At 39.3% G+C, this 72,089-nt stretch overlaps 3 protein-coding genes across 4 annotated transcripts; all 3 read left to right on the forward strand.

Annotated features, from left to right (window-relative positions):
• Positions 1-5,752: 5,752 nt before the first annotated feature.
• On the forward strand, positions 5,753-8,792 carry LOC127098519 (LEAF RUST 10 DISEASE-RESISTANCE LOCUS RECEPTOR-LIKE PROTEIN KINASE-like 1.1). Of its 2 annotated transcripts, none has more exons than XM_051037133.1 (4): positions 5,753-6,699; positions 6,792-6,842; positions 7,081-7,344; positions 7,476-8,792. In XM_051037133.1, exons 1-4 carry the CDS (start codon positions 5,982-5,984, stop codon positions 8,429-8,431), a joined length of 1,989 nt encoding a protein of 662 aa, XP_050893090.1. In that variant the 5' UTR covers positions 5,753-5,981; the 3' UTR covers positions 8,432-8,792. The 2 variants fall into 2 exon arrangements, with proteins under 2 accessions (XP_050893090.1, XP_050893089.1); XM_051037132.1 differs by having other exon boundaries at positions 5,755-6,699; positions 6,777-6,842.
• A 1,986-nt stretch (positions 8,793-10,778) lies between these two features.
• Positions 10,779-13,757, forward strand: LOC127096365 (LEAF RUST 10 DISEASE-RESISTANCE LOCUS RECEPTOR-LIKE PROTEIN KINASE-like 1.1). Its single transcript, XM_051034943.1, has 5 exons — positions 10,779-11,606; positions 11,973-12,005; positions 12,351-12,560; positions 12,968-13,583; positions 13,739-13,757. Exons 1-5 carry the CDS (start codon positions 11,297-11,299, stop codon positions 13,755-13,757), a joined length of 1,188 nt encoding a protein of 395 aa, XP_050890900.1. The 5' UTR covers positions 10,779-11,296.
• A 15,644-nt stretch (positions 13,758-29,401) lies between these two features.
• LOC127096366 (LEAF RUST 10 DISEASE-RESISTANCE LOCUS RECEPTOR-LIKE PROTEIN KINASE-like 2.1) lies at positions 29,402-35,012 on the forward strand. The gene is made up of 3 exons (XM_051034945.1): positions 29,402-29,668; positions 34,107-34,342; positions 34,673-35,012. The coding sequence occupies exons 1-3, from the start codon at positions 29,402-29,404 to the stop codon at positions 35,010-35,012; spliced, it is 843 nt and encodes a 280-aa protein (XP_050890902.1).
• Positions 35,013-72,089: the final 37,077 nt, after the last annotated feature.

The raw sequence follows: 72,089 nt of genomic DNA on the forward strand, positions 1-72,089 counted from the left end.
ATGAACTGAAATGTTAAAGACGATAGGATTTAAATGAATGTAGAAAAAGTCAACATAATATGAAGAAATAATGAAATTATTTTGCTTACGTCTGCCGGTCGAAGGTGATCCAACAGGTTGCGATATTGAGTAATACAGTGTCTCGGACATCTGCTGTAATTCATACCGCGTGCCGACCATCTACACCAAAAAGTTAAAATAAATTAGTTATGGGTAATAAACTGTAAGGAAGGAAGTAAAGATATAGCAATTTAAACAACTTACTTTTTTGCATATGGAAAAGTGAAGGGGTTGTTATTGACCGGTGCTAGAGACGGTAGTCTTGACCATCCCCATGCTTGTAGCAAAACAGCACATCCAGAAAATGTAGAAGTATCTTTGTGGGAGTTTTTGCACAAAGAACTATAGAGATAGGCTAGACATGCGGATCCCCAACTATAACTACCTATTCTATCTATATGTCTAAGTAAAGGTAAGTACATAATATGCATGCTAGAACCACTACCTTCGGGAAATAAAAAGGATCCTAGTAACAACATAATGTAACACCTAGTTTTGATGATTCGAGCATCTTCGGTAGAATGCTCATCTAAATAAAAACTATTATAATATGACTTTAGGCGTGAAAGTAGTATACCTTGTCCCCTAGCATTATCATCTAACAAATCAGTGTTTAAAAGCTCCATGCAAATTGAATTTGCATAGTTGGTCTTACCATTAACAGCTTTGCCTTCAATTCGTAGTCCTAAAAGCATGTAGACGTCTTCTAACGTCACGGTACACTCACCGGTTGGAAACCAAAATGTGTGTGTCTCTGGCCTCCATCTTTCGCATAAGGCTAGAATGAACTTGTTATCTATAGACCAAGACATAATTTTGCTAAGGTGACCAAAACCGGCGAGTTCAACATAAGGTTGAATCATCGGGTCCATTGGGACAAATTCGTGGACTCGAGTTCGAAACCTTGATACCTCCTATAATAGAAATAATGTAACACTTGACTAAGTCGGTATTTCAAAATAAAATGGGGTTGGTGGAGATGAAACATAAAAAATAAGTATAAGAAAAAACTTATGTATGTCGCGATGTTTGCAACTGTTCCTCTGTGTGCTTCGCCCATTGTGAGTAAAGACATATTGTTGGGGAGTTGGTGTAGATGAAAATGGAAGATTTTGTTGAAGATGAAATTGTAAAAGAAGTAATGTAGATGAAGTAGTGAGAAATGTAGATGAAGTAGTGGGAATGTTGGTGTGGAAGAATTGTTGAAGGAGTGGATCAATTTATAGGCAAATGGAGGAGTGCATGAAAATTTGTGTTTGCATGGTGTCTCCACCTCATTTGGCGACCATGTACAATATTAAAGTGGGGGCGCCATTCAAATTGGCGACACCATAGGGTACATGCATGCAAGGCTAGTTCTGAATGCTTGGTTTCGAGGACTGACTCCATGGGGGCGCCATTCAAATTGGCGACCATGTACAAGCCTTAAAGGTAGGCGCCAAACCAATTGGCGCCACCTTCTGCATGTCTGACATGTGGCATTGTTGTCTCCTGCATGCTGAACAAATCACTTATGGATGGCTTGCATGATTGACACATCATCTCTGACCATCTTAGGTGTCCGACACGTGTCTGTCTTGTCTCCTGCATGCTGATGACTACCTTCTTGATAGCTTGCCTGGTTGACACATCAACTCACACTGTCTTGCAGGATTGACACATCATCTCAGACACGTGGCTCTCTAGTATCCTGCATGCTGAATACTCACTTCTGTCTTGCATGACAGACACATCAACTCTTGACTAGCTAGCATGCTTAACACATCAACTCACACTGTCCTGCATGACAGACACATCAACTCTTGACTAGCTAGCATGCTTGACACATCAACTCACACTGTATTGCATGACAGACACCTAATCTCTGAAATTACTTGCATGCTTGACACGGTATCTCAGACTAGCTTCAATGTGAGACACTGATACCATCTATTTAAGTGTCTTACTATCACATTCATCTGCACTTGCAAAATACTTTTCATCTCCAAAATACTTTTCATCTTCACTCACATTCATCTTCACTCACATTAATACTTATCATCTGCAAAATACTTTTCATCTTCACTCACATTCATCTGCACTTGCGAAATAGTTTTCATCTCCAAAATGTCATCTTCATCATTATACAGTATCAACGTTCACTGCAACGGTGAAACTTTTGAGTCTGAGCTTCATGGTTTTTGTTTTAGAAACACTGATACCATTAGAGTCACGATGAAGAGAAATGCAACCTTTTTGCATTTCAAAAAAAGAATACAATCCTTTATAGCATCAGGTATTGTGTCAAAGATGACATATCAGAATCCTATATTTTTTGAGAATGGTCAATGCAAGTTTTTCCCCCTAAAGATACGAGACGATGAAGATGTTGAAAGCATGTTTCTTAGTCATGAACATTCAGGCATGGATTGTATCGAGTTGTACATTACTCTACAACCATGTATACCGTCTCAACAGTCTCAACTAACAGATCAGGATCCAGCTGGTGGAGATGCTGCAGATGATGCACAATGGTCAGATGAACTCAACCCAGAAGCAGAAGTAGAGGTCGACGTTGTTGATGAAGAAGAAGAGGAGACTGAGATACAGGTTGATCACATCCTGAATAACGACGATGAAGATGAGGCTCAACCACCACCAATACCTCCTACTCATGCCTATATTCCTCCTCAACATATGACAAATATGGATCTTCACGACGATGAAATGTCCGACAGTGTCTTCTATAATCCGTATCCGAGACCAGTAGGCGAATTAAAGGTGGGAGACATGTTTCGTACCAAAGAGGAATGTGTCTTGGCAATCAAAAAATACCACATGAACAACTTTGCTGACTTTACGGTGAAACGCACTGATTCTAGAAGGTATGTTATCGAATGTCGTAACATGCTTTGTAAGTTTCGTTTGGCTGCATCTTACAAGAAGAAAAATGACTCTTGGGAGATCGCTTCAATAGACCCACCACACAGTTGCGTCGCAACAACCGTTCAACAAGATCACTGTAAACTGAGCACAGCTTTGATATGTCGAGACATTCTGCCATTGGTAAATAAAGACCCATCAGTGAAGGTGAGTATAATTATATCCCATATCCGAACAACATATAATTATACTCCATCTTACAAGAAAGCATGGATTGCGAGGACAAAGGCTGTTGAGCAGGTTTTCGGCAACTGGGAGGACTCATTCAAGGAATTACCACGGTTTTTATGGGCACTAAAAACTTATGTCCCAGGAACTGTGGCAATTCTGGAGACAGTGCCAGCAATGATGCCAGACGGAACCTGTGCTACAGGTAATAGAATATTTCACCGTCTCTTTTGGGCATTTGACCCGTGCATCAAAGGTTTCGCTTTCTGCAAACCTCTCCTGCAAATTGATGGCACTTGGTTATACGGAAAATACAAGGGTACGTTGCTCATGGCAGTTGCACAAGACGGTAACAACAATGTATTTCCCATTGCCTTTGCTCTTGTTGAAGGTGAAACGGCTGCTGGATGGGGTTTCTTTCTTCGACATCTCAGAACGCATGTCGCTCCACAAGCCAATCTATGTATGATTTCTGATAGACATGCTGCCATCGAAAGTGCCTACAACAACCATGACAACGGATGGCATGATCCTCCTTCTACACATGTCTATTGTATCAGACACATTGCACAAAACTTCATGCGTGCTATAAAAGATAAGAATCTTCGCAAGAAGGTGGTGAATGTTGGGTATGCTTTAACTCAACCGTCTTTTCAATATTATCGTGATGAGATTCGACTGTCTAATGAAGACGCGGGGAGATGGATAAATAACATCCCAGTAGAGCAGTGGACAAGAGCATTTGACGGTGGTTGTCGATGGGGCCACATGACAACAAACATTGTGGAATGCATGAACGGGGTTTTCAAAGAAATTCGAAACCTGCCGATAACCGCCTTGGTAAGATCAACCTATTATAGGTTAGCTTCTATGTTCGCAAGCAGAGGTGAAAGATGGAGTGCAGTGTTAATGTCCGGACAAGTATTCAGTGAATGTTGCATGAAGGTCATGAAAGAGGAGAACATCAAAGCTACGACACACGCTGTAACAGTGTTTGACCGTCATAGAAAAATTTCAGCGTCCAGGAAACAATGGGCAACAGCGAGGGGAGACCAAATTTAGCCTACGCGGTTAAACTACACAGAAGTTGGTGCGATTGTGGAAAATTTCAGACCTTCCGCATACCTTGCTCCCATGTCATTGCAGCATGCGCTTATACTCGTCAAGACACTTACACCCATTTATCTGATGTGTACAAGGCCAACACCATCATGAATGTATATAGTCAAAGCTTTTCAGTACTACCAATGGAGGATTACTGGCCTCCATATGAAGGAGATATTGTTTGGCACAATGAAGAGATGCATAGAAAGAAGAAAGGAAGGCCAAACAGCACACGTATAAGAACAGAGATGGATTCCACAGATAAAATGATAAGATTATGTAGTATCTGTCGTCAACCAGGACACAACAAAAACAACTGTCCCAATCAAGGAGCATCATCTAGATCTTAAGCTTATTGTAACATGATATCTAGATCTTAAGCTATTTGTAACATTGTATCTAGATCTTATGCTTTTTGTAACATTATAGTTTTAACAACAGTCGCCATATGAACAACTTTCATGTTCATCAAAAATCCATTTGAAACTTGGAAGCTCATCATTAATTTCAAAACATTATAGGTCATTTTGACAGAAACCCTAATTTTGGGTCAAGTTCCCAGGGACCTAACTCACTCATTTTTAATTATTTTGAGGTGGGACCAACTGCATTGCAAAATTTAAGATGTCTACTTCAAATGTTATGTTGGACAAAATTACATATTCCTAAAAGAAACACATGCAATAATACAAAACATTATAGGTCAGATAGCAGTTGAAAAACTCAGAAGTCCAACTTCAACTGCCCATAACTTTCTCAAAAAAAATCCAAATGTTGCAAAATTTATATCCAAATTCATTGCCTTGAAAAGATCTACAACTTTCATGTTGGAGGTTTTTTCATTTGAGGCTTTTTTTAAGGGAGGCGCCAATTGGATTGGCGCCCCCTCTTAAAAATTACACATAGGCGCCAATTGGATTGGCTAGGGCAGGTGCCCTAGCCAATCCAATTGACGCCTCCTTGCAATTTTTAAGAGGGGGCGCCAATCCAATTGGCGCCTCCCTCTAAAAGTGGGGTATATTGGGAATTTTTTTGAAAATTGGGTTATTTTGGGAATTTCTTCGAAAATGTGGGTTAATTAGGTAAAAAATCCAATAAAAACAATAGATACTGAATAGTAATAAAATAATATCTCAAAAGAAAGAAAAAACAGAAATATAATATTTCCAATAACTGTATATACCGTAGTATATTTTCTTTCTAAGAATACAAAGTGTAAAATTTAATGTGGAAAAAAGTGTGAGAAAATATAGATGGTTATATTCCCTCTTATGGTTAAACCATCACATAAATAAGTTCCAAGTTGGAACAGTCAATAATTGGGAAGCGTTTGAATGTTAAAGGATTCAATGTCTGAATGTGCTGTTTTGTCAAAAAAGGAAATATAGCAGAGGGGTCCAGTTTCATTGGTGGAATAACTAAGAATTGGCCAGCAACCACACCTTTGTAACTTTGAATTGTATATCTCACATTTATATGGACTGTGGTTAATCTAATCTACCTCTCTTTTTCATCAAGTATTTCTCCTTCATTTTTCAAGTCAACCGACCTATCAAATAAGTTCCCTTTTTAGACCACTTGATTTATACATGATACTGATGCATATCTATTTGTGAAGACAACATATGTATTTTACATGTCACAGTTCATACTACTAGTACATAATCTTCACTTCTTCAGTTTTTTTTCATCTTAAGAATCCACTGCTTCCTCCTTGTAAAGTTAGGATGGGGCTAGTCCAGTTGTTTTGCTTCCTCTTGTTTTGTCAACTCGTGCTGATTTTATCAGCACGGTATGGAAGCGGGTACCAATATAACTGTCAGCGATCATTCAGTTGTGGATATCGTGGGATTTTACATTACCCTTTCACCAAGGCAGAGCAACCAGACTGCGGCCTCATACTCATACATGGATGTGATGATAGTTATTATTCACCCAAATTGATCCAACTGGAGAAGAATGCAAAAAACACAGAGCTAACTGCTGTCATTGACCAGAATACCATTACGCTTTCTGATCCAGATTTTTACAAGCGTTTGCAACATAATGTTTGTGACACTTTGAACCAGAACTACACTCTTCCTCCCCCTTCTCCTTTGGTTTCTTTTTATATAATTTATAATGTAACTCTCTTCCGATGCAATCATGGCCACAGTATCAATCCCCCTAGACAGTATTTTAAATACAACTGTTCTTCCTACTATATCTATTATGACAGCAAGCAGTACTCTAATGTTACTATAGAGAAGGCGCGTAGTTTTTTCTCATCCTGCTCCCTATTTCAGTTTCCATCTAAAGACTTGACTGATACCGAAAACATCTTATCATTTGTATCTGGTCAGATGGTTGTTAAAATAGTATTATCTGCTGATTGTGAAGAGTGCTGCAACCACAGAGGAGGCCAATGTAGACTTAATGCAAACAATAAGTTCTACTGTCATTATGGTACGCATCAGATAAATTTCTCAGATCATATATTCCATTTGTTGATGTACGGTTTACTTATAAAGTTACTTTCAAAGTGGCTTCTGTTGCAGAGCCGAAGAATAAGAGAAATTATTTTAAGCTGCTACTTGGACTTGGAATAGGTAATATATAACTAATAATGTTTTCAATACATAACCAATATATATATATATATATATATATATATATATATATATATATATATATATATATATATATATATATATATATATATATATATATATATATATATATATATATATATATATATAAATATATATATATATATATATGATGATCCTACTATATATCATATATTTGATGTTTTGCCTGATTGAGGGTTGAATTTTCCTACTACAGGCTTAAGCATTACATTTGTTGCACTGGGTATTCTTATAGTCCGATGTCTCTTTAGAAGAAAACGTGCTCCATCAGACCTCCAAAATCAATCGAAAAGCAAATCATATAATGATGAAAGTGATCCCTATCGAAATCAAGACTCAGAAAACGGCACTGTCTACTTTAAAATACCTCTGTTCTCTTATAAGGAGCTAGAAGAAGCTACAAATAATTTCCACCAAGCCAACCAACTTGGAAGTGGAGGCTTTGGAATAGTTTATTACGGTAAATCATTCCCTTTTCAAACTTCATTCCCTGTTGGAGCATATATTAGTTGTATACTTGTACTGCATTTCCATGCATCATGTTGAGAAACTGATTATTATATGGTCCGATTCTTAACAAATAACAACCAGGGAGACTGCGAGATGGACGAGAAATTGCTGTTAAGCGTCTATACGAGCACAACTGGAGGCGAGTAGAACAGTTCACCAATGAAATTGAGATCCTTGCTCGCACCCGCCACACAAATCTTGTGTCTCTCTATGGATGTACTTCACATCACAGCGATGAACTATTGCTTGTATACGAATATGTTCCAAACCACACTGTTGATTTTCATCTCCAAGGTGATCTAGCAAGAATAGACACACTGCCTTGGCATATCAGGATGAAAATTGCCATAGAGACAGCGAGTGCATTGGCTTATCTGCATGCTTCTGGCATCATTCACCGTGATGTGAAAACCAAAAACATTCTCCTTACAAACAGCTTCAGTGTCAAAGTTGCAGATTTTGGTCTTTCAAGACTATTCCCCCACGATATCACCCATGCGTCCACAGCACCACAAGGGACACCAGGTTACGTTGACCCGGACTATCATCAATGCTACCAGCTTACTAACAAGAGTGATGTATACAGTTTTGGTGTTGTGCTCGTTGAGCTAATATCATCTAAGCTTGCTGTTGATATGAACAGGCATAAGGATGAGATTAACTTGTCAAACCTGGCCTTAAAGAAGATCCAGAAGGGTGAATTTACTGAGCTGGTGGATCCAAATCTTGGTTTTGATTCAGACAATGAGGTTAAGAGGATGATAGTTTCGGTGGCAGAGTTGGCTTTTCAATGTTTGCAAAGGGAAAAGGAATTGAGACCTTCCATGGATGAGGTTTTGAATGTGCTGATGAGAATTGAAAGTGGGAAGGATGAGCCTGAGCATATAGTTGAAGAAGATGTGCATCCACCTTCACCAGATGGAAATGAGGATGAGATTGGATTATTCCAAAAAACAATACGACATCCTTCACCTAAAGCTGTGGTTGATGAATGGGATAGTCGACCTACTACGTCCAATACCATCAGTGGTCATTAATCGTATAGTCTTGCATACAGATTAATTTGCAGCACTTAAACATTGTCTTCTATAACAAGAGGACACCCATATTTTCTTTTTTCTTTTGGTGAACAAGTGATTATAGCTATACTTGTAAATAAGTTATATTCGTAATTAGGGAGTTTCTGAATTCACCCTCTAAAATGCGAGATTTATAGGAAGGATAGTGTCATTTGGCAGATTTGAATATAGAATGAGTGGAATGAGAAACTTTGTGTAATCATGTATAATAATTGTATTCTCATTAGTGAGACTCAAGTTGATGTAGAATAGTCTATTTATGCGAATAGTGCATATACTCTATTCACAACTTTGAAATATATCATAAATATTTTCTACATGGGATTACAACTCAGGAGCTCCCAGTTTTGGGGGCTTATCTTCCGGCATTAACCATAGCCGCCGTCGTTGCAATTCCCTCTTGTTTCTGCCTTCTAGTGTTGTTCATTATGGATGTCCACTTTGGCTTGAGTTACTTGAAACTCACGCATTTCCTGCTTGTTTTCATTTTATTTTTCGAAGTTTCAACATTGTTGTTGTGTTCCAACTATTTTTATCCTATTTTTCATTTCTTGTCAGGAGTCTCTTGAATGCTATTTGTGCTCTATTTTTATTCTCTTTGAGCAAGATAAGTGCAAACATCAAACAATGTGATAAAAAGATAGATCTATTGTGGTTTCAGTTTTGAATTATATGAGTTTTGAATTAATTTCAAACTTCTTTTAAGTTATACTTTCACCTTCCAACATTTATTATATTCCAGGGTTCTCATACGAGTCAATGGTTGTAGGATGCGTTATGTTTCCAATTTTTTGAATAATCTTATCTCTATTTTTAAGTTTATAGAAGATCATAATTGTGCAATAATCTTTTTTCATTTTTATTTTACTTTTCAGGATCTTAGGAAAATAATTGAAGCTGCTAAGAAATAAGTATAAGTAGTGTTATACTATTTATTTGATGCACAAATTAGTCAAAACATGTTGTCTTTCGCACTTTGATCTCAGTCCAAGTCTCATTCTTCTTTCTCATAAACATGGTTTCAATGCAATCGTTTTGGTCATTCTTTTTCCCATCAATGTGGTGTATGTTTCCATCGTTGTTTTTAAAATAATATATCGAGTCTTTTAAATATGACATCTATTAGTTTTCCTACTAGACTTACAAAAAGTACTTAACCATTTCATCTTATTTATTATGATGTTTGGGAACATATTCCTATTTCTAGTGAGAAATAATTTGTTTCCTTTGTTGATGATTATAGTCGAATAACTTGACTATTTTTTATGAAGGATAAATAAGAAGGACCCTGATTATTTGTTCAATTTTTCAATATAATACAAACAAAATTTCAAAAAGTTATTAAAAGATCACGGTCTGACCATGAGAATGAATAATCGTTCAAGTTTTAATAGTAAACAAAGACATTATTCATCAACTCACATGTGTTGATAATTACAACAAAATAAAGTTGCAGAAAGAAAAAATATCATTATCATGAAGTTTCTAAAAATAATCCTTAATTCTGGATTGGAAAATTCGGATGCAGTTAAAACACAACAAACAATTTTCATCTCTGGACCACGACATTGGAGACTGAAATTTGGGCGCGCCTAACATATCACATCCAGATTAAAATCATGATCCCACAAATTCAAAATAATCCAGATTCTAACGTCTGAATTTTGTACATAGATTGGAATCCGAACACATATGTTTAAGTAAACTTGCATTTTTGTCTCTCCTTTTTGTACGTAAATAGTTACTCCTCATCTGTGTTAGAACTGGCTCTCCTCATTTTCAAAGTTTCTCATAGATTTTATCAATTGTATTGAAACTTATCACATCTCTATGATTAAGAAACTCAGCTATGTATAATTAATTGTTTAAATTCCATATAAAATATAATTCAAATTTATTAAATTGCCACTTTTTATATTTAATAAAACCAAACAACTACTATATCTAATATTTTTAAATTAAATGAATAATATAATAAGAATAACAACATTAAACAGCTTAAAATAGTTGAATTTTGATTATAAGTTTATAACAATGACCAAATTTGGAATCAATTTTTCATTTATAATAATAATTAGAATAGTATTAAAGATTAAAAATTGCGTCTAAATATAATATTGGATTGATACAGTTGAATTCTTTGGACGGGGAGTTGCCCTTCTCGCAAGACAACCCATTTCTTTAACTAAATCCACTACGGTCTTTCTTGTATTTTGTCATATATCAAGTCAACTTGCGTATCAATTGGTTGAATGAAATATTGTGGAAGTTAAAGAGCGAAGTACATCACACTTTTACTATAGAACCATACTACCATCTCTACTTATAAATGAGGGTTGTCTTGGAATTCACTAAATTTCTTATTTTCCATTAATATCATTGCTTCCTTATCTTGCCCTTACAATTCACACTGACCTCTCTTTTCATTTTCAAATCTCTCTTTTCATTTTCAAATCATTAATATTCTTCCAGTTTCTACTTGTTTCAGCTCAAGATCATGAAAGATGTCCAACTTCTTTTAGTTGTGGATATCTTGGCCAGATTACATTCCCTTTCACAGTTCCACAACACCCTCAATGCGGCGCTTTGGCTATACTAGGCTGTGACAATAAGAATACAAATGCTCCCAAAACCATCCAACTAGGCAGCCCACCATCAAAACAGTTTTTCACTGTTACATACGTGGAACCTGATGCCATCACGGTCGAAGAAAATGAAGCTCAACGGAAGAAATTGCAATCCAAAAATTGTCAAGCCTTTCACAATTTTACTGTTCCTCCCACTTCTCCTTTAGCTTCTTTCTACAACAAATATAATATAACTATGTTCAAATGCAATCACTCCCTTAGTGTCATCCCTCCCAAACCATTTTATAACTACACAAATTGTCCCGGCTATAGTATCTACTATGGCCTTCAAAACTCTGCTGGTAATTTCAAAGTGCCAAGTTCTTTGGCACAGTGTACAGTGTATCAGGTTGCAATAAGAGACAGCCCTACTGATGACCCCTTTGATTTTCTATCTCCTGAATTCCAAATTCAAGTACAATTATCTGATGATTGCAACAAGTGTCTTCGCCACCGAGGGGGCCAATGTCAACTTGATATTCACAAAAATTTCTTTTGTGCCAAAGGTATGCATGCCCAATACATACACATAATTAAAGAGTAAAGGGGAGGAGAGGTTGTCCTCAGTGAAGGGAGTTCATTAAAGAGTAAAGGGGAGGAGAGTTGTCCTCAGTGAAGGGAGTTCATGAGGCATTAATCAAAGGTTACAACAATGATCTTTAATAAAAGGGTTATCAGCAAAATCCAATTCTATTACTAGCAGTTCAGCACTTATAGCAATAATTGAACCAAAGTTTCAGTAACTAGACTGTTTTCTATAGAGTAGAATTGTCCAATTGATATTTCCTGCCTTGTATGTACTAGTCATTTGCTCCTGAGTCCTTACTTTATTGTCTGATTTGACGTAACCGTTCCTTTGATTTCTGTTGCAGAGGATAAAACATTGGCTTGGAAGTTAGGAATCGGTAATGTTCCTCTGATATAGCAGTTTCTTTAATTTTGCATGTCTTGAAATTGAATGATCCTGAGAATCATACTATCATAGTATACACATATTCCATGTCTTTTATACTCTACTCTCCCTTTTTAACGGGAATGAGTATTTTATGTGGGAATTGCACATCTCACAAGAAAATGTTTTGCCTATATGTTTATTTCCCTTTTTATAGACCTATCAAAGTTTGGATGGTAGAGGACATAATAGTCAAGTAATCAGAGTCAATCAGACAGTGTTTCAAATTCCTTTTCCATGCTCTTCAAGATCATATTCAATTAACTATTTGATTTTTCTCCCCTTTATTGATTTCTAGGCATTGGACTCCTTGTCATTATTATAATTGGATTGCTGATTATGTGGCGCTGCAAACGACGTGTTCCTACTTTCTACCACAAATACACAGAGAGTGACAGTGTCTACCATGGGGTGCCAGTATTTTCCTTTAAGGATCTTGAAGTAGCAACAAAAAAATTTGACAGTTCAAGAGAACTCGGAGAAGGAGGATTTGGGACTGTTTACTATGGTATGTTTCACATTCACATAAAATTCCACTATCTATGAAAAGGGCAGTAGGTTTAATTAGAACTTCTTCCCCATAGTTATATGGTAAATAATGTTAAGAATATGTGATTTGGCCTAACTCAACCCTACAAAACCGGTTGATAGAGTGAGGATTGCCCACATTTATAAACTCATGTTCAGGCCATATATTGTCCGGTGGTCCGATAGCGGAAACCATAATAGGTGGCCCACCGGATCTTAAACCAGGTTAAGAATATGTGATTTGGCCTAACTCAACCCTACAAAACCGGTTTAAACCGGTTGATAGAGTGAGGATAGCCCACATTTATAAACTCATGTTCAGGCCATATATTGTCCGATGTGGGACTCTTAACGAATAATAATTTTCCTTTTATCTTTAACATCCAGGAAAACTAAAAGATGGCCGTGAAGTTGCTGTGAAGCGCCTATATCAGCACAATTTTAAACGAGTTGAACAATTTATGAATGAAATCAAAATCCTTACTCGCTTGCGCCACAGAAATCTAGTCACTCTTTATGGCTGCACTTCACAACATAGTCATGAACTACTGCTTGTATACGAATACATTTCAAATGGAACTGTCACCAGTCATCTGCGTGGTGAATCTGGCATTTTGCCTTGGCATATCCGAATGAAAGTTGCCTTAGAGACTGCTACTGCTTTGGCTTATCTCCATGCTTCTGAAATCATTCACCGAGATGTGAAAACAAACAATATTCTCCTTGACGACACCTTTTGGATTAAAGTTGCAGATTTTGGACTGTCAAAACTGTTCCCAAACGATGTCACACATGTCTCCACAGCTCCACAAGGATCACCGGGCTATGTGGATCCGGAATATCATCAATGCTACAGGCTTACAAGCAAGAGTGATGTTTACAGTTTTGGGGTTGTGCTTGTTGAGCTGATATCATCTATGCCGGCAGTTGATATGAGTAGAGATAAGGAGGAGATAAACTTGGTGTCATACCCCAAAAATTACCCATCATTTTTCCTAAAAAAAAAAAAAAAAAAAAAAAAAAAAAAAGAGATTTTTTTTTTAATTAATTAATTAATTAATTAATTAAATAATTAAAATAAATAAATAAATAAAATATAACAAATTATTTTGGACTTGGTCTCCCTCATTCCAAGCCCATTACCCACGAAATTAGTAGTTTCAGTAGAGGGAGTTAGACTTGGAGTTTACACTGGGAGATTCACTGGAGAAAGAAGGAAGAGAAGCAAAACACTCTGAGGTTTCCTTGGAACAAAACCTTGAGGAAAAAGAAAGAAAGAGAACAGAGAAGGACGGATAGAAACTTTGGCATAGGAACCCTGCCTACCCGGAGAATTCAGAGTAAAGAAACCCTGAAGGCAGCCCATCTGCACCGAAGCCATCGCCGTCCAATTCCCGCTGCCTAACTTATTCCGATACTACAAGTGGTCAATCCCTTCAACCTTGAATTGGCAAACAGGTTTTGCGTATCTCTATTGTTTATACTTTCAATTGGCCATATCTACATATATAATGCATCATGATTAAATGTTGATATATAATTTGCTTTCGTATGGGAATTTAAATATGCCTGAATACCCTGAATGTTTGACCATGTTATTCCTGTGATAAAATGCCATAAAACTCAAAGTTCCTAACATGGGGCTGTTTTCAAATTCAAAATCCGTGGTCTTCGCTAGGCGAGGCAGAGGCGAACGAGACAGTAGCTGACTTTTCTATTCTGTTTTTTTTTTATGTTTTATCATAGCCATGCATTATTCATCCTATCCTATTTATTGTTGTGATATTTCTCCGGTGTAATCTTCGATTGCACCCTGATTTGGTGTTCTGACATGTTTCTTTTTTTTTAGTTTCGTAAAGGTTCACATATCCCAGGAAAAGGTTATTGGCTAGGTATTCCACTTTATTTGTGGATACCCTTGTGGAGTTTCACCCTAAATTAATTTTTTAATGTATTAATTTCTAATGTATTAATTTTTTAATATATTATTTTTAATAATTTTAATGTGGAGTTTCATCCTAATTATATAATTAATTGTAAAACTTTGCCTTTGAATAAGTGATCTTGGACCTCTCTTTGTTGCCTTACGATTACGATATTACGGTCATGTCCCGCGAACGTGGGGATACCCTTAGCAAAGACCCTTCGGTTAAATCATCATAAAATAAATTATAGTCCCTCGGATGTTGCCTTCGAATATACAACTTTGTCCCTCGATGACCCTCCGATGTTGCCTACGGTTAAATGATGATAGTCCCTTCGAATGCTAAGGTATCCTCATAAATGTTGCCTTCAATGACCAATCGATGACCCTACGATGACCCTTTTACATCCAAAGGATAAAACTACTTATTTCTCAATAATAAGGACAGTTTTACCCTCATAAGGATAGGAAATGCCCGTAAAGACCTTGGGTCGGTATAACTCTTAATTGCTGGCTCACAACTTAAAACATTTTTTTTGCACCTCACACCTTTCAAAATGCCTTTAGAAAATCACCACTTGGTATACATTCATACTAGAATCATTACCGAGTTATATTTTTCTAAACAATTTTCAAAACTAAAACGGGATAACCACTTTGTATACATTCATACAAGAATCATTACAAAGTTAAATTCTCTTTTCAAAACAATTTTCCAAACAATTCACAAACACTTTTTTCAGACAAAAATAATATAAGTGATCGAGCAATTAAGAGCCCATGGATAACCATGGATACAAAGGGTGCTAACACCTTCCCTTTGTATAATGTACCTCCCGAACCCAAAATCTAAATTAAGGTCTTTCCTGTTCTTTTCCACCTTTCCTTATTGGATAAAAGAAAAGTCGGTGGCGACTCTTGCTAACCGCGACATTGCGATTAAAACCACAAAAAAGTCCAGTTCACCGTATGACAGAACTGGCGACTCTGCTGGGGAGCCTAAATATTTAAAAAGAGAGGTTACCTTAAAAACAAGATCACTTATTCAATTTGTCTGATTTATTTTTAAGGGATTGCTTGGGTATGTTATGCTTGAGTGAAAGATCCTACACCCGGATCTAGTGTACCTTAGGTAAGTAGCAAGAGATCATCGCGACTGTCCGGCGTATACTGGAATGGTCAAAATGATGGCTACGGTTAATGTGGCACTTTGGATGTCCTGATATTCCTCATGTTAGTTGAGGAAATATTTGGCATTCGCGTGGTGTCATAAAAGCATTAACCAGACCTTTAGAACCCTAATTGACTCATCCTGGCCATTAGAAAGTAGTGAGATAACTGGCTTCGGTTCCGACTGGAGTTGGTTGAGACTCGATACTACACTCTTTGAGATTGGACTTTAGGGAAGCTTCGGTCAACCACTTGGTGTTGCACTGAAGTGGACTTAAGGAAAGGTCAATGATTTGAGATCCTTCTAGAACCCGGTTACTATTCTAAGACAGGTTGAACCAACCAAACTTCAGTGGGGAGGGTATTTACCTATGGAACTCACGCAAGCCTTAAAACCTAGGAATGATTGTTGTGTGACTTGCTTGTGCTTGTTATTTATCTAACAACATGACATCATAACAACATAACATCATAACATCATGGCATTGTACTAACCATTTCAAGGATTTAGGGATTTAACTCTGCTAAAAAAAAAAACAAACAAAAGCAAAAACAAAAGAGAAAAGAAAAAAAAAGCTCTTTTTGTTAGTTTATGCAAAGTTAAATCCCGAAAGTCCTTGAAAACATTTCATACATTGCATTGCATCGCATAACAGGTATTCTAAAGGATCAGTGTTCTCACGATTTTCCAATCAAACAGATTTTAGCAGATTCAAACAGATTGAACAATGGCTCTCGAACAAACTGTCAAAGATCTCCAGGCCCAGAATGCTCAATTCCAGGAAATGATGCTGAGCTTATCTAAGGGACAGGAAGAACTGAAAGCTCTTTTGATGGAGAAGAAGAAGGACCAGAAACCTGTGGGTTACATCAACCCGGGGAGAAGGCTTAAGGGACAGGTTACAGGAGTCAAGATTAGAATTCCGAAGGATTCAGAAGAAGAGACCGAGAATGATTCGGAAGATGAGAATCCTAATCTCGTCAATTCTGAGGACGACGACGAAGATTATGAACATGAACAGTACTCTCCGAAGGATGATAAGTACAAGTTGCTGGAAGAACGTATGCTAGCTATGGAGGGGCAGAAAGTGCCCGGTCTGGATTTCGAAAACTTGGGTCTGGTCTCTGATGTGGTCATTCCCCGCAAATTCAAGGTTCCCATTTTCACTAAGTATGATGGTGCCTCTTGTCCTCAGATGCATCTAAGGGCTTATGTGAGAAAGATTCAGCCGCACACTACTGATAAGAAACTGTGGATCCATTTCTTCCAAGAGAGTCTGTCTGGCACACAGTTAGAGTGGTATTATCAGCTTGAGAGCTCTAACATCCGCACATAGACTGATTTAGCAACAGCTTTCTACAAGCACTACCAGTATAATTCTGAGTTAGCGCCTACTCGGCTACAGCTACAAAATATGACTATGGGCTCTAAAGAAAGTTTCAAAGAATATGCTCAAAAGTGGAGAGATTTGGCTGGCAGAGTCAAACCCCCTATGACTGATCGAGAGTTAATGGACATGTTCATGGGTACACTGACTGGCCCATTCTACAGCCCTCTACTGGGAAGTTCCTCGTCAGGTTTCACTGAACTTATCTTGACAGGTGAACGGGTTGAAAGCGGCATTCGAAGTGGAAAGATACAGGCAGCTACTTCTGCAAGCACCAAAAAGTCCTATCAGGGAAAGAATGAATCAAATGCTGTGTACAGTGAGAGGAAGCATAACAAGAAGAATCGTGACCATACTGTTGGGGCAGTTACAATTGCCGCACCGCCATCTCAGAACTTCCAACACAGACAAGACAGGTCGAGAAGACAGTTTACCAAGATCAATATGACTTTAACCCAAGCACTGCAGAGTATGTTAAAGGCCAATTTGATTACCCTCAGAGGCCCTCCCGCAAATCCCAACACTACTTCTCCTCGTTATAATCCCAACGCCAGGTGTGCCTATCACTCCGATAGCCCCGGGCATGATACGAATGATTGCTGGTTGTTGAAGAACAAGATTCAGGATATGATCGACGCTGGAGAAATTGAATTTGATCCTCCGGCGACCCCCAATGTCATCACAGCACCTATGCCTAATCATGACCAGAATGTTAATGTTGTGGACGACAATTCTCACGTTACTGACGTTGCTGATTTAGCATCTCCTCTCCTGATCGATAAGAAGAATTTATTGCAAGCTGGTTTATTTCCAGGTTGCGCTGAAGATTGCGATCTCTGTGTACTCCGACCCAATGATTGTTTGAAGTTGAAGAACGACATTCAACGGCTGATGGATGATCGTACAATTCTATTTGAAAGGGTTCCTAAGGTGGACAACTATATTGAAGAGGTATCTGTGATTGCTAGGTCCAAAGCTCCAGTGAAGATTACCGCTACTAGAGTGCCTGTGAAGATTACCGCTGAGCCCAAAGTGGCTCCCCTGATTATTACCGCACCTGGCCCCGTGCCATATTCCTCCAGCAAAGCTATTCCGTGGAACTATGGAGGCGACGTTTACATCCATGGCATAAAGCAAGTTGGTAGTTCTGCTAATCCTAATGATATTGTGGGGACTAGTAAAGTTACTCGAAGTGGAAGGATCTACTCCCCAGAAATCTCACCTCCCGCTCCCGAAATTCGAGGAAAAAGACCAGTCAATCCTCCTCAGTCAGAGACATCGGTCGAAGTTACTTCTGAAGATGTTGCCAAACAGGAAATGGAAGAGATGCTGAAAATCATCCGTAAGAGCGATTTTGATGTAGTGGAACAATTGGGGCATACTCCGTCTAAAATCTCAATGTTGTCCTTGTTATTATCCTCTGAATCCCATGCCAATGCATTGATGAAATTCTTGAAGACCGCTCATGTGCCTCAAGAAACATCCGTCGATCAATTCGAACATTATGTTGCTAATTTGACTGTTGACAATGGCCTAGGCTTTTCCGATGCTGACCTGACGCCAGCAGGAAAGAATCACAATAAAGCTCTGCATATCTCCATCGAGTGTGAGGGGATCACCCTGGCTCACGTGTTGATCGACAACGGCTCTTCCTTGAATGTGCTCCCGAAAGCTGTACTCGATAAATTTGACTACAAAGGCATTGAACTGAAACCTAGTGATGTTGTGGTGCGTGCTTACGATGGTGCGAAGAGTGTTGTCTATGGTGAAGTGGTTCTCCCTATCAAGATAGGACCTCAAGTCTTCAACACTACCTTTCACGTGATGGACATTCGTCCCGCCTACTCCTGCTTGTTGGGGCGCCCTTGGATCCATGGGGCAGGTGCGGTAGCTTCGTCGCTTCATCAAAAGCTGAAGTATCCAATAGCAGGCATGGTTGTCACTGTATGTGGAGAAGAAGAGTATATTGTCAGTAGTGTGCAAGCCTTCAAATACGTCGAGATGGATGGTGAATTCTTTGAGACTCCTTCTCAGTCATTTGAAGTGGTTCCTCCACCCAGTCCTGTCCTTAAGCCAACTCCCCTTGTGCCCAAGGTTGTTCGTGCTCCCCCTGTCATGATCTCTCTGAAAGATGCTCAAGCCGCGATTGAAAATGGTGATCGTGCTGGTTGGGGTCAACTGATCAATGTACCGTACAAGTCTGATAAAGCTGGCCTGGGGTTTAACTCTGGAAAGATAGTCAAAAATCAGATTAATGCTATGGAAGATGCTGATAGTGATTGCGACTTGGATAGCTGGATTTTCCCAACAATTGGTGACGGACTCAACAATTGGAAGACTGAAGACATTATCCCGATTTCCTTTAGTCAGGAGTAATTGTTATTGTTTATTCTAGAATTGCAAATTTTAATTTTCTTTTACAATCAAACTTCTTAAAGCATTGTGTCTATGCCCGAGGCACAATGGCTAATTTGTTAGGGGTTTGTCATTTTCATAAGCATATTCATATTCAATATATCAATGGACTTTTTGCATTCAAATATTGCGCTCTTTATCTTTCCTGTCATTTTTCAAACAAGCTATGTTTCTTGCACACACTCACGTAACAATTTGTCGATCCATATCCACTCTGGATCCTGTTGGTAATGACTCTGCTACTGTTCATTATGACTTTGAAAATCCGATCTACCAAGCCGAGGATGGAAGCGAGGAAGATTGTGAAGTCCCTGGAGAACTTGCCCGACTACTGCAAGAAGAAAAGACTATACAGCCGCATGAGGAATCAATTGAAATTGTAAATCTGGGTACTGAAATAAACAAGAAAGAAGTCAGAGGTTTCTTGGGGCACTCGAATTACATTGCCCGATTCATTCCACACTTGACTGCTACCTGCAAAACCATCTTCAAATTACTGAGACAAAATCAAGAGATGGTATGGAATGATGAATGCCAAGAAGCTTATGACAAAATCAGGAAATATCGCCAAGAACCTCCAGTTCCGATGCCACCAGTTGAAGGAAGACCTTTAATTACGTATTTGACCGTGTTAGAAAATTCAATGAGGTGTGTTGGGGCAACATGACGAGTCTGGTCGAAAAGAGCATGCCATATACTGCCTTAGCAAAAGGTACCGACTGTGAAACAAGATACTCACAGCCCGAGAAAGCTTGCTGTGCTTTGGCCTGGGCTGCTCGCCGACTAAGACAGTATATGTTGAATCATACCACCTTATTGACTTCTAAGATGGATTCTATCAAATACCTATTTGAGAAACCTGCTGTCTCCTGAAAGAGTTATCACTGACAATGGTACTAATTTGAACAACAAGATGATTACTGAACTCTGCACGCAGTTCAAAATAAAACACCATAACTCTTCTCCGTACCGGCCAAAGATGAACGGCGCCGTGGGGACTGCTAACAATATCAAGAAGGTCATGCAAGAAATGACAGTAACATACAAAGACTGGCATGAGATGTTACCCTTTACTCTTTACGGTTATCGCACTTCAGTGCGCACTACGACAGGGGCAACTCCGTTCTCTTTAGTCTATGGAATGGAAGCCATCTTACTAGTGGAAGTTCAGATTCCCTCTCTAAGAATCATGAAAGAGGCGGGCTTAGATGAAGATGAATGGATTCAGACTCGACTCGATCAGATAAATCTGATTGATGAGAAGAGACTTGCGGCTGTTTGTCATGGGCAGATATATCAGAAATGCATGACCCAGGCATTTAACAAAAGAGTTAAGAGACAGGTGTACCAACTTGGCGACTTGGTGATCAAGTGTATCATTCTACCACAAGGTGATCCCAGAGGCAAATGGACTCCCACATACGAAGGGCCATTTGTGGTTAAGAAGGTATTCTCTGGTGGAGCCATGATACTCGCTACTATGGATGGTGAAGACTTCCCACATCCCGTGAACGCGGACATAGTTAAAAAATACTACGCATAAAAGAGACCTGCTAGATCGACGTATCTAGGCAAAAGTAAGGGCATCCCGGCGAACCAAAAGGGTTCGGGCAAAAATTAGGGATATATAAAAAAAATGTACACCCGGCAAGTCGAAAACCTGAAAAGGCGGCTTGGGCAAAAAAGGGTATCCTGGTGGACTGAAAACCTGAAAAGGCGGTCCAGGCAAAAATTAGGGATTAAAGCGTATGACTATGTCCCGTTCTCAGTCAACTTTCATCCAAGTTCGAGGGACTGACCAAGCCAATCACTTCTATCCGACAGCAAGGGATGAGATGCTCGAAGACATAATGACAGTAGTAGGCTTAAAATCAATAGGACTTCTTCCACATAGCTTTCTCTTTGTTTTCGACAATTTCCTCTTACTAGGATTTCTGTCTCCTTGTACACAAATTGCCTGTTTATAGGCCTTCTTTCAAAATCAATACAACCTTCTTTCAAAAGATGCTTTTGTTTTTTCTTTTTCTGTTTTGTTTGCGTAAATGTCCATTGATTTAATTTGAATTAATATGTGCATTTGAATATGACTGATGTTTACCAAAAATACATGCATAGAATAGCAATAGCAATTACTACCCGACTTCAGGATCAAGGAAAAGGTCTAATCATGCTTCCAATGAATCCGCTACCAATTCTCTTCCCCAGCAAGCCTGTTTTTTTTTCCTCAGAAAATGGCAGTATCCCCAGGCACAGCCAGTTACTCCCCAACAGAGGTCGGCGTCACCAGACAGATTGATCATCTCATCCATCCCCAGCCAGGCTCTGTTGAATATTTCCACCATCAGACAGAAATCAAGCATCCCCAGCCGAGAAAGGGTCATCGACACAAATGTCTCAAATCAGTAGATGGGGATTTATTTTCCCCAGTAGAGTCCCCAAGCAGAACTTCTCATACGCATAACTCATTCATTACATCCTTTCACAGCATACGCATGCATACAACATTCACATTTATTTTAGCATAACACGAAACATCTCATGCATCATGACATAGCATGAAGCTAACTTTTTCTTTGCAGGTTAATTATCCTCCTGATATAGTCAAAGTAGAAGGTTCATTCAGACAGACACCTTTATCAATCACATTCAAGATTCAGATACATATTTCAAATACAGTTCATGGGAACATTCATTCTGACAACACTTCGATATCCTCCTAACGATGGCATCTCTAAGCCCATCCCAGACATTTATTGCAAGTACAACATATACAGGTTATCAGATACAGCCTAACGTACGGTTCATTCTGATTCAGCCCAACATATGACTTCTTCAGCAACTCCAATGCGGTCTAACGTACGACCCATTTGGACCTTCAAATCCTCAGATGCTGCCTAGCGTACGGTACATTCAGGGGTGTAGTCTAGCGTACGACTACTTTCTTTTTCAGATGCAGCCTAACGGACGGCTCATTCTACAACTCGGATACGATCTAACGTACGATCCATTCTGAACTTCAACAACCCCAACGCGGTCTAACGTACGACCCGTTTGGATCTTACAACCCTCAGATGCTACCTAACGTACGGTACATTTCTGAAGTGTAGTCTGGCGTACGACTACCGCTTTCATCATCAGATGCGGCCTAACAGACGACTCATTCTGCGACGGTCTAACGTACGACCCGTTCGGATGTCCATCCCCTCAGATGCTACCTAACATACGGTACATTTCTGAAGTGTAGTCTAACGTACGACTACCCCTTTCATCATCAGATCCTACCTAACATACGGTACATTTCTGAAGTGTAGTCTAACGTACGACTACCCATTTCGTCATCAGATTCAGCCTAACGTACGGCTCATTTTGCAACTCAGATACGATCTAGCGTATGGTCCATTCTGATCCTTTATCCCCAACAGCATATGACACACTCCGACTCCCCAGCGAAGTCGGCAGCCTAATGGATGACTCATTATACGGTCTAACGTACGACCCAGTGTGGCACCCATGTCTTCAAATTGGCCTAATATACGGCGCGATCTGAAGCTTTCGTCATCAAACCTCCCGGATGGCATCTTTAAGCCCATCTCCATCAAGACCAACTGTCGATTCTCAAGTGCAAATTTTTGGGGCATTCTAGTGTTCAATAATCTTCCACCTCCAGACCACGAATGGCATACACGCCATCCTAACTCTCTTGGTTCAAGAATATTGAACAGGGGCAGCTGTCATACCCCAAAAATTACCCATCATTTTTCCTAAAAAAAAAAAAAAAAAAAAAAAAAAAAAAACGAAAAAAAAAAAACGAAAAAAAAAAAGAGAATTTTTTTTTAATTAATTAATTAATTAATTAATTAAATAATTAAAATAAATAAATAAATAAAATATAACAAATTATTTTGGACTTGGGTCTCCCTCATTCCAAGCCCATTACCCACGAAATTAGTCTATAAATACTGAAGTTTCAGTAGGGGGAGTTAGACTTGGAGTTTACACTAGGAGATTCACTGGAGAAAGAAGGAAGAGAAGCAAAACACTCTGAGGTTTCCTTGGAACAAAACCTTGAGGAAAAAGAAAGAAAGAGAACAGAGAAGGACGGATAGAAACTTTGGCATAGGAACCCTGCCTACCCGGAGAATTCAGAGTAAAGAAACCCTGAAGGCAACCCATCTGCACCGAAGCCATCGCCGTCCAATTCCCGCTGCCTAACTTATTCCGATACTACAAGTGGTCAATCCCTTCAACCTTGAATTGGCAAACAGGTTTTGCGTATCTCTATTGTTTATACTTTCAATTGGCCATATCTACATATATAATGCATCATGATTAAATGTTGATATATAATTTGCTTTCGTATGGGAATTTAAATATGCCTGAATACCCTGAATGTTTGACCATGTTATTCCTGTGATAAAATTCCATAAAACTCAAAGTTCCTAACATGGGGCTGTTTTCAAATTCAAAATCCGTGGCCTTCGCTAGGCGAGGCAGAGGCGAACGAGACAGTAGCTGACTTTTCTATTCTGTTTTTTTTTATGTTTTATCATAGCCATGCATTATTCATCCTATCCTATTTATTGTTGTGATATTTCTCCGGTGTAATCTTCGATTGCACCCTGATTTGGTGTTCTGACATGTTTCTTTTTTTTGAGTTTCGTAAAGGTTCACATATCCCAGGAAAAGGTTATTGGCTAGGTATTCCACTTTATTTGTGGGATACCCTTGTGGAGTTTCACCCTAAATTAATTTTTTAATGTATTAATTTCTAATGTATTAATTTTTTAATATATTATTTTTAATAATTTTAATGTGGAGTTTCATCCTAATTATATAATTAATGGTAAAACTTTGCCTTTGAATAAGTGATCTTGGACCTCTCTTTGTTGCCTTACGATTACGATATTACGGTCATGTCCCGCGAACGTGGGGATACCCTTAGCAAAGACCCTTCGGTTAAATCATCATAAAATAAATTATAGTCCCTCGGATGTTGCCTTCGAATATACAACTTTGTCCCTCGATGACCCTCCGATGTTGCCTACGGTTAAATGATGATAGTCCCTTCGAATGCTAAGGTATCCTCATAACTGTTGCCTTCAATGACCAATCGATGACCCTACGATGACCCTTTTACATCCAAAGGATAAAACTACTTATTTCTCAATAATAAGGACAGTTTTACCCTCATAAGGATAGGAAATGCCCGTAAAGACCTTGGGTCAGTATAACTCTTAATTGCTGGCTCACAACTTAAAACATTTTTTTTGCACCTCACACCTTTCAAAATGCCTTTAGAAAATCACCACTTGGTATACATTCATACTAGAATCATTACCGAGTTATATTTTTCTAAACAATTTTCAAAACTAAAACGGGATAACCACTTTGTATACATTCATACAAGAATCATTACAAAGTTAAATTCTCTTTTCAAAACAATTTTCCAAACAATTCACAAACACTTTTTTCAGACAAAAATAATATAAGTGATCGAGCAATTAAGAGCCCATGGATAACCATGGATACAAAGGGTGCTAACACCTTCCCTTTGTATAATGTACCTCCCGAACCCAAAATCTAAATTAAGGTCTTTCCTGTTCTTTTCCACCTTTCCTTATTGGATAAAAGAAAAGTCGGTGGCGACTCTTGCTAACCGCGACATTGCGATTAAAACCACAAAAAAGTCCAGTTCACCGTATGACACTTGGCAAACCTAGCCATAAGGAAGATTCAAAAGAGTGCAATCAATGAACTCGTGGATCCTTCCCTCGGGTTTGAGTCAGATAGTGATGTTAAGAGAGAAATCATTTCAATAGCAGAACTGGCTTTTCAGTGTTTGCAACGGGATAAGGAATTGAGGCCCTCAATGGACGAGGTTTTAGAGGTGCTGAGGAGAATTGATAAAGGAAGTGGGAGGGATGAGTTTGGACATGTAGAGGAAGTAATAGCTCATGGAGCAGGAATATCACGTATCAATGTACGTTCACTGTCACCGCCTTCATCCGACCATGTTGAGGTGAAATTGTCGAAGAATAAAACGTTAACACCTTCTCCTAAAGGTGTGACAGATAAATGGAATAGTGATTCCACTACTCCTAATATAAGTGGTCAATCAGCAAGCCAAATGTAATATACCACTAGTAACTTAAACCTTTTATATTTCAGAAGACAAGAATCAAGATTTCATCAACACTACTTGTTATCGGGCTTTGATTGTGAATTTCATTTGTTGATTCAAATATTTGCTAATAAGTTATGTATATTTTATTAGCAATTTGGCATCTCAAAAATTGGTCATTTTTTCTTTATTGATTTATCTTATTGTGTGGAAGCAGGTTCCTGACAAATAACTCTTTGAAACAAGTTAACCAATTCAAGGCTGTATACTAAGCTTCAAAATTAACAATGTTAGCATATTTTCTTTATTATGAGTTCTTCAATTGCATAATATAAAGTTATTACTATAAATACTTAGCAACAACATAATTATACCAATTTACTACAGAATTACACCTACAAACCAGTAACCACATTATTGATACTTATAATTAGTCCAAAATAGTAATTGAGTTATCAAGAAATTAGAATTCAGTCTAACAATAATATGTTATACTTCCTAGAATTATCTTACAACGATTTTACAAGCTATAAAGTATGGAAATCACCTCTTACAAAATCAAATGGCAATTGCAATGGACTCAATCAAAAGGAAATCAAATTACTATATAAAATTAACATAGAAGCGATAACTTAGAATGAATGAGTTACCTGAGCACTATTCAGCATTTGCGATTTGCGGAGAATGAATCTGAAAGCCATTATGCAAATGTTAGCTCCGTGATCGGTGGTGGTGGTGCTGCTGAACATGGATTTAGGGTTTGATCTGAAACTATTGGAATTGGCTTTAGAAGGATGCAAAGCGACACCATTGCAATTTTGTTAAAACGAAAAGAAAAAGAATGCGTTTCATAGAAGAGATTCAAACCCGCTGAAATGCTGGTGTTTGTTGGTTCTTTGAGTTTTGCGGATTCACCTGATTTTTTTTTAATAAAAGTGAAAAAGAAAAGACATCCATTTTTTCATTAAATGAAAATGGGGACGGTCCCTTATTTATTTAGGATCAATCACATCATATTCTGCTAGTCCAACTTTTTATATGAGGCAAATAGGAGGGAAAGGAATAGGAGTTGAGGAAGAAAATGCTAATGCCCCAATTTTGATCAGGGGTGTTCAAAATCAAAGAATCCAATAGAAAATTGTAAATTAAATTAAATGAAAATTCTAAAAAATCCTAATTGATTCGAATGTGTTTGAATTATTTTTTACAAATCCGTGAAGTTTGGTTTGATTTGCGGTTTGAAATTCAAACCGAATTAAATCAAACTAAACCAAACCGTATTATTTTACAATTCAAATTTCACTTATCAGACATACAATCCCAAATCCAAACTTATTATACATTAATCTTACAAATATTCTCTTACTCACAGTTAAGATTTTAGTTTCTAACATTTTTAAATCTCTCTTAATAATATCTCGCGCATTCTTCTCATCTTCTTTGTCATGAATGTCGCACTTCTTCTCCTCTAATTTCTTACGTTATGTATTTTTAATCTTCTCATTTTTATATTATTGATTTATCTTCCAATTACGTTTTTATTGCACATTTCTTCTCTAATCTCAGATCTTTTATGTTCTTTCTTCTTCATTTTCTCTAATCTCTCATCTCATCCGTTTTTTCTTTTATATTATAATATTTTTGATATTGTTTTATGCTACTACTTTATGTTTTTTATTTTACTTTTGTGTAATTTTATTTTTGTATATTGAATGAGAAGTTTTTGTTTAAATATGACGAGTTATACAAACTAAACACAGAGTTATATTGTTCTCTATATGTGAATGTATGGCTCAATAATTTTTTTTAAATCGAACCAATTGAACTAATCCAAACCACATTTGTTTGGTTTGGTTGGTTCAATAATATTTCTAAAAGCAACCGAACCACATGTTTTTCTCTTGCGGTTCAGATGACTTTTAGCATCAAAACCGTCAAAACCGCATCGCGAACACCCTTACTTTTGACTCCTCCAAAATAAATAATTTGAAGGGATAAAACATTTCTTTTATTTTAGGCAATTTTTGTCCCTATTTTTATTGGATTTAATTTTTTATCTATATTAAAAATCTGTTTTTTTTTTGGAAAATTTTCTGTAAATAATCAAGATTTTAAATTTTAATGCTAAACTAACTAATTTTTGTTGAAAACTCAAGTAATTCAAGTGTTGTAACCGGTTAGCACGGGATAGAACCAGTTACAGCAAGGTCAGAAGCTCATCTAAGTAGTAGAAAAGCGGTGTTTTCATTGCTATAGCCGATTAATCTATTGTATTAACCGGTTACCATCGAAGGAGATTTATTTTTCATGTCAGGTGTAACCCAAATGGTGTAACCGGTTACAAATCCAGTTTTTGTATTTTTATGTTACTTTACTTGGTCATTTTGTTTCCCAATCACATTGTAACTCTTGTATAAATGTTTATGATTCATTATCAACATATGATAATGCAATCATAACTTCTCACCCTCAATTCTCTCTCTCTCTCTCTCTCTCTCTCTCTCTTTCTCTCTCTCTCTTTCACTCTCCATATCCAAAGGTTTCTCCATCATTATTCACCAAACTTGTGGAGTCTTGTTCCAACATTTGACATCAAGAGTCTGGTTCTGATCCACAAACACTTAGTGTGCATAAATCTTGTCTCCAGTGAAAGAATCCATGTGAACCTACTTATCCTTGATGTGAATAATTATGACAAATGGTGCAAGAAAATGAAGGTGTTGTTTAGCTACCAAGATGTTCTTGAAGTGATTAAGAATTGTGTTACTCCCCTTGTCCAAAATGCAACATAGGCGCAGCACGCAACACATAAGGAAAAGAAGAAGAAAGATTTCAAAGCGTTGTTCTTGATCCATCAATGTGTTAATGGCTAGAACTTTGAGAAAGTTGGTGATTGCGAACCGTCAAAGCAAGCGTGGGAGCTCTTAGAGAAGGCCTATGCAGGGGCTAACAAGGGAAGAGTTGTGAGGTTACAAACTCACAAACGTCATCTCAAATTGACTCAAATGGAGGAAAATGAGAAGTTTAACAATTTCACAACAAGAATCACTCGATTGGTGAATCAAGTGAAGACGTGCATAGAAGCTGTTACAGAGTAGTATGTTGTCACTAAAATCTTGCATTCTTTAACACCAAGATTTGACAATGTAGTTGTGGCGATTGAGGAATCGAAGAATCTTATGACGATGAAAAAAGAGGAGCTGCAAAGCTCTCTTGAGGCTCATGAGAAAAGGATGGAGGAGAAAAATAACGATAAGGCAAAGACGGAGATTGCTTTGCAAGCTCATTTCAATGAGAAGGACAAGAGATCGAAACGAAAATGGCTCATGAAGAGCAAAGGGAATTTTTAGAATTTTAATGGAAAAGAGTACCAAAATTCAAAGAATTTGACTTGTCAAAAGGGTGAGAGCAGTTGTAACAAACATGATGGTCAAGGAAAATTTAGAGGTGAAAAGAAGAGGTTTGACAAGATCAAGGAGCAGTGTTATAAGTGCCAACAGTTCGATCATTTTGCAAAAGAGTGTAATGCGAACAAGAAGGAATCTTAAGGGGATGAAACTAAGATTGCAATACAATAGTTTGATGAAGATAAGTCACTCTTGGTCATGATCACGGAAGGGGATTGTAGCAGTAAATAGTTGTGGGACAGCAACTGCAACAACTCAAAGGATTATGAAAATTTGAGTCGTGATCGGTTGAATGATGCGGTTAACCGGTTGCATGAAGAGGAAGACGCCATGATGTGTATGAAAGAAGTTTAATGCAGCGATGAATGGTGTTTGGACTCGGGTTGTTCAACTCATATGACGGGGAGGAAGGTTTGGTTTGTTAAAATCAATCCCGCCATGAAGAACAAAGTGAAGTTCGCGGATGACACCACTCTAAAGGCTGATGGGATCAATGATGTTTTGATCATAAGAATGGATGATAGATATTCCTTGATCAAAGATGTTTTGTACATTTTGGGAATCAAATATAAATTTCTAAGTATTGGCCAATTGCTTGAGAATGGTTACAAGATTCACATGGAAAACAAGGGGTTGCGCGTTATGGACGCAAAAGGAGATTTGGTCCTTAAAGAACCTTTAAGGTTGAGTTATAGGTTATGAAGCATAGATGTCTTGCTACTGCAGCAAGTAAAAAAGAATGGATATGACACTAACGTCTTGGGCATCTCAAAGTATAAACTTTTCTAGCTTTACCAAGCCTTGCATTTGATGCTTCCTTGGCACTCAACATTAGGAAATCTTTCTTCACGTGACCCTGCTTATTACAATAGCGACACACTTATGATCCAAACATGCAGTCTCCAACGTGAACCTTTTCTAAACTTTGCACTATTGTGTGGTTGGTTAGGTCTTGCATTTTGATGTTTCTTTCCTTTTGTTTGATAACCTTTAGGCTTCATTTGTTGACTGAATCTTTTTGAATCCCCACAATGTTGCCATACTTGGTATTTTCCATGCAAATCTTCTTCAGACTATTCTCCTCAACATAACATTGTTGTAGTAGTTTAATTTAGGTATCAAACTTTTGTTGTGACACATTTGTTCATTATGTCCCCTTAAACCAAACTTGAATTTATTCATGTTCCACTTCACTTCAGGAGTGTACAATGCTTGATTAGAATAAGTTACCAAATCTTTGAATTTCTCGACGAACTCAACCACTGACGTGTTCCGCTTCCTATGTTATCGGAATTCCAATTATTTTTGTGCTCTTAAACTTATAGAAAGTAATTATCCAGAAAGATTATTAGGAAGTGCTCCCAATCCTTCGAAATACTCCTAGAAGTCAAAAAAGCCGCAACAATATCTTACCATCTTTCAACTGCTCCTTACACATGTGTGTAGCAAAAACTATATTTTCTTCGCCGGTGCATGAAGCCACTTTGAAAATCCTCTATATTCGTTTCATTCAATCTTGTGTAATTAGCGGATCATGACTCCTTGCAAATTTTGGAGGGTTCATCTTGTAGAATTCTTGGAAAGTCTGGTTTCCCACTTCTTGGAGAGGTGGTCGTTGGCTTCCTTGCATATGTTGCATCATTCACATCAAAAACTTTTGTTGTTGTTGATGCATTTACATATGACGTTGTTGTTGTTATCACATCCTTTGCGCCGAAAGGTCTTCATCCCTATTTTCACCCTGTTCTGCTTCCACATTCGGTGGACGATTCACCCTAAGCCTTTATCTTCCTCAGGGTAGTTACACCATATTTTCCTGCCTATATCACATAAATATCAAGTTGATGAGACTTAACACTTAATGACATGATAATAGAAATTATAGACGTAACACCCAAGAAAAAAATATGATTTACCATTGATAATTCATGGTTAGGTCTAGGATCGACCTCCTTTGATATCAATTGTAATTCCCCACATTGAGCTAGCTAGAATATCAATATAAGGTATTGCCATAAGTGGCACTGATATATCAAAATAGTGCGGAAAATATCAAATTTACATCATAATTCATCATGACAACAAATACATCAAAGTAGCGTACGCAACATAAAATAGTACTACTAAATGACATTAAACATCCACTCCATGGGTATTCAACTTTCTGTTGCCTTTACCTGTCACCTGATCATTGGTAGAAAAAAATATAAAATAAATATGGGGTGAGATAATGATCTTAGTGGATTTCTTACTATATCCATAAGTTCACTCAGTGGCCAGCTACGTCACCTGTAACCTACTACCATTATCGATAAAGAACTCGTAAAAATACCAGAGTTGCTAAACACCTCAAAAGGAATCCGAGACGTAATCAATCTCATACAATTAAGAGACATAACATGTTATCCCATACGCCTATATAAACCCATATATCATAACCGTAATGGTCCCCAAATTGTAATCATTTCCTATTTCGAAATAATGAAATAGTTTGAATTTTAAGATTTTTTTTAAGTTGTTTTTTCTTTTTATACAATGCTAATGATAAATAAGAGATAGATTGTAAGATAAAGCATATTCTAGATGAGATTGTATAAGATCAATGAAAATTAAAAAATACTAAGAGAAGAATAACGACTAAAGTTGAAGGATTAATTCAAATTCTGCTTAACTTTCGAAAACATAAACAAGTGAGGTTTGACTAAAAAAAATCATTATTTACTTTTTTTTTAAATATGGAAGTATCCATGTAATGTGAAAATTTCTAGAAATTGCACTTTATATTTACATTTATAGTTAATTGCCAAGGTAATTCACACATTGGGACAAAAAATTTAATACCTAGAACCCCTTAGAACTATTTCATTTTAATTATATATTTCTTATGGACCCCTTTGATTCATGTCTCTTTCTTTGTTTTTAAAAGTACTTCTAATTATTTTTATCTCTTTGGAGTAAGTAGTCATAAGAAAATCATAACCATGTCAAAATTTTAAGGTTAGGATTTTTAATAGAATAACATTTTAAGTTTGGGATGGTTGTCTTAATAGAAAATAATGTCAAAATGAAAATACTAAGAGCAAAAGAAAGATCGTGAAAATTGCTATCATCGGAAAAAAGAAACAAATTGCACGAAAAAGAAAAATAGAAAAGAAAAAAAAGAGAAAGATGAGTGGATACCAGTAAAAATAGAAGAAAGACTTATTAAATCCTAAGTATTTGTCTTATATAAAGAAGAAAGACTTATTAAATCCTAAGTATTTGTTTTGTGCAAACAAGACATACGTTGTAGAGTTTAAATAATCCATTAAATTTAGTTTTGATTTTGTATACACAGCAAAACTCAATATCGACTCAATATCACGTTTTTCGTAGTGAAGACTTATTAAATTCCAAGTTGGTTTTTAATTTCTTTTTAATATAATTTATTAGTTTAATTCAATATATTTCTTACTATTTTATATACTTCAAACATAATTGATAAATACCAATTTTGTAATATTGAATTTTAATGTATTATATATTATATTTTATATTAAATTTGTTATTTTATTGTGTTTTTATAATATTATTGATTAAAAAATATAATTTGTAAATTTAGATATTCAAAATCGATTCAAATGAGTTTTTATCTCAAAAACCAATTTAACCAATTTAACCAATCTAACTTAAACCTAGTTAAGTTATCCCACCCATAAATAAGTATTTTGATATTATTTTCATTGATTATAATAATTATAAATCAAATGTTAAATATATTCAATTTTCCATTCTATGACATTATTTTCACTTCAGCTTTATAATTGCTGCATTATGCTTTCAACAAAGAAATCATGGTGTCTGGTTAACTTGGTGCAAATTTAAATATTGATAATGATAGTTTTTGAAATTTGAGGGTGTGCAGCACATCCTGGCCCCCTAACTATAAGAAACAGTTTCATAACAAGACTTGTGTTGTATGCTAAATCACCGAGTCAACTTCCCGACTTTAAATAATATATTTATGTATAGCAAATTAACAATTATGAAACATAATTCAATGGTTCTAATTTAAGGGTGATAATTTGATCCATTATCATAAAATCCTTTCGCATACAAAATTTCATTCAATTCATCCACTATATAAAAATTAAGTTAATTCATCCATTTATAAGTATGGATTGATCAAATCCATCCAATACATTTTAATGATCAAATGAATTTTTTTATCACCATTAGATTTATTTTAAAAAATAATTTATTTTAAAAAATATAAAAAAATTGTTGTTTTTCAAATATTAAAAAAATATTGGAAAATACAAAATTATTTTTTTCCAAAAATAAAAAATAAAAATATAAAAAAACCGTTTTTTTCCAAAAATTTAAAAATTATTTTTTTATGATTTTTTTTTTCCAAAAATACAAAAAACTGTTTTTTTCTTGAAAAATACAAAAAAAATGATTTTTCTCAACAATAAAAAAATTGAAAGTTTTTCAGGAAAAAAATTAAAATACAAAAAAATAGTTTTTTTTCTGAAAAAATAAGTGATTTTTTTCAAAAATAAAAAAAAACAATTTTTCTTAAAAAAAGTTGATTTTTTCAAAAATTTAAAAAAATATTTTTTTTTAAAATAAAATAAAAATTGAATGGATGGATATGCATCCACTAAAAATATGATAATTGATCGATTTGATGGATTTTATTTTTAATGGATGGATTGGATTGAATATTTTAAAAAAACTCTTAGTGGATTGTTAATGGGTTAATGAATTATTTTGATCCATCCATTAACAATTCAATCAATATCCATCCAATATATCCATTTTTCCACCCCTACTTTAATTTATGCAGTAGTGCATCATAGGTTCCTTTTGATCTTTCATTTAACTCTTATTCTATTAAACATTTTCAGTTTATTTTAAATATTTTATGATTTTCAGCTTTTGTGGTTATGGTAGCTATTGGAGTTGGCGTGCTTATGTTATTGGCATATTGCATTAGGAAAAAGATTGCCCCTCCAACATTTCTTTCATTCAGGAAGAAGAGTTCAACCAATCAAATTATTGAGGATTTTTTGAAAGAACATGGACATCTTCTAGAACAAATTACAAACTCTTTTAGAACAAATTAGGTCAAGGAGGGTTCGGAAGTGTATACAAAGGGAATTTACCTGATGAATGTGTTGTTGCAGTGAAGGTTTTAAGTGAATCAAAAGATAATGGTGAAGATTTTATTAATGAAGTTGCAAGTATCAGGAGAACTTCACATGTCAACATTGTTAAACTTTTGGGATTCTGTTTGGATGGATCTAAAAAGGCATTAATATATGAATTCATGTCTAATGGATCTCTTGAGAAGTTCATATATGAGGAGAAAAATCAATTGAAGGATGACCGCCAATAGGATTGCAAAATACTGTATGATGTTGTAGTTGGCGTTGCTCGAGGACTAGAGTATTTGCATAGAGGTTGCAACGCTAGAATCTTACATTTCGACATAAAACCTCATAATATATTACTTGATGAGGATCTATGTCCGAAAATTTCAGATTTTGGACTTGCTAAAATATGTCTAAAAAATGAAAGCATTGTATCTATATTTGGTGCAAGGGGAACACCAGAATATATTGCTCAAGAGTTGTTCTCCAGAAATTTTGGCGGAGTGTCACATAAATCAGATGTCTATAGTTATGGAATGATTTTAGAAATGGTTGGTCGAAGTAAGAACATTAAACTTGAAGTGGATTGTTCTAGTGAATTATATTTTCCACACTGGATTTATAAACGTCTTGAATTGAATCAGGATTTTGGACTTAAGTGTATTAAAAATGAAATTGATGAAGAAATGGTAAGAAAAATGACAATGGTGAGTTTATGGTGCATACAAACTGACCCTTCAAATCGACCATCAATGCGTAAAGTGGTGGAAATGTTGGAAGGGAGCCTTCAAGTGCTGGAAATACTGCCCAAACCCTTTTTGTCTTCTCCTTCAACATCTTCAATCCATATATCATCTGAAATGTTGTAATTTGTGTAGACATTAAGATGCAAAGCAGAGCGTGTGGATAAGAAATTGTAATATCGTGTATTTAGGCTTTCAATTTTACGAAATTTGAATGAAACTATCGGGAGTAATTAAAATTGAAAAGAAAAGAATACTTAAATTTCATGGAACATCTTCAAACAGCTTGAATTGATGATACTTGTTGGTTATTTGGCGGACTCTCCTGATTTTTCGGTACAAATTGAAATGCATTTGTTCACTCTGCTTTTGCGCGCTAAATTTAAATTGGGAGGATGTTAAATTATAATTTATTTTTGAAAGAATTAAATATTTTTTAAAACTTTTAAATGTACGGACTTTTAGTCCTTTTAAGAGAATTATATTTTGGTAGGTCTAAATTTTAAGCTATTAATTTTTTATCAAATAACTTCACCCACTTTTTTTTAAAGATAAACAAGTGAAATGTTACGGATTCGAACCTGCATCTCAATATCTGATGTTTTTACATAACTATCAATTAAACTGAATCAAATTATTAATTTTAATATTTATTTATTTACAAATTTTCACATTACATTGAATTGTTGTTTTAAATAACTATTTTGGATGGTATGATATCGTGAAAAATTTAAAACATTGTTAATTTAATAAATTAATCTTTAGTTTAGTTTAATAATTTTATATGTTAATAAGAAATTTACATTAAATATATATAAATAAACTTTTAATAAGAAAATTTAAGAAGCCAAAAATTTGAAACTACTTTTAGAAAGTAAAAAAATAACATTGAATTTTATGAGATTTTGGAATAAGAGCTATATATTACATTAGATGTTTGAGAAATTTTACACAACTTTGTATTATTTGTAGAAGAGAAAAAAGAATATACGCTGACAGTGTAAAATATTTTTACACCGTCAACCAATGAGAGACGTGTATCCCGCCAAGTCATACGTTTAACTTTAAAATACTGATATGACATTGTAATACCCCAAAATTTACCCTTCATTTTTTCATGGAAAGCATGGGATCGCATTAACATCATACTAGGTCATACTCATTGCATACTGCATCAGTGACTTGGGAAATCAGGGTTTGATTGATCACTTCTTAACAGAAGGAGCCCACGTAAGGCAAGACTGAGAATTGAATTTCATTCTCCAAATATACAAGTCTCAAGGGGTTCCATATGTCTTATTATGGTCCCCAGTTCATCAGTGGAAGATTCAAAGCTCTCAGAGTGTGCATCTGAATTTAATCAGAAATCGGGGTTTCATGGTTATCTGCAATAGGCAATGTTTGGTTGGAAGTAAAGGGGGCTCATTCATGTCATGATTGTAGAGGCATCTTGGCCTAAGAAGATCCACAATCATCTTAGAAAGATCCATTGGCAATTAGTACAATCAGCTCTTGACCATTTTTCCCTAAAACTAGGGTTTGGTATAAAATCGGTTTATTTCTGATTCCTTGGGTGAAACTATTTTCCATGGCCCTCCATATGTCCACAAGGGTCTACATGAAAAAAATCAGCCCTTTATTTGAGCCAGAGGTGCTTCAATTGATCAATGGAATCGGAAATCAGACGGTTTGGGAAAAGTCAACTGTGGGGCCAGAAAAGTCAACTCCTGACATTTTGAAAGTGGAATATCAAAATTCATGCCTAAGGGAGCCTACATGTGAAATTTGATCAAGGTTGTATCATGGATTCATCATTTAATCAGGAGTTGGAAAAGTTACCAAATTTGGAAATAGTTGACTTTCCATTTAAGGCAAGTTTTTATGGTTTTTGCACCCACTTTAAGCCAATATTACATCAAGATGAAAGCTCCATTTGAAAATTTCTCCAATATGAAAGTTGTTCCTCTTGTTCCAAGCTTTCTAAAGATATAAATTTTGTTTCATTTGGATTAAAATTGAGAAATTTATGCTTGGTCAAAGTGAGACATTATTTTAAAACACTTAGAAATCTAAGTCCAAAATCTGCAAGATTTGTCAAGACTTATGGGCCAGATTTCTTGCACTTCAAGGCATCTTTTGAAAATACTTTATTCATGACAGTTGTACCTTGACATGTCCTCTTTCACATATTTTTGGAACCACCCCATTTGGATCATTGGTTTGGAAGATACACTCAACTAAAGTTGGTATCATAGACTGAATTTTTTGACAGCATTTAGGCTAAACTGGCCCAACCATTTTGCAGCTATGGAACCTGAACTTTATGGTCATTTTTCACCTCTTTCCACTCATCATTTCAATTTGTGTTCAACATGAAAGATGTTAAGCTCCATTCCCTCTTTCTACTATTTGCATTGCCTTGCCATTTGGTTACATATTCATCAAGATACAAGGTCTTAAAGTCACCCTGTTGGACTATTTTTGTGTTGCACAAGCCAAACCAAGTCAGACCACCAAAAACGACCAACACACTTTTTACCTCATTTGGCCATTTGCTTTTGGTTCATTCACTTAAGTTTTGCCACATTTAGCCATTTCTTTTCACACCTCATTTTTGCACATTTTGTTCATGACTCAAAACCAACATTTCAAGCCCATTAGCCATCATTAAACCCTACATATATAAACATCAAAAACCCTAATCAGAATAGAGGCTGCTATTTTCAAAGGAGGCAAGGCAAGGAGAGAAAGATCAAGTGTCATCCCATTTCCATTTCATAAGTTTCTTGAAATTTTAAAGCTTCCATTTTTCTTCCATCCTCTCCAACATCAAGAGGCAGTGGACCTTGCATCCACTAGGTAAGCTCTAATCCATTCTCTTCCATGACCTTGTTCATTTTATTCCATGCTTGTTCATTTCTACTTTCATGCTTACCATGCTTACTTCTCATTGTTGTCCACTATGCCCTGTTTTTTTTCATGCTCTTTTTTCCATGTTAATATATGCTTTGCATGTCCATGAACCCTTCAATATGAGACATTGCTTTTAAATTGGATTTTGTAACATTTATTTTTTGTGAATCCGGGTGCAAGAAGCCCCCTTATTGTTAGCTTTTCTACATGTTAGAGTCATTATTTTTCATGAAACAAAGCACCATTGTGTTCTACATGTTCCAAACTCAAACTTTGATTTTTACATCATCTCATTTGGAGCCCTGTAGCATGAGTTATGTTGGTTTGAAAATGGAGGAAATGGGTTGCGTTTTTCATGTGTGCTGAATCCGGGTGCATGAAGCCCCCTTGTTGTTCGCTTTTCTACATGCTAAAGTCATTATTTTTCATGAAACAAAGCACCATTATGTTCTACATGTTCCATACTTGAACTTTGCTTTTTACATCATCTCATTTGGAGCCCTGTAGCATGAGATATGATGTGTGGAAGATTGAAGAAATTTGCTGCGTTTTTTCATGTGTTGTTACTGCATTTGCATGGTTTGCATGAGAGCGGACATGTGTCCTCTTGGCTACCGCCTGATCCGCGTCCAGCTTTAGATCTCCATCGTCCGCTATGTTTTTGTCATTTAGTGAGTTAATGAAGCCATGGCCAATTGACATGTAGTGACATAATTTAATTAAATGAACATTATTTTTTATTTGTCACATGCCGAATATCCATCTTGGACCGGGCTGGGCTTAGCGCCCCACATTGCTGTTCGCCCCCCACACATTCAGGCCCATTTCTCCATTTTATTTTTCATTTCCATTCCTTTTTCTAAATGCATTTTATTTTTCTGTTTTCATTTTAAATTAATAAAAATATTTTATTTATTCATAAAAATACCAAAAAATATTTTTTACTTTCATTAATGTCTTATTTAATTTATTTAATTTTTATTTTCATATTTTATTTAATAATTATATTTTATTTTAATTATTTATTTCAAGTGGTTCTTTTAAGCATACCTTTTTTTATTATTTTTATTTACATGACTTAAAATTATTTTTAGATTCTGATTTTTGGGATGAGGGTTAACCAATGTCTCATGGTCAACCTGACCTTTTATTGGAATTTTATTTCCCATTTTCAATTTATTTTGGATTTATTTTTGACCTAGTTTGCTTGGTTGACTTTTCATTTGACTTCTGTTTTATTTCAATTAATTTATACACTAATTTTCATTATTTTTGAAATCTTTTTGGGGGATGATGATGTCCTGACCCCACCTCATTTAATTTATTTTTCATAATTTATTGAATTAATTTACTATTTATTTGATAATTTTTAAGTTGACTTGACTTTATAGTTGACTTTTTTATGATTGATGTTTGACATAGGGATTGCTTAGGGCAATTGAAGAGATCTTTTGATATTTCCTTGTTCATCTCATATGCCATGTATTAGAGGCCTTTCACCTTGATTTTATTTGATCCTTGCATCATTTCCCGATTAAATTATTCATTGATCCTTTGTGTGCATAGTTTCACTTGTCTGATTCATCTGATATTTTTTATACTTGTTTCTTTCATCCATGCTTCTATTGTTTGATTGATTAACATGTTTACACTTCTCATACATTGTTTAATGCTCATTCATTTCATTCTTTGATTATTTGATTTGATTATATACTTGTTTATATCTTACTTGTTTGATTAACTGTGGCCTACTTGTATGGTGTATGAGGCATATATTATTATTGTTTGATTGCCATGTACAATCCCCATTCATTACAAATGTATCCCTCTCCCATGAATTGTATAATGTTTATTCTTTCATTCTTTATTCATCTGTTAATACAAGAAATAAAATGAACATCCGATAATCATTTCAAAACAAGATCAAAACCTCGATCCAACGTCGAGTAATCATTTTCAAAACTTAACATAACCAACACGTATTCATCCATCCTTTTGTAAGTCGATTGCTTCATGCATCGCCATTTCTCTTGTAAGTCGATTGCTTCACGCATCGCCATCTACCTGTAAGTCGATTGCTTCAGGCATCTCCATCTACCCTTTACCCCACTCCTCTCCTTGCCCCATTCGTCGATTCTTGTTCCATTTAGGTAGCACCCTTTAGGTAGAACCCTTTTGTATGATAACATAGGTAGTATTCCCTTATTCTTTTGTATGATAACATAGGTAGAATTCCCTTATTTCTTTGCATACTAACATTAGGTAGATGTTCCCATTTGTAAATCCTAACACATAAGTCCACATTGCATGACAACTCTAGGGCAGAGCTTCCCCATTTTTTAGACCTTCCGTGCGTCTCCGATCCTGTGGCATGTCACTCCATTCTATTGCAAAGAGGTAACTGCCTAAGACTCGATTCAGCGAGCTGCGACATCTACTGCTAAGACGTGAACACATTGCCCACTCTCCTTTGACACAACTGGTGTCCTCCTTTGTAAGTCCTTGTTCATATGGCAATCCCTATGTAGCCGAACTACGACAACTCTAATTCTCATGTTCAAATGAGATACGTAGGCACAAGATGCGATGTCTTGCCGAGTTTGATTGACAACTAACAACTAATTTTTGCTTGTTTTCGCCCTCGTTGCGATTCTTTTCTCTCGCCCTCGTTGCGATCGAGACATTCCCTTTCTCTTGCCCTAGTTGCAATCAAGACCCTTATTCCCGTAGTTAGCTGAACTATGTTGTAGCTCTGATTCTCATTTCCGATGAGATACGTAGGCATAAGACGTGATATCTTAGCGAGAACACATCTCTTTAACCCATAGGTAGCCGAGCTACGAAGACTCTGATTCTCATATTCAGATGAGATACGTATGTAGTGGATGCGACATTCGTGCGAGTCATTTTCTTTTGACCCTTTTCTTTTAGTAAATAGTACATTAGATAAACACACACCCTTTAGACAAGAACAACAAGAGTGGATCCCGTAGAGTACTACGAATGCGTAGAGGTGTTAATACCTTCCCTTCGCATAATCGACTCCCGAACCCAAGACTTGGTTGCGAGACCTTGTCTTTTCCTTTCTTTTCTTTAGGTTTACTTCAAGCGTTTCCTTTCCCTCCTTTGGGATAAATAACGCACGGTGGCGACTCTTCTGTCATTTCTTTCTCGCCGGTTGTTTTTTCGCATACTATATTTTTTAGGCTGCGACAACTGGCGACTCTGCTAGGGACCCGGTTTCCCTAAGCGAGTCCCTCCTAGCTTTTGTAGGTTTCTTGTTTGTTGGGTGTTTATTCTTTTGTGCAGTTATTTATTTATCTGTTTTATCTTATTGCATTTATGTACATATCGTGGTTGTGTCTGTTGGCTCTGTGGGGGTTGTTGGTTTGTTGGGATGGGATGTTCTATGAGAGATAAGCCCACTACCCAAGCTTGAGCATACACACAGGTTTTAGAGTGGATAATCATGAGGCTTGCGTAGTATGTTGCTACGTTAAGTCGTTCATGAGACCCACATCCAGACGAGGTTTATTTTGGATATATTATGTCCTATGGGTGTTCCATAACGACAGATGTTCCTCTAGAAATCATCGACTCTAGTGACCATTTCCCGAGAACTCAGTCGAGGCCTCTCCTCCGAGACGCGTTTATGTTAGCTCTAGTGGGCGCATTCTCGTTGCTCAATCCGAGGACCCCGAGACTGGGAACTTGCTTTAGGATATCCTGTTGAGGGGAGTCAGTGGAGGTCTTTTGAATCGTAATAATGCCAAACCTTCAGTGGTAAACGTATTATTCGACTGAAGGGCTGAAGCTGACGAACTTCTGTTCTTAGAACCTACCAGTGAGGGGCGGGCTAAATTCAGGAAACCTTAACCTCCAACCAACCCGGTTTTCTGGAGTAGAGCTTTGATTTCGTATTATATTCTTCAGTGGGTTTCTCTTCAGGTAGTGCAACCCAACAGTTGTCTAAGCAGATACAGCAGTCCTGATTTCCATGTCACTGTATTGCATCACATCATTTGCATTCACATCATTTAATACATGTTTATCTATTTCTAGGGGGTTTACATCTTCTTCTTGATTCCGGTCGGGGTTCTCTGGTTCTCCTAAGATGGATATTGGCAGAAAGAGACATGTCGCCTACAATTTCCTGTGGTTTGCTTGGAGCCTATTCAACAACTAATGAAGTTAATGGATCATGGTTCTCTAGAAGGATTCCGGTAGGAGTACGGTTTGATTCTGAGTTTCGTTACGGTTCTTTCCAAAGATCAACATGATGCTCTCTTTACACTGTTGCAGTTCTATGACCCTCCATTGAGATGTTTCACATTCCCGGATTATATCTTGGTCCCTACTTTAGAGGAGGTTGCCAGTTTTCTCAGAGTTTCTATCGAGCCGCAGTTGCTATTCTACAGTTCTGAGTTTCTGCCCGATCTCAACATGGTTGCTTCAGCCACATATTTGGGGAAATCAGTCTTGAAGTCTAATATGTGTCAGAAGGGAGGAGTCAGTGGTTTTCATTTGAGTTTCTTAGTGGGAGAAGCCAAGAAGAAGCTTGAAGATGGTGATCAGAGGGGTTTCAATGATGTGTTGGCTCTTTGTGTGTATGGGATTGTCCTGTTCCCTAATGTTGCCAAATTTGTGGACGTAGACGCAATATGCCTTTTTGTGTTAGGTAATCCAGTGCCAACCTTGCTAGGAGATTTCTTTCATTCACTGCATCACATGAACGAGAATAGAAGAGGAGGATTGGTGAATTGTTGTGCACCCTTGTTTTATAAGTGGTTCAGTTCTCACCTACCCAAATCAGGAGTGTTCATTGATGTCGAGGACTCGTTGAGTTGGTCGAAGAGATTGATGGGGTTGAGAGCTGAAGATATTTCTTGGTGGTCTGACCGGAGCTTGCTTCGGGCGGATATTATTCACAGTTGTGGGAACTTCCCAAATGTACCGTTGGTAGGAAGAAGAGGAGGAATTAACTATAATCCTTCTCTAGCAGTTAGATAGTTTGGATATGCTTTAAGAACTTCGCCGTTGGAAAAGGATGTGGAAGAATCTCTATTTTTCCATTCTTCGCCTGACTTGACTGTATCCCGTAAGGCAGCAGAGGCCTGGCTTAAGGTGATCAAGAGAGGAAGAACTGTGCTTGGAAAAGGAGATTGTAGAACTTACCATCAGTATGAAGAGTGGCTTCAAGGAAGAGTCGAAGAGTTTGGTCTGCCGTTTCCTATTGAAGAACCTTTATATCCACCTACTCCTGAGCAGTCAACAATGGTGAGCCGAGAGGAGTATGACTGTAGCACCTCAAAATTTTCCCTCCTCATTCATGCATCTAGTTTTAGGTCATTTAGCATTTCATACTGCATTTCATATTGCATTTTATCATGTTAGTCAGAATCGGATCCAAGAAGCTTGAACATCATCCAAGACACTTTGCGGGTCCTGTTCGGGTAATCAGACAACACAAGGGAAAGACTTGAGCTACTTCCAACAGGTTCAAATGGGGCCTATTCATCATTCAAAACGCTAATCTTGAAGGAGCAAAAATTTGTTTCTGAGTTGTCATGCTCGTTAGGCGAGCAGCATGATTCGCTAAGCGAACTGAACTGTCATGCTCGTTAGGCGAGTAGATCCTTCGCTAGGCGAAGAACACGCGTTTCAGAATATAACAGAAAGTTTTGGGCTTGAGTTGCCCTCATTTGAGCCCACCAAACCATGAAGTCAGGTTATAAATACTAGAGGTTCAGTGAAACAAAACCCTGGACAGAAAGGGAGACCAAAAGAGGAGAGAAAACCCTGGAAGAAGAAGCAGAGAAGGAGACCTAGGAAATAATCTGCAGCAACCTCCAGACAGCTCTGAAAGGTTCACTCGGACTCACACACTTTTTCACGCAAACCCTAACATTGCTTTGCAAACCCAGCCGTGCCATTCGATTTCAATCGATCTCTCCAATCAGGTTTGCCCTTATTCCCATTACCTTATGCTTTTAATTTGAATACTCTGAATACATGAGATATCGTTCGGTTTTTGCCCACGGGTTTATATGTGCATAAATGTGAAAACAATACTTTGAATGTTTAATCGGTTCGTTTTCTGAGATGGATGTCGTAGGGTTTGGGGTTACCGAGATCGGACTGTTATCAATGAAGAGCCCAGAACCCGCAGGCCTTCGCTAGCACCGTCGCTAGGCGAGCCTGCAGCGAAGCTTCGCCAACCTTTCGCTAAGCGATGCAGCAGCGATCACGACAGTAGTTGTTTTTTCTGTTTGCTCTAATCTGTTTTGTGTTCTGTTGTGACATGTTTTCTATTGCATCCATGCGTTGCTTCCTAACCTATTTGTTGAGTTTTTGTAAGGACTCACCTGACTCTTGCAGAGATGGTTTGCTTGGTATTCCACTTTATTTGTGGGATACCACCTGGAGGTTTATTCCGATTACCTGTACTGACCCGTTTTCTTTGATGGCGCTAGCTTGAGAGATCACCGGGTTTCTCGTTCCCTTAGTTGCTGTTACTTCGGATCTTTATCCGTGTGGTACTTTTACCTCTTTCCCGCATTTTATCGCTTTCCTAGCTGGAATACCTCGATAGGAGGCAATGTTTTTGTGTGGCGTGGTCGTCCCCCCATAGGTTTGTTAGGCTTCGTACAGTCTCCCGTTTATGAAATTCTAGTTAACAGACTTTCGATGTCACACGGGATGTTATGACATCCAATTCTGCGCAGACAAGAATTATGCAGAACTTAAAAAGTAAGTGCAGTAAATAATCACAAGGAATTGTTTACCCCGTTCGGTCCAACATGACCTACGTCTGGGGGCTACCAAGCCAGGGAGGAAATCCACTATTAGTAGTATTAATTCAGACCTTAAACCAACTGTTTAATCCTATCACTTAATACCTACCCAATGCAATTTCAATCTTACACTAAGATCAGAGTTCCTACTCACTCCCCCTCAATCACCTCAGTGATTACAACCTTTAATTATATTAAAGTTTATAGTGAAGTCACACTTCAAACAATTCTTGATTGTGCTTAACAGCTTTAATCAAGATACATAGCACTCACGCTTAAAAGCTTAGAGTGACACAACACTTACAACTCAATGAACACCCTAGTCCAATGCAATCATCTAGGTGATAATTGCTTGGCTTACAAGATACACCTAATACAAGACACACAAAAATACAGCAGTGAAGTATGATGGACAAATAAAATCTTCACGCCTAAAATCCCCGAGTTTTGAATGAAGGATAACCATCCTTTTATATTGCAGCACTTGGGCCTTGTACTTGTATTTCCTGAAATTAAGGTCAAGCGAGTTACCCTAAATTCCATATTTAGGTTACTAACAAATAGGCTATTTGTTAGGTTCATTAATTGTAGCTTAGTTGTTGGTTTCCTGGATTTTAGCTCAGTTGTTGAATTCCTGAAGAATAGCCTGAGAAAAATGCTGAAACAGAAAAACTAAACAACCTACAATTTAGCATATGTTGCCAGGAGTGAATGTCACAACATTTGGTTTGACATCCAAAGCATAGACCATATGCTGAGTCTGTTATCTTTCTGAAAACAGACTGTACAAATTTGTTGTATTGTACAGGACCAATCTGTCCATACTTCAGTAACAGCTTACATTAATACATGTCAAAACATCCAATTTGACATTTACACAATGAGCCTTACGTCAGTTCTGTTATCCTCTTGACAAGCAGACTGAGATACATATTGAACTGTAGCAGACAACCAACCTGCCTATTATTCAGCATATGCTGTCAATGATGAATGTCATAACATCCAGTTTGACATTCAGACAGTAGGCCTTGTGCCAGGTCTGTTATCCCCTTGATAAACAGACTAGAAGTAAATACTGAGTTATTAAAGAACACCAGCTGTTCTAGTCCTCAGTATCTGCTGACAGGGATGAATGTCATAACATCTAGTTTGACATTCAGTAGATCCTGTATAAGCTAAACCTGCAGCATACTACTCAAGTATGCCATGACATCAGTCAAGACATCAGAGTACAGTTAGATGATCTAACACACAATGCAGTCAAACAAACAGCATGTCATGACATCAGTCAAGACATTAGAATCCAGCTAGTGTTTTACCATAAAATGCAGCCAATCAAACATCTACAAACTCCCCCTTTGGCAAATTTTTGGCTAAAACACTTTGTCCTCACAACAGAGTACACAGCAGCGGAAAACACACATCTAGCAGGGAAATTTACCTAGCTAATACACTCAGAGTAGCAGCACACTCACACAGATGGAAGTTAAATAAAAACTTCACATATCAGCACACATACAGAAGTTAAATAAAAACTTCTAATTGCAGCACACATACACACACTCACACTCATAGAAGTGGAACATCAGCTGCAGCGCCACCTCTGGATTAGAGTATCTTGAATATTTGTCTTGAATATCTGTTTAGCAAAACAATCTGCTGTCCTGGGGCATCACAGGTGTTACTCCCCCTTTTTGTCAAAAATGTTGCCAAAGCAACACTTTAAATTACAGACCAAAATAAACAGAATTACACACAAATGACAGAATTTCAGAAAATGATTTATTCATCTGACTTAGAGTCAGCCTCATCATCAGTGCCATCATCAGAACTGGCCTCCTCTTCACCTTCTGCACTTTGCCTTGCAGCTCCTTCTGTACCCTCAGCAGCTTCACCAAGCACACCATCATCAGACATCTCTAATTGAACAATCAACCTTTCCAAAGTGAGCTTCCTTGCCTCTAGCTCTTTGCAAGTTTCTCTGAGTATGGCTACGACAACAGCTTTATCTGGTTGGTTGCCAACACTTGATGTCTCTCCAGTTGTCATGGCAATGTTAGGGACATGCTTACCCAGGAGCAGTTTGTAATTGAAGGCCAACGGACTCTCTCTTCTTTTCACAAAGTCATTGTCTGTCAAGATGATTGGGAATTGATTCAGCACAATGCCACATATGAGGGAAGGAAAGGCTATAGGCCCTTTCACACTGAAGCTCCCAGCATGTTTCATGGTCTGATAAAAAATGCAGGTTCCATAGTCAAACTTTGCTTTGGTTCCAACAACATAGATGAACTTTCCAAGCATCACAGACACAGTGGACTTGTGATTTATGGGTACCCAGTTGGCAGCTCCAACTTTGTGTAGCATAGCATACTTCACACTGAGTTTGCTGGCCACCAACTTACCTTTAAGAGGCCACTTCCTGACTTGATTTGCAGTGATGACTTGACAGATTCTGTTGTCAGTCACTTCAAGCTCTGGTTGAACTACATCAGGTCTTCCCAAATACAGGTTGATAACTGAGGGAGAGAAGTTCACACACTTGCCTCGCACATATACCTTTCTGAATTCACTTGACTTTCCATCTGCACATTCCTCAGATACATTGACAATAAACTCCTTTACTAAGGTCTCATAGCACTTTGGGAGTTGAGTCACAGTTTTCAGTAAGCCTGCTTCTTGAATCAGGTCTACAATCTCCTTACACTCCAGGGCATTTTGAGCCAGTTCCCTCTCCAAGGCCAGCCTCTTGTGATAGACGTACTTCCACCTGTTTACACTGGAGGCAAAATAGAATGACACGTTATCAATAGGTACCTCAGGGACACTAGCAGCCAGCTTGCTAGTGGTTGGCTTCTTCTTTGACATAGATGTTGTGACATCACAAGGGACATCAGAATCAGACTCCAAAACAACAGTCTTGGTCTTCATTTTCTTGGGCACCTCTTTGCTCCAAGATTTTGCAGGCCCATGCCCTTTCCTTTTAAGGGAACTCTCTGTCACCTTTGGAGTGGGAGAAGTTGCCACATCAACCTTCCTTGTTGGGGACCTCTGCACCACAATCTTCTTTCCTCTCCTAGTCCTAACCCTTTTGGCTATGCTAGGGACAACTGAGGTCAACAGTTCATTATCAGAGAATTCTTCCAGATTCACTGTGTCAGCTTTAGGGTTGTCACTGACATCTTGAGTGACACGGACCTTCTCACCTCTCACATTGTCTAAGGGTTTGTCAAATTTTGACCCCTCAGGTTGCTCAGCATTGTCAGAAACATTCTTTCTTAAGACGACTGCGTTTTCTTGACATGCAACATTATCAGGTATGATAGTGTTCAAGGGAACGGAAACCCTAGGAACATTCTGATTGCCAGATAGTATATTAGTGACAATAGTTGCAATGGCATTATGTGCATACCTCGAGCCTTCCCTGGGTTGTTCATCACGTGCGATTGCTTATGAGAATCCGGAGACCGTTTCTTTAGGTCTTCTTGCATGAGACGAAGTTGCAGCGTCAGCCACAGGATCCTCCCGGTTAGGTTTGCAAGACTCAGAGCTGGAGGAATCAGACATGGTCGTGTAGGAGGTTGAGTCAGATTGGTGCGACATGATGAATATCTCGGAGGAGAGTTGAATAGTTTCTTTGGGAGAAAGTTCGCAAGACTGAAAGTTGAAGCGATGGAATAGGAAACGCTTGTTGCACGAGCAAGGTCTATTATTTGTTGACCACTCAGAGTGCACTATTAATTGTTTAATAAGTTGACTTACTAAACAGTAAATAACTAACATCATTAGTTGCTATAATTTCTCAGAAACGCACATTCCCTCTTTGCCCCTAACTTCGTCAGACTGAATAGCATCCAATGTCATGACATTCTGAGTGACATTGTACTCAGTCTGCATCTAGTTCATCCATACCAGAGGTGAACACCTACTGCCAGAAGCTAGGTACTTAGCTTCTGCAGTGGACAATGATACACACATCTGTTTATCCCTTGCTACTGCACCATTTGTATGATGACCAATAGGTGACAATGACTCATAGCTTTCAATCAGACATTTTCCACAGTCTGTTCTTTTATCCGTAAGCAGATTTGGGATTCCTCTAATTGCTCCCTTGGATATGATCTTCTTCATTCCTTTTAAATGAAGTTGTCCAAGTCTTCCATGTCCCAGCTTTACTTCCTACTCTCCCTTGGCTAAGGGGCACTTGGAGGAGTAGAGTGAGTCTTTAGATTCCCATAGATAACAGTTATCTTTGGATCTGGCTCCTCTCATCACTTCCTGATTGCAACCATTCAACACCACACATCCTCCCCTAGTGAATTGCACATTGAATCCTTGGTCACATAGCTGGCTTATGCTTATGAGATTAGCAGTTAGTCCTTTTACTAACAGCACATTGCTCAGTTTTGGAACTTCAGGATAATCCAGCTTACCAACACCCTTGATTTCTCCTTTAGCTCCATCACCAAATGTCACATACCTGGTGGCATGAGGTTGTAGATCCACCAATAAGTTGCTCATCCCAGTCATATGTCTTGAGCAGACACTATCAAAATACCAGTCTTGTCTGGTAGATGCCCTTGGAGATGTGTGAGCTAGTTTAGCAACCCATTGTTGTTTCTCAATGGGGATATTATGCTTAGATGCCTGCTGCTTAGGTCTGACTTGAGGTGTCTGATTAGCAACCCATTTTTGTTTCTTAATGGGGGCATTATGCTTAGATGCCTTCAGCTTAGGTCTGACTTGAGCAGTCTGGTTAGGATAACCATGCAGCCTGTAGCAGAAAGGTTTTATGTGACCAAATCTACCACAGTAGTGACATCTCCATCTTTGAAATTTCTTCTTCTGATGGTGACTCATCCTGGTTCCCTGATGTTGAGACATAGGTTGTGACTTCTGCTTGAGTTTCTGAACTTCAGCCTTTGATCTCTTGAGTTCAGTTGAGGATTTCTTAGCATAGCCTAAACCAGACATGGTTCCTGACTTCTGCCCCACTTTTAGAATCTCTTCCAAGGTGTCAGTTCCTTTATTCAGCATTCTGATGGATTTAGTCATTTGTTCTAGCTTAGATGTTAGCACAGATATCTCACCATTCAGACCATCTATGACTGTCAGCTGCTTCTGTTTCTCAGCTTCCAGCTCTTTGATGAGTTTCTTCTGCTTTTCTCCTTGGATGCAAACTTCTACACTTTTAATACAATTTTTTTATATGAAGCAGCAAGTTCATCAAGGGTAAGTTCATCTCCACTTGAGTCATCATCAGAGGCACAGACACTGGTCAGAGCAGTGACATGTTTAGCAGATTCTCCTTCAAATTCACTCTTAGAATCTCCTTCGGACCATGTGACAGATAGCCCTTTCTTTTGCATCTTGAGAAAGGTAGGGCATTCAGCTTTAATATGACCATAACCTTCACATCCATGGCACTGGATTCCCTTGCCTTGAGTGACCTTTTCTTCATATTTTGACTTTCTACTGATGTCATATGAAGAGTTCTTGACATTAGGTCTACCCTGTTGATCAACCTTCTTTATGAACTTGTTGAACTGTCTTTCAAGCATGGCTATGGCTTCTGAAATGCTTTCATTTCCTCCAATGTTTCCTACTTTTGAATTCTCTTCAGTATTTGACACAAAAGCTATGCTTTTGTTCTTCTTTTCAGCATCCTCACATAAGCCCATTTCAAAGGTTTGGAGTGAACCAATAAGCTCATCAACCTTCATATTGCTGATATCTTGAGCCTCTTCTATGGTTGTGACCTTCATGGCAAATCTCTTTGGCAATGATCTGAGAATCTTCCTTACAAGCTTCTCTTCAGCCATTTTCTCACCTAAGCCACCAGAAGTGTTGGCGATTTCAAGAATATTCATGTGGAAGTCATGAATAGTCTCATCTTCTTTCATCCTCAGATTTTCAAACTTGGTGGTCAGCATCTGAAGTTTAGACATCCTCACCTTGGAGGTACCTTCATGAGTTATCTTGAGGGTATCCCAGACTTCCTTAGCCAACTCACAGTGATGCACCAGTCTGAAGATGTTCTTACTTATTCCATTGAACAATGCATTCAAGGCCTTAGAATTTCCAAGGGCTAATGCCTCTTGCTCCCTGTCCCACTCTTCTTCAGGAATTTGCACACTGACTCCATCTTCACCTGTCTTTGTTGGATGTTCCCATCCTTTATTGACAGCTCTCCAGACTTTGCTATCTAGAGACCTCAAGAAGGCTATCATACGAGGCTTCCAGTTATCATAGTTAGACCCATCCAACATGGGTGGTCTATTTGAGTATCCTCCATCCTTGTCCATGGTACTAGAAAGTAACTTCCCTAGATCTCACCCAGAAATTAACAGGCAGGGTGCCTGCTCTGATACCAATTGAAATTCTAGTTAACAGACTTTCGATGTCACATGGGATGTTATGACATCCAATTCTGCGCAGACAAGAATTATGCAGAACTTAAAAAGTAAGTGCAGTAAATAATCACAAGGAATTGTTTACCCAGTTCGGTCCAACATGACCTACGTCTGGGGGCTACCAAGCCAGGGAGGAAATCCACTATTAGTAGTATTAATTCAGACCTTAAACCAACTGTTTAATCCTATCACTTAATACCTACCCAATGCAATTTCAATCTTACACTAAGATCAGAGTTCCTACTCACTCCCCCTCAATCACCTCAGTGATTACAACCTTTAATTATATTAAAGTTTATAGTGAAGTCACACTTCAAACAATTCTTGATTGTGCTTAACAGCTTTAATCAAGATACACAACACTCACGCTTAAAAGCTTAGAGTGACACAACACTTACAACTCAATGAACACCCTAGTCCAATGCAATCATCTAGGTGATAATTGCTTGGCTTACAAGATACACCTAATACAAGACACACAAAAATACAGCAGTGAAGTATGATGGACAAATAAAATCTTCACGCCTAAAATCCCCGAGTTCTGAATGAAGGATAGCCATCCTTTTATATTGCAGCACTTGGGCCTTGTACTTGTATTTCCTGAAATTAAGGTCAAGCGAGTTACCCTAAATTCCATATCTAGGTTACTAACAAATAAGCTATTTGTTAGGTTCATTAATTGTAGCTTAGTTGTTGGTTTCCTGGATTTTAGCTCAGTTGTTGAATTCCTGAAGAATAGCCTGAGAAAAATGCTGAAACAGAAAAACTAAACAACCTACAATTTAGCATATGTTGCCAGGAGTGAATGTCACAACATTTTGTTTGACATCCAAAGCATAGACCATATGCTGAGTCTGTTGTCTTTCTGAAAACAGACTGTACAAATTTGATGTACTGTACAGGACCAATCTTTCCATACTTCAGTAACAGCTTACATTAATACATGTAAAAACATCCAATTTGACATTTACACAATGAGCCTTACGTCAGTTCTGTTATCCTCTTGACAAGCAGACTAAGATACATACTGAACTGTAGAAGACAACCAACCTGCCTATTATTCAGCATATGCTGTCAATGATGAATGTCATAACATCCAGTTTGACATTCAGACAGTAGGCCTTGTGCCAGGTCTGTTATCCCCTTGATAAACAGACTGGAAGTAAATACTGAGTTATTAAAGAACACCAGCTGTTCTAGTCCTCAATATCTGCTGACAGGGATGAATGTCATAACATCTAGTTTGACATTCAGTAGATCCTGTATAAGCTAAACCTGCAGCGTACTACTCAAGTATGTCATGACATCAGTCAAGACATCAGAGTACAGTTAGATGATCTAACACACAATGCAGTCAAACAAACAGCATGTCATGACATCAGTCAAGACATTAGAATCCAGCTAGTGTTTTACCATAAAATGAAGCCAATCAAACATCTACAGTTTACATGTCAATTAAGGTAGCACGGTTCCTTCGTCTAGGACTTCCTTTTTGCATGAGCGTCCCTAAAACCCAAAACAATTCATTGATTTTTCTTCTCCTAAGAACACGTTTACTCCTTCTACTACAGGCGAGTAAGTCTCCCAAGGTCGAGCATCCGGTAGATTGCGTAGTAACGTCGTTCCCCCAAAACCCTTAACCTGTAGTTAGCCGAACTACGGCTTGCTCTGATTCTCATTCCAGATGAGATACGTAGGCATAAGACGCGATGTCTTAGCGAGCACACTTCCCCCTAACCCATAGGCAGCCGAGCTACAAAGACTCTGATTCTCATATTTAGATGAGATACGTATGCAGTGGATGCGACATCCGTGCGAGTCATTTTCTTTTGACCCTCTTTTAGTAAATAACACATTAGATAAACCCACACCCTTTAGACAAGAACAACAAAAGTGGATCCTGTAGAGTACTACGATGCGTAGGGGTGCTAATACCTTCCCTTCGCATAATCGACTCCCGAACCCAAGATTTGGTTGCGAGACCTCGTCTTTTCCTTTCCTTTCTCCAGGTTTACTTCGAGCGTTTCCTTTCCCCCCTTTGGTATAAATAACGCACGGCGGCGACTCTTCTGTCTTTCCTTTCTCGCCGGTTGTTTTTTCGCTTTCTGTTTTTGCAGGTTGTGACAGCTGGCGACTCTGCTGGGGACCCTGTTTCCATAAGCGAGTCCCTCCTAGCTTTTGTAGGTTGTTTGTTTATTGGGTGTTCATGCTTTTGTACAGTTATTTATTTACCTGCTTGCATTCATATGTTGTATCTGTTGGATCTATTGGTTTATTTGTTGGGATGGGAAGTTCTATGAGTGATAAGCCCATTACCCAGGCTTGAGAGTACACACAGGTTTTAGAGTGGATAGTCATGAGGCTTGCATGGCGTGTTGCTACGTTAAGTCGTTCATGAAAAGCCACATCGAGACGAGGTTTCTTTTGGATATATTCTGTCCTATGGGTGTTCCATAACGACACGATGTTCCTCTAGAAATCGTCGACTCTGGTGACCATTTCCCGAGAACTCAGTCGAGGCTTCTCCTTCGAGACGCGTTTATGTTAGCTCTGGTGGGCGCATTCTCGCTGCTCAACCCGAGGACCCCGAGGCTGGGAACTTGCTATTAGGATGTCTTGTTGAGGGGAGTCAGCGGAGGTCTTTTATCCCGTAATAATGCCAAACCTTCAGTGGTAAACGTATTATTCTCGACTAAAGGGCTGAAGTTGATGAAATTCTGTTCTTAGAACCTACCAGTGAGGGGCGGGCTAAATTCAGGAAACCTTAACCTTCAACCAACCCGGTTTTCTGGAGCAGAGTTCTGATTTCGTATTATATTCCTCAGTGGGTTTCTCTTCAGACAGTGCAACCTGACAGATGTTCAAGCGAATCCAACAATCCTGATTGACATGCCACTGCATTGCATCACATCATGTGTATTTTCAAAAAAAATATAGTGCATATAAAAGAAAAAAAGTTAACCCGCATATGCATATCTGAGAAAAAATAGAATACGCATCATGCACATATCATTCATGCATCATTACAGGTGTTCTTGAGGAGGATTTCTCATCCCGGTTCCCGTTTCAGGAAGGATTGCTGAGTATCGTCCGCACCGTTACGCAACAAGGCAGAATCAATAGAGGATCATGGATCAAGTTCAAGCAGAACTAGCAGAGATGAGGACCAACATGGCCCAGTTCATGAGTATGATGCAAGGGGTAGTGCAAGGGCAAGAGGAACTCCGAACCTTGGTCCAGAGACAAGAAACTATGATTCCCCCTGTCGGTCAGAGTCCGCCAGAAGAGACCCATGTCGATGACACTGCTGTTACCAACCCTGTCAACAACCATGCCAATGGTGACGAATTGCGTGGTATCAGAATCAATGGACAACCCATCATTACAGAGGCTGCTAATGCTCGAGCGACACGTGCTCCGGTTCACCATCCTTCTCATTTGGTTGACAAGCAAGAAGATATGTTCACCATTCCCAATGATGATGATGAATTTGGAAAAGTGGAAGAGAGATAGAAAGGTCGACGCCCTTGCTGAAAAGATTCGCGCCATGGAGTGCCAAAATTTGTTGGGTTTTGATGTTTCTAATATGGGTTTAGTTGATGGGTTGAGGATCCCATACAAGTTCAAAGCGCCATCTTTTGACAAGTACAATGGCACTTCCTGTCCCCGAACTCATGTGCAAGCTTACTACCGGAAGATATCCGCTTATACTGATGATGAAAAAATGTGGATGTACTTTTTCCAAGACAGCTTGTCTGGAGCATCTTTGGATTGGTACATGGACTTGAGAAAAGAATCTGTCAGAAGCTGGAGAGAGTTAGGTGAAGCTTTTTTGAGGCAGTACAAGCATAACATGGACATGGCTCTGAGCAGAACCCAGTTGCAGAGTTTGTTTCAAAAGACCGGTGAGAGTTTCAAGGAATACGCCCAGAGGTGGCGTGAACTAGCTGCGATAGTACAACCTCCGATGTTGGAGAGAGAATTGACTGATATGTTCATCGGAACCCTGCAAGGTGTATTCATGGATCGTATGGGAAGTTGTCCGTTTGGTAGTTTTTCGGATGTTGTGATTTGCGGAGAAAGAACTGAAAGTCTTATCAAAGCGGGAAAAATCCAAGACCCTGGTTCTTCAAGTTCTTCCAGTACTAAGAAACCATTCTCAGGGGCACCCAGAAGGAGAGAAGGGGATGCAAATGTCGTATCTTCTTATCAGAACAGGGGTAACCGGAGGAATAACTTTCAAAACTATCATCAGCAACCGTATGTTGCAGCTGCGACCATTCCGGCTGCAGCACCACTACAACAACAACAATCAGGTAACAGACCCGCCTATCAGCAGGGGCAAAGGATGATGGACCGGCGTTTCAACACTCTTCCAATGACGTATGCTCAGTTGCTTGCTAGTCTTCAACAACTACAACTTGTGCAATTACGCATTCTGGCTCCTCCTGTTGGTAGGCTTCCGGCGGGTTACGACGCCAACGCTAGGTGTAGCTTCCACTCTGGGGCACCTGGCCACGATATTGAGAACTGCAAAGCTTTTAAGCATGTAGTTCAGGACCTCCTGGATTCAAAGACCATCGACCTTGCACCGGCTCCGAATGTCGTCAACAATCCCAGGCCGTAGCATGGTGGTGCAAATGTTAACATGGTTGAAGGAGAAGTCGGGGTTAGTGATTGCGACATCAACAACTGGGTGCGTCCGAGGATCCCGGGTGAAGTCATCAGCAATTGGTCTTCTGAGGAGATTGTCCAAGTCACTTTTCTGAAGGAATAATTTTCTTTGTTTATTCATGCATATCCAAGTCTTACGTTCCGCCCGGGGCGTAATGACTCATTGTAGGGCTCATTGTAGCACCTCAAATTTGCACCTATCATTGTACATACATTCTCATATTAGGTCATAACATAACATGGTCCACTGCATAGCATTGCATTGTCCCTTTTGCCCAAGTGCAAGATCATCAGGAGAATTAGGTCAAACTGATCAGGAGATCAGTCAATCAAGCAAGCAAGCACAATTCTCATTGAGCCAAGGCCCTAGGGTTGGTCCAACATGTTCACATGACTTGGGGATCCATTTGAAGTGTTTTGGTCAAGGGTTGGATGTTCAGAAGTCATCAGTCAATGCATAGTCAGTCAGAAACCCTAAAAAGTCAAACTTGGTCAACTGTGACTGATTTTTATGGTTTTGATGGTTGGATTTGGTTTGAGAGAGCTTATTCATGTCCAAATAGGCCTCATATATCATGGCAAACATCATCATTGAAGAATTTGAAGCCAAATCAGAAATTTCCAAAAATAGAAACTGGACCTGTAATTGAAACTTGCCAAAAATGGAAACCTCTTGATCCCAAACTTACATCATGATACAAGCTTCAAATGAATTTTTGCCCAACATGAAAGTTGAAGATCTTGTTCTCCCATTTCCAAAAAGTCCAAGAACTCTCAATTCCCATGTATGGTTGGCAAGATATGATCAATTCATTTTCAAAAATTCTTGAACTTCAAAAGGCCATATCTCTCAAACCATTTGGCCAAATTTGGTGGGGTTTTTTCCAACAAGTCATATTTGACCTCCTCTTTCCAAAAATGTAACCATCATGCACCAAAACATTACAAATCAAAATGGCCTTTTCTGACTTACTTGAATTATTTTTAAGTGAGGAGAAATTTTGACTTTTTGATTTAACCATTTCCAATCCATTTGGCCTTTCAAATATGTTCAGAAATGGTATTTTGGTTGTGTTACAAGCCCAATTTCGTGGCTTTTGCTCATGCACCATCCACTTAGGCCAAATTACTCCAATTAGCAAATTTCATTTTTCAACCAAATTGTGATTAGCATACATTAAGTAAATCATAAACAGACATACATAAACTCATTTTCTGTCATTTGGAAACCCTAGCAGCCACAGTATTCCAACAGAAAACTCTCTCTCTCAAAAAATCTCATTTTCATTTTTGAACTTTTGCTGAAAATTCAAAGAGAACTCGAGCTATCCTTGCTTGCTACATCATCTCTCATCATCTTTGAGCTGATTCCAAGCATCAAACACCAACTGTAACAACCATTTCGTGACTGTTTTCTCCAAGCTTCATTAATGGCAGATTGGGATTGGAGCCAAACCAAGCTTTCTTGAGCCAAGCAAACTTCATCATTCATCATTTGGAGGTCTGTAGAGCAACTGTTTCAACAAGACCAAGCCAAATCCTCACTGTTTCACTAATTTCTTCAAAATCAAGTAAGATTTCGAACAACACCATTTGATAAATCTTGATATGTTTTAGAAAGGCCTTTGCATGCTGATTTCATTGGTAGTCTTGTTTTTAAAAATGGTTGAGTATGTTTGAAGATTTGTTGATTTGAAAGTTGATGTTCATTGATGTTTTCACACGATGCTTCCTTAATAGCTTGATTTAGTGAAAATGGATGGTGGATTTGTAATGCTGAATGCTTGCTGGTCATTTTGGTATACCTAATTTCAATTTCTGGAAAAATATTTTTGAATCGAATTTGAAGTGATGAAGATGATGTTACTGTGCTATAAACCCTAATCCTCTTTGAGTTGCCCAGATTTTTGTCCTATTCACGTGTGCATGGCACTGTGCTTCCATGATAGCCAATCAAAATATTTCCCCTGCCGTGCCAAAACGCCGTGTTGGAATAAGTTGTCCCCATATTTACCAAACTGCCACTCCGTTCCATTTTATTTAATTAAGTCATATTTAATTCATTTTCTTTTCAATATTTATTTCATTTGATGCCCAAACTTTGAAAAATCATAACATCCTCATTTTAAATCCAATTTCCATGGGATTTTTTGCATTTGTTTCATCATGATCTCTACTTAATTGTCATATTTTTTCCTGATTTTTTTGATGAATGGATTTAATTTAGTATTAGGGTTTTTCTCATGTGCTCAATTGTTGTACCTTTTACCAAATCATTTGTGAAATAGTGATGCTTTATCCTATGGCCTTGAAAATTTTTGTGCACAAACTAGACACATCCATGGTGATTTTGGTATAGAGTTCATGAATTTATCTTCTCTGGTCATTGAGTTATGATTTTTTGAATTAGGGTGTGACAATTTGTGTCACACCATTGATGTGCAACTTATTGATTTTCATAGCCATGCCTATTGACCTCAAAATGAATTGAATTTTCGCATGATTGAGCTTGTGCATGTCTAGTTTACATATGATTTTTTGTGGATTTGTTTATGGCATTTTCCATTTGATTGAGATTTTTGTCCCCTGTTTGATCATATGTTGACTTTTTGTGACACTTGTTCCCATTTCATTTGTGAAATCCTCATACTTTATTAGATGGACATGAAATTTTACATGTGATTACTAGACATCTTAAGATTTGCCATGGTTTTAGTCCCATTAATTTCTAATATGCCATCCCTGTTTTATGATTTTTTCAAGTTGATGCATGTTTGGTTGACTTCTTTGAGCATGTTCAAAATTGCATTGCCTTTCTGATTTTCATTGACTATCTTTTACTTGTCCAAATGAGATGAACTTTGACATGCTTACCATGCTGTGGGTTGTGATTGATCATGATTTATTTGGTGATTTTTGGAAATGTTTGAGATTACTTTTGATTCAAGTCTTGCTGTTGACTTCTATGAGCTTCTAAATGCCATGCTTTGACATAAATTGTTCATGAAATGACGATGATGATTGACATGAATGTGAAACCAATTGGTATTGTTTCTTGATTGTTTGAACATGATTTTGGATGCTTGCCACTTGCTGTTTTAATTTTTTCATTCCCTTTTGACCCTAGGCTTGCCCTAGTGGTCCTGTTACTCACAGTTGAGCTCATGTTTTCAGGTTGACCAACAATTATCCATTGAGACCAATACAAATTGGTTGTGTGTGTTTGTTTATCATGACTAACATGTTTTGTTTTGTAGGTTGTTTGGCTCACATGCCTTGAGCCCTGTGCCTTGCACATTCACTTGCTTATGATTGACTATTGATCTGTTTCCTTTTGCCTTAATCTTGAAGTTGTATACTAATGTCTGCTTGACTATTTCAGGTGCTTTTAGTTGCTCAGTTCCTTGTGAACTTTTGCTTTGCTTTGCTTGTTAAGCAATTTGCATTGAGGTATACTTCTAATCTTCATGTAGTCTGGAAGACCTGGCCTGTTACTTGGCCAGGCAACTGTCTGAAGTCCTCCTTAAGAGGCAATGTTTGTGGGTGTTTAAATTTTGTCCTTGTACATACTCAAAGTCCTCCTAAGTGAAGAGGCAATTGGCAGAACCCAAGGGATATGCAACCTATCCCCTGCTAGTCTGTGTGTCACTCACATTGCTCACACTACCTGTGTTGATGCATAGTGAGTAAAAGCCCAAGATCCATAGAGTCCAACTTGTGGAAAGAGTTCCAACTTTCTGAACTCCCACACCTTCTGATATTCAAATGCTCTCCCTGGCCAGGGATAAGAGCAATGAGGCACACCCCTCATCTCCTTTCATCTGCTTCACCTTGGCTCTCAATGTCAAGGTTAAGAGCACTTTTAACCCAATTCCAGTGGTTTGTTTGTTGAGGTTGATATGACCCCTCGACTAAAACCTAACCTTGTTTGAGCCCCTTGCTTGTGTATAGTGTGTGCTATCTGTGCTTGCATGTTTGTTTGACTTGCTTCCTGTGCAAGTTAGGTTTAGTTTAGACTTGCTTCCTGTGCAAGTTAGGTTTTGCTTGGCTTGCTTCCTGTGCAAGTTAAGTGTGTGTGTGGCTTGCTTCCTGTGCAAGTCATGATTAGGATAGGCTGGCTCCCTGTGCCAGTTAGCTAGAAACCTTAACTTAGGGACGACTTTGCATGATAACATCTAGGCTCGAGTCGTAGTCTCCCTAGTTGTGTCTCCCTCTATTATCTGGTTAGGCTAGTCCTTTTTCCCTGCGTAGGGGAACTACGTCGCCCTGATCCTCATACCAGATGAGGTACGTAGGCAGGAGATGAGCTGATCTCTCCGGGCGCCTTTTTGCTTTTTCCATCTCTGTGTCTCCAACCCCTCTGTGTGTGTTGTTGTGTGCTTGGAAGCTGATGTAAGTCCCTCGAGTGGCATTCGGGTTCCAGTGTAGGTGTTTTCTGGTTGGAGTCCGACGTAAGTCCAGCGATTGGTAGTTGGTTTCTTGTGTGTGTGTTGGTTCGGATGCTGATGTAAGTCCAGCGATTGGCATTCAGGCTCCACGTTTGCCTTTGCCTGTGTTTGTTTGTGTGCGTGTTAGCCGAGCTACGAATGCTCTGATTCTCCTTCGTCCAAGGAGATACGTATGCATAGGATGCGATATCCTAGCGAGCATGTGTCGTTTCCCCAGTCCGAACTACTTTGACTCTGATGTCTATGCTTGATAGACTAAGTAGGCCCAGGATGCGGTATCCTGCCGAGTCAGTTTCAGTTTTGTCTGTTTTCTTGTGTCTCTTTCAGCCAGTGTGTGTGTGTGTGTTTGAACAGCGTTTTAGCAACCATTTTCCTTCCTATTGTGCGTGGATCCCGTCGAGTACGACGGATGCGTAGGGGTGCTAATACCTTCCCTTCGCATAACCGACTCCCGAACCCATTCTCTTTGGTCGCGAGACCATGTTCTTTCCTAGGTTTACTTCGAGCGTTTCCTTTCCCTCTTTTGGGATAAATAACGCACGGTGGCGGCTCTGTTGTTCTTGTTTCCCCGCCGGTTTTTTCGCATAATGCGACAGCTGGCGACTCTGCTGGGGATATAGAGAAGTTGACCTGTGCTGGTCCATCTTCCCTAAGCGAGTCTCTCCTAGCGCTCTCTAGGTTAGGGTTTTGGTTGCTTTGTGCTGTGTTTGTTTATTGCATTCATTATCTGTTCATTTCATTTACTGTTTGCATTTATTGTGTGCATTAATGTTTGCATTCATATTCATTATTCATTCTGCCTGGCTGGTTGTCTGTTTTTCTTTGTGGGGTGGGAGTCAGTTGAGGTAAAAGGTCCAATACCCAGACCATGAGTGAAATCTAGGATGATTAGGAATATAGTGATTCATGGGAAGCGGGTGGTATTGCGCCACTTAGCGGAACATTGATATCACGAGCAGTTCAGACCCTGGTGGGGTATCGTCGTTACATACTTCGGGTGTGTATATGATGGTATTCTGCGAAAGGTTATTTATGCTGCGTTTCTCTCGACCTTACCCTGGCCTAGACTACACCCGTGAGTGGGGAAGGGTTGATCATTACAGGTACCGTTGGTGACTTTTGGTTCTGTTGGTGACTCTCAGTTCAGACAACAGTATATTCAGTTGACCTTGGGTTCTTAAGTTGGATTTGGGTTCTGATTTTGACTGAAGCTTCGACCTAGTGATCAGAGTTTGCACAACCAGCCAGTCCAATCTGCATCATTTGCATCATAGCATATTTATTTTTCAAAAGAAACACAATGAAAAAATCAATCAAAAAAAAAAAAGAAAAAAAAAAGAGAAGAAAAAAGGAAAAAGAAAAAAAACTAATCTCTGCATGCATATCATTTCTCAGGTACATTCCAGAGCTTGATCTACTGACAGAGATGGCAACAGTCCCAGAGCCGAAGCGGAAGACCTGTTCCTACAGTTTTCATCGTGAGACGCTGACTTCACTGATCGAGTTGGGTAGTCTTGTGATTGATGATCGTCTAAAGAGTTTTGTTGGGCAGTATGGGGATCTCCTAACAGTGTTGAAGACAGTAGTTGATCCGGTGCCTCTGCAGACACTTCTTCAGTTCTATGACCCGGAGCTCAGATGCTTTACCTTTCAAGATTATCAGTTGGCGCCTACTCTCGAGGAGTACTCTATCCTGATGAGCATCCCGATTCAGCATCAGATTCCTTTTTTGGACGTCCCAAAAGAGGTTGACTTCAGATTGATTGCCAGAGCTCTCCGGTTGAGTGTCAAAGAGGTTTGTGATAATTGGAAGCCCTGTGGGGAAGTTGTGGGTCTGCCATTGAAGTTTCTTTTGAGAGTAGCTAGAGATGAAGCAGAGAAGGGGAATTGGGAAGTTTTTCACGCACAGCTAGCTGCCATGATCTATGGGATCGTCCTATTCCCAAGCATGCCTAATTTTATTGACTATGCTGCTATCACTATCTTCATTGGAGGGAATCCATTCCCCACCCTTTTAGCTGACACTTATTATGCCATTCACAGTAGGCATGGTAAGGGTGGAGCCATCAGGTGCTGTCTACCCCTCTTGTTCAGATGGTTTATGTCACTCCTGCCCGTCAGTGGACCCTTTGTGGATACCCAGAACACTCTTAAGTGGACTCAGAGGGTCATGTCGCTCACTTCCTATGACATCAGATGACAGTCATACCGGATGGACGTACGGGATGTTATCATGAGCTGTGGAGAATTCCGGAATGTGCCACTCGTGGGGACCAAGGGTTGCATAAATTATAATCCAGTTCTGTCTCTCCGTCAGTTAGGGTTTGTAATGAAGGGAAGACCGCTTGAGGCTGAAGTAGCTGAAAGTGTGTATTTTGAGAAGCAGAGTAACCCGACTAGATTGGAGCAGATAGGAAGAGCTTGGAGATCTGTTGGAGTGAAGGATGGATCTGTCTTAGGGAAGAAGTTTGCCATTGCAATGCCCGATTACATCGATTGGGTAAAGAAGAGAGTGGAAACTTTGTTGCTACCCTATGATAGGATGGAGCCGTTGCAAGAGCAACCACCTTTGGTTCTTGCTGATAGTGTACCTGCTGAGCACTATAAGCAAGCTCTGATGGAGAGTCGCCGTTTGAGGGAGAAGGAGCAGGACACCCAGATGGAGTTGTACAAAGCTAAAGCTGATAGGTTGCACTTGGCCCATCAACTCAGGGAAGTGCAAGGAGAAGATGCTAGCAGAGCAAGGGGTAAGAAGAGATCATATGAGGAGATGGAATCCATGTTGGATGAAGAGCATAGGGAGTGCCTGAGACTGCAGAGAGCAGAAGTCAACTATCAAAAGAAGATCAGAGACTTGGAGAAGCAACTTAAAGACAAAGACGTCCAGTTGAAGAAGGAGGTAAACTTGAGACAGAAATCAGAGGACTATCTTGGAGGAGAAGTCTTGGAGCTCAGAAGACAGTTGAAAGAGAAGATCACTCCTCTACCAGAATGTTCAGAATGCACACTGTTGATAGACCAGTGCCATTACCTGAAGACCCTCATTCCGGAAGACCGTCTGTCTTAGTTTATATCTTTGATGTATTTGTTGAGAATCACCTCCAGGCCTGTTGGATGAGATTCATTTGTTTGTACTCCGTCTTTTGGATCTTTGTTATCGAGAATCACCTCCAGGCTTGTTGGATGGGATTCATTTGTTTGTACCCCGTTTCGGATTTTTGTTGACTTTTGGGTTGTATGACCTTTTTACCCTTATTTATAGATAAGGCTGTTGGTATTTCCCTGTTGTTCTCATTTTCCTTGTACCTGTTGTTCTCTTGTTGCTGCAGGTTGCCATCTTTTGAGGATGGATCAGGCTCTTTGAATGCCTGAGAAATGAGCATATCATGTGCATCATACATCATTAAACATCATATTCATATCATTTGCATAACAGGTGTTCTTGTGCCGACTTCTCACTTTGGTTCCTGTGTTCAGGCAGGATAGCTGATCAAAGACCGCACCGCTACTCAACGAGACTCAACCATCAACGGAATATGGATCAAGTACAAGCCGAGTTAGCTGAAATGAGGGCTAACATGGCCCAATTCATTCATATGATGCAAGGGGTTGCGCAAGGACAAGAAGAACTCCGAGCTCTGGTTCAGAGGCAAGAAGCTGCATTGCCACCAGTCAATCCACCTCTACAAGAAGGAAACCCGGTTCCTGACACTCCTGCTGCTGCTATTCCCGTCAACAACTATGCTGTAGGTGAAGAATTGAGGGGTATTCGAGTTGATGGTCAACCTATTGCTCCAGATGTTGCTAATGCCAGAGTTATCCATGCTCCGGCCCGTAATAGAATTCCGATTGTTGACAGACAAGAGGATATGTTTACCTTACTCAGTGAAGACGAAGATATTTTGGGCAGAAATGATGCGAGAGATCGTAAAGTTGAGGCCCTTGCTGAGAAAATCCGGGCGATGGAATGTCAAAACTCCCTCGGTTTTGATGTTACAAATATGGGATTAGTGGAAGGCTTGAGAATCCCGCACAAATTCAAGGCACCGTCATTTGATAAATACAACGGCACCTCCTGCCCTCGCACCCATGTGCAGGCATACTACAGAAAGATATCCGCATACACTGATGATGAGAAGATGTGGATGTACTTTTTCCAAGACAGCCTATCTGGGGCGTCTTTGGACTGGTATATGGAGTTGAAGCGGGATTCCATCAGATGCTGGAGGGACTTGGGTGAAGCGTTCCTCAGACAGTACAAGCATAACATGGACATGGCTCCGACCCGGACTCAGTTGCAGAGTCTGTGTCAGAAAAACAATGAGAGCTTTAAAGAGTACGCCCAGAGGTGGCGCGAGCTGGCTGCAAGAGTTCAACCCCCTATGCTGGAAAGGGAGTTGACAGACATGTTTATCAGCACTCTGCAAGGTGTGTATATGGACCGGATGGGAAGCTGCCCATTCGGAAGTTTTTCTGATGTCGTCATCTATGGCGAGAGAACCGAAAGTCTGATCAAGGCCGGTAGGATTCATGATGTGGGTTCTTCTTCTTCGTCGAAGAAACCCTTCTCTGGGGCACCTCGCCGTAGAGAAGGAGAGACCAATGCTGTACAACATAGAGGGGGTGTGTACAGAGGAAGTGTAAATAGAGAACAGTATCGTCCGGTTGCTGCAGTGACTATTCCTGCACCTCAACCTCGTCCACAACAACAACAAAGGGTTCAACAACCGCAACAACAACAACAACAGCAACGTCCTTTTCAGCCCAGACAAAGGTTGCAGCCTGACAGAAGGTTTGACCCGCTGCCCATGACGTACGCCGAATTACTGCCCGAACTACTCCGGTTAGGGTTTGTTGAATTGCGTACCATGGCTACTCCAACAGTGTTGCCTCCTGGTTATGATGCGAGCGTCCGCTGTGACTTTCATTCTGGGGCACCAGGCCACCATACCGAGAGATGCCGAGCTCTCCAACACAAGGTACAAGATCTGATCGATGCTAAAGCGATCAACTTTGCTCCGGTACCGAACGTAGTGAACAATCCTATGCCTCAGCATGGTGGGCATAGGGTTAACATTGTTGAAGGAGGGGAAGCTGAAGACTTAGTTGTTGATGTTGAAGACGTTCAGACTTCTTTGTTGGTGGTAAAGGGCCGTCTGCTGAGGGGGGGTGTTGACCCGGGCTGTAGTGAAGATTGTTTGGGCTGTGATGAAGCTACCAATGGTTGTGACCAGTTGAAGGCTGGTATTCAAAGATTGATTGACGAAGGCTGTCTCCAGTTCAGTAGGGCTGTTAAAGACAAGGGGTCAGTGTCTACTGTCACCATCTACTTCAAGCCGTCTGAAGAACGAGGACAGAGGGTTGTTGGTACATCAGCAGCAAGCAGTGCTCCAATTACCATTCCTGCACCGGTTACTATTCCTGCTCCGGTAACCATCAATGCTCCGGCTACTATTGTGGCGTCTGGTAGAAGACAAGTTGAAAATAGTAGGGCTGTTCCATGGAGGTATGACAATGCCTATCGCAGCCATCGGAGGGCTGACAATCAGACTAGGCCAGCAGTTCAAGCGCCTGTTACTATCAGTGCACCAGTGAAAACTCCTATGGTGGCAAGTCCTGTGGTGGACAATGTTGGAGGACCAGGAGGTTTTACCAGGAGTGGACGACTGTTTGCTCCTCAGCCATTGAGAGATGCTAATGCTGAGGCATCTGCTAGGGCTAAGGGTAAACAAGCCGTGGTTGACGAGGAACCGGCTCAGAAGGAGGCTGAGGGTTCTTTTGAAAAAGACGTTGAGGAATTTATGAAGATTATCAAGAAGAGTGACTACAAGATTGTAGATCAGCTCAACCAAACTCCGTCTAAGATTTCAATACTCTCTTTGCTGTTGTGCTCTGAGGCACATCGGGATGCCTTGCTGAAGATGTTGAACATGGCATACGTACCGCAAGAGATCTCCGTCAACCAACTGGAGGGTGTACTAGCCAACGTGAGCACCAGGCATGGTGTAGGTTTCACCGACCTAGACTTGACGCCTGAGGGTCGTAATCATAACAAAGCTTTGCACATCACTATGGAGTGCAAAGGTGCTGTTCTGTCTCACGTACTGGTAGACACCGGGTCGTCATTGAATGTCATACCAAAGCAAATTCTGAAGAAGATTGATGTTGAGAGAGTCGTGCTCACTCCCAGTGACCTCATTGTGCGTGCATTTGACGGATCCAAACGGTCTGTGTTTGGTGAAGTTACCTTGCCGGTGAAGATAGGTCCGGAGGTTTTTGATGTAATCTTCTATGTTATGGACATTCAGCCCGCCTATAGCTGTTTGTTGGGGCGTCCGTGGATACACACAGCTGGGGCAGTCTCGTCGACTCTCCACCAAAAGCTCAAATATGTCTGGAACGGTCAGATTGTGATCATGTGCGGCGAAGAAGAGATTCTGGTGAGTCATTTATCCTCATTCAAGTATGTCGAGGTAGATGGCGAGATCCACGAAACCTTGTGCCAGGCATTTGAGACCGTGGCGCTTGAGAGGGTAGCTTGTGCTGAGCAGAGGAAGCCAGGTGCTTCGATTGCATCCTATAAGCAAGCCAAGGAAGTTGTGGATTCAGGCAAAGCTGAAGGCTGGGGCAAGATGGTTGACTTGCCTATCAAGGAAGACAAGTTTGGAATCGGTTATGAGCCTCTTCAGGCAGAACATAGTGTGGGTCCGAGCACCTTTACCAGCGCTGGGCTGATGAATCACGGGGATGTCTTTGCTACTGATGGTGAAGATGTTGACGGTGATTGTGATGTAGACGTCTGGGTCCGCCCGTGTGCACCAGGGGAGTCTATCAATAATTGGACGGCTGAAGAAGTGGTCCAAGTTACTCTTCTGACAGAGTAATTTTCCTTTGTTTTTTTTCATTTTGCATGAAAACCCTACGTTCTGCCCAAGGCATAGTGGTTCATTGTAGGGCCTCATCATGTTTAAATGATTATCATAAATAAAGGACGTTTTGCAATCAAATTTTGAGATCTTTGTCTTTCTATTTTTGCTTTCGTTTTTTTCAAAAAAATAAAATTGGCAATGTTTTTGTTTTTTGTGACTTTATTGAAATCTTTTTCTAAAAATAAAACATTAAACATGCAGAAGTGATATTTTGGCATCCACTGTGAGCGACTCTGTTATGGCTCCATATGATTTTGATAATCCCATCTACCAAGCTGAAGAGGAGAGTGAGGAAGACTGTGAACTCCCTGCAGAATTGGTCAGATTACTGAAGCAAGAGGAAAGGGTTATCCAACCTCATCAGGAGGAGTTGGAGATTGTTAACCTGGGTACTGAGGACGCCAGAAGAGAGATCAAGATTGGGGCTGCTTTAGAAGACTCTGTCAAGAGGAGGTTAATTGAGATGCTGAGAGAATATGTGGAAATATTCGCCTGGACATATCAAGACATGCCTGGGTTGGATACAGACATTGTGGTGCATCGGTTACCTCTTAGAGAAGAGTGTCTGTCGGTCAAGCAGAAGCTTCGCAGAACAAGTCCTGATATGGCTGTCAAAATCAAGGAAGAGGTTCAGAAGCAGTGGGATGCAGGTTTTCTAGCTGTTACCAGGTATCCACCGTGGGTGGCCAACATTGTTCCTGTGCCAAAGAAGGATGGCAAAGTCAGAATGTGTGTCGATTACCGGGATCTGAACAGGGCGAGTCCGAAAGATGATTTCCCATTACCTCACATCGATGTATTGGTTGATAATACGGCTCAATCCTCGGTATTCTCTTTCATGGACGGTTTCTCGGGCTACAACCAGATCAAGATGGCGCCAGAGGACATGGAAAAGACGACATTCATTACACCTTGGGGCACGTTCTGCTACAAAGTGATGCCATTTGGGCTGAAGAATGCCGGTGCTACCTATCAAAGGGCAATGACGACTCTCTTTCATGACATGATGCACAAAGAAATTGAAGTGTACGTGGATGATATGATTGCGAAGTCGCAGACAGAAGAGGAGCACCTGGTAAATCTGCAGAAGTTGTTTGACAGGTTGGTCAAGTTCAAGCTGAGGCTGAATCCGAACAAGTGTACGTTTGGAGTGAGATCAGGGAAGCTTTTACGCTTCATTGTCAGTGAAAAAGGGATTGAGGTTGATCCAGCAAAAGTCAAAGCTATTCAAGAGATGCCTGAACCGAAGACGGAAAAGCAAGTCCGTGGGTTTTTAGGGAGGTTGAACTACATTGCAAGGTTCATATCTCACCTAACCGCCACATGTGAACCAATTTTCAAACTACTTAGAAAGAATCAGGCGATCAAATGGAATGATGACTGTCAGAAGGCATTTGACAAAATCAAAGAATATTTACAGAACCCTCCAATCCAGATTCCTCCAGTTCCAGGGAGGCCACTGATAATATACCTATCAGTTACCGAGACTTCAATGGGGTGTGTATTGGGGCAGCATGACGAGTCTGGTCGAAAAGAGCATGCCATATACTACCTAAGCAAAAAGTTTACCGACTGTGAAACAAGATATTCACTGCTCGAGAAAACTTGCTGTGCTTTGGCCTGGGCTGCTCGCCGACTAAGGCAGTATATGTTGAACCATACTACTCTGTTGATTTCTAAGATGGATCCAGTAAAATACATCTTTGAGAAGCCGGCTCTCACCGGACGTGTTGCCCGTTGGCAGATGATCTTAACGGAATATGACATTCAGTACACGTCGCAGAAGGCCATCAAGGGTAGTATTCTGTCAGACTACCTTGCCGAGCAACCGATTGACGACTATCAGCCAATGATGTTTGAATTCCCTGATGAAGACATCATGTATTTGAAGATAAAAGATTGTGAAGAGCCGCTTGTCGAGGAAGGACCGGATCCTGATGACAAGTGGACACTGATGTTTGATGGGGCTGTGAATATGAACGGTAACGGTGTTGGGGCAGTGTTGATCAATCCCAAAGGTGCTCATATACCTTTTTCTGCCAGATTGACATTCGACGTCACCAACAATGAGGCTGAGTATGAGGCTTGTATCATGGGGATAGAAGAAGCCATTGATCTGAGGATCAAAACACTTGACATTTTTGGAGATTCCGCTCTAGTGATCAATCAGGTCAATGGAGATTGGAATACAAACCAGTCGCATCTGATTCCGTATAGAGATTACACCCGAAGAATACTGACGTTCTTCAAGAAGGTGAAGTTGTATCATGTCCCCCGGGACGAGAATCAAATGGCGGATGCTCTGGCTACCTTATCCTCTATGATAAAGGTTCATTGGTGGAATCATGTGCCACATGTTGCGGTGAATCGACTCGAGAGGCCTGCGTATGTGTTTGCAGCCGAGTCTGTTGTGGCTATTGACGAGAAACCGTGGTATTATGACATCAAGACTCAAGAGTATCCTGAGGGTGCGTCGAAGAACGACAAGAAAACCCTGAGAAGGCTAGCTGGAAGCTTTTATTTGAATCAGGATGATGTGTTGTACAAGAGAAACTTTGACATGGTCTTGCTCAGATGCGTGGATAGACACGAAGCAGACATGTTGATGCAAGAAGTGCACGAAGGTTCGTTTGGTACCCATGCTGGTGGTCATGCAATGTCCAAGAAATTGCTGAGAGCCGAATATTATTGGATGACTATGGAGTCCGACTGTTTCAAATATGCTCGGAAGTGCCATAAGTGTCAAATCTATGCTGATAAGGTGCATGTACCACCAAACCCGTTGAATGTCATGAACTCGCCTTGGCCGTTCGCCATGTGGGGCATTGATATGATTGGGAAGATTGAGCCTACTGCTTCAAATGGACATCACTTCATTTTGGTTGCGATTGATTACTTCACCAAATGGGTAGAAGCAGCTTCCTTTGCCAACGTTACCAAACAAGTGGTTGCCCGGTTCATCAAGAAAGAAATCATCTGTTGTTATGGAGTCCCTGAGAGAATCATCACTGACAATGGTTCAAATCTCAACAACAAGATGATGAAAGAACTGTGCAGAGATTTCAAGATTGAACATCACAATTCTTCTCCTTACAGACCAAAGATGAATGGTGCTGTAGAGGCAGCAAATAAGAATATTAAGAAGATTGTGCAAAAGATGGTCGTCACGTACAAGGACTGCATGAGATGCTGCCTTTCGCTTTGCATGGGTACCGTACCTCAGTACGTACGTCGACCGGGGCAACCCCATACTCCCTTGTGTATGGTATGGAAGCAGTCCTGCCTGTTGAAGTGGAGATCCCTTCTCTGAGGGTATTATTGGATGTCAAACTGGACGAAGCCGAGTGGATTCGTACAAGATTTAACGAGTTAAGCCTTATTGAAGAACGACGGTTAGCAGCTGTTTGCCACGGGCAGTTATATCAGAGAAGGATGAAGCGGGGCTTTGATCAGAAAGTGCGTCCTCGGACATTTCAAACTGGCGATCTAGTTTTGAAGAGGATCCTTCCTCCCGGTACAGATAACAGGGGCAAGTGGACTCCTAATTATGAAGGTCCATATGTTGTGAAGAAGGTCTTCTCCGGTGGAGCCTTGATGCTAACAACAATGGATGGTGAAGATTTCCCGTCCCCTGTTAACTCAGATGTAGTCAAAAAATACTTCGCTTAAATTGACCCGCTGGACAAAAAGAATAAAAGAGTCCAGGCAAAAAAGGGCATCCCGGCGAACCAAAAAACAGAAAGAAAAGGTTCGGGCAAAAGTTAGGGATAAAAATGAAAAGAATTTGTACACCCGGTAAGTCGAAAACCCGCAAGGGCGGCTTAGGCAAAAAAGGGTATCCCGGTGGATTGAAAACCCGAAAGGGCGATCCAGCCAAAAGAGGGATTAAAGCGAAGACTACAGTCTGAGTTATCTGTACTTCGTCACGCTTCGTCAGCTGCCATCTCGAAAGATGTGATCGGTCCAGTCAGTCTTCTCAGAAAGCAAGGAGTGGTTGGGAAAACTGATGATCTATGAGTTATAACAGAGTTGGGAAACAGTGGATGCCGTGTTCACATTGCCATTAGGACAGTTTATTTTCCTTTTGTGCGCAATTACCTCTTTCTAGGAATTGCTTCCCAATGTATTTGCCTTTTCAGGCACATTTTCAATCAATAAAAGTCGTTATTCAGATAAATTGCTCTCCTGTTTTTACTTTTACTGTTTTGTTTGCAAAAACATCCGAATTTTGATAAACATTGCATCTAAAAACATGAAGGCTAAACAATAACGTGCAGAAAGATTAAAACATTTGAAAATCACTTTGAATGTTGAGGACACTTGAGCATATCTTGTCCACATACTCCCCTGGGACATCTGTTGTTCCGTTTTGCAGGTCGTCACCTGTGAACATTCTCCAGCAGCTATTTCCCAGAACGAGGCTATTTCTCCTAGCTACAGATTGGTTAAGTCTTCCCCAGCGAAGCAATCATTTCTCCAGCAGAGTTCATCCTACCAGTGGATTCGACAGGTTTCAGTAGCAGGTCGATACCTGCATCCCCAGCTGACTTGATTCTACTTGTGATTTATGTGGGTCGTCCCCGGCGGAGTAACAGACATTTCCCAAAGCAGAGTTTATCGTATCTGAGGTTTGTATGAGCCTTATCCCCAGAGAGTTACCTGGTTTATCTTCCCCGGCGGAGCAGTTATCTCCCCAAGCAGAGTTTTTTGTGGTTTGATTGGGATATCCCCAGCAATGTGCTTTTGTCCATAGCAAGTTGCTTCATTACTCCCCAGCGAGTTGCCTTGTCTTCCCCTAACGGATTTGTATTGTTGGTTCCCCAGCAGTTGCCTTGTTTCCCCCAACGGAATTTTGTTGAAGATTTCTCAGCACGGTCGTCCTGTGTACTCCCCAGCGGAGTTCTCATCATATTGCATTGCATGTAGTAATCATTGCATCATCAAAACTGCGTAGCGTTTCCATTCCATATGGAGCATTACGCCATAGAAAAATTCAAACATATGCATTCATGTGTTCGATACCCCATCGGAC

Source organism: Lathyrus oleraceus, chromosome 6, assembly GCF_024323335.1.
Source record: "Lathyrus oleraceus cultivar Zhongwan6 chromosome 6, CAAS_Psat_ZW6_1.0, whole genome shotgun sequence".
Taxonomy (NCBI): Eukaryota; Viridiplantae; Streptophyta; class Magnoliopsida; order Fabales; family Fabaceae; genus Lathyrus; species Lathyrus oleraceus.

Excerpts from the sequence above, each read along its gene's own strand:
- LOC127096366 (XM_051034945.1), top strand. The coding sequence starts at position 29,402 with ATGACGGGGAGGAAGGTTTGGTTTGTTAAAATCAATCCCGCCATGAAG. Across the intron at positions 29,669-34,106 it reads TGGACGCAAAAGGAGATTTG|AACAAATTAGGTCAAGGAGG; the intron begins GTCCTTAAAGAA and ends AAACTCTTTTAG. Across the intron at positions 34,343-34,672 it reads TCTAATGGATCTCTTGAGAA|TTATGGAATGATTTTAGAAA; the intron begins GTTCATATATGA and ends AGATGTCTATAG.
- LOC127096365 (XM_051034943.1), top strand. The coding sequence starts at position 11,297 with ATGTTCAAATGCAATCACTCCCTTAGTGTCATCCCTCCCAAACCATTT. Across the intron at positions 11,607-11,972 it reads AAATTTCTTTTGTGCCAAAG|AGGATAAAACATTGGCTTGG; the intron begins GTATGCATGCCC and ends TTTCTGTTGCAG. Across the intron at positions 12,006-12,350 it reads GGCTTGGAAGTTAGGAATCG|GCATTGGACTCCTTGTCATT; the intron begins GTAATGTTCCTC and ends ATTGATTTCTAG.
- LOC127098519 (XM_051037132.1), top strand. The coding sequence starts at position 5,982 with ATGGGGCTAGTCCAGTTGTTTTGCTTCCTCTTGTTTTGTCAACTCGTG. Across the intron at positions 6,843-7,080 it reads GCTACTTGGACTTGGAATAG|GCTTAAGCATTACATTTGTT; the intron begins GTAATATATAAC and ends TTCCTACTACAG. Across the intron at positions 7,345-7,475 it reads CTTTGGAATAGTTTATTACG|GGAGACTGCGAGATGGACGA; the intron begins GTAAATCATTCC and ends AATAACAACCAG.